General features: G+C 38.0%; 9 pseudogenes; all 9 read left to right on the top strand.

Moving 5' to 3' along the window:
* The first annotated feature begins 8,108 nt into the window (after window positions 1-8,108).
* On the top strand, window positions 8,109-8,227 carry LOC134937497 (5S ribosomal RNA; annotated as a pseudogene).
* An 18,772-nt stretch (window positions 8,228-26,999) lies between these two features.
* Window positions 27,000-27,118, top strand: LOC134937311 (5S ribosomal RNA; annotated as a pseudogene).
* Window positions 27,119-31,763: 4,645 nt separating this feature from the next.
* LOC134937636 (5S ribosomal RNA) lies at window positions 31,764-31,882 on the top strand (annotated as a pseudogene).
* Window positions 31,883-35,984: 4,102 nt separating this feature from the next.
* On the top strand, window positions 35,985-36,103 carry LOC134937700 (5S ribosomal RNA; annotated as a pseudogene).
* A 4,098-nt stretch (window positions 36,104-40,201) lies between these two features.
* On the top strand, window positions 40,202-40,320 carry LOC134937329 (5S ribosomal RNA; annotated as a pseudogene).
* A 4,089-nt stretch (window positions 40,321-44,409) lies between these two features.
* On the top strand, window positions 44,410-44,528 carry LOC134937635 (5S ribosomal RNA; annotated as a pseudogene).
* Window positions 44,529-48,609: 4,081 nt separating this feature from the next.
* On the top strand, window positions 48,610-48,728 carry LOC134936925 (5S ribosomal RNA; annotated as a pseudogene).
* Window positions 48,729-60,083: 11,355 nt separating this feature from the next.
* On the top strand, window positions 60,084-60,202 carry LOC134937183 (5S ribosomal RNA; annotated as a pseudogene).
* A 4,673-nt stretch (window positions 60,203-64,875) lies between these two features.
* LOC134937085 (5S ribosomal RNA) lies at window positions 64,876-64,994 on the top strand (annotated as a pseudogene).
* The last annotated feature ends 3,516 nt before the right edge of the window (window positions 64,995-68,510 follow it).

Raw genomic sequence — 68,510 nt, 5'->3', positions numbered from 1 at the left:
TATGTTTATAAAGTTGTCTTGCATGCAAGGATTTCCCGTTGCTCTGTTTTAGAATACTCTTGTCTGCTGCCGCTGGTGGGTCTGTGTAATTGCAGCTTGTTCCCATGTGTTCAGCCTCACCTGGCTGCTAATTGTATCTTGTCAGTTTGGAGTCATGCTAGAGGGCAGCTGCACGAGATTATTAATTAGGCCTCTCTGTTATATGCTGGCTGACTGCAATTCACAGATGCTGGTGATATTTCTTGGTTTTCAGTCTGCTTGAAGTCTGACCTGGTTCCTGCCAGTCCCTGAGCTCCTGTATAGCTGTGTCTGACTAGCTGCTTCCTGTGTTGATTCCTGTGTCAGTCCCTGTGTCGATTCCTGTGTCTGATCCCGTGTCCTGCTGTGAGGCGTTCCTGCCCTGAGGTCCAGTGGCTTTTCCTATCCCTGGTCAAGTTCCTGGTTTCCTGGTGTCCACCGGTCTGTCGTTTGGGATTATGCCTGTCCTCCAGTTCTGAGAGTGTGTGTCGGCATCATTGAGGGTTCCTGTCCGTTTGCCAGTATTCGTACCGGTTCCGTGAGTAGCGGCTCTGCCGCGTCCGTTGGCCTAGGCCGCTGTATTTCATTATTGTTTCTGTCCCTGGTGTTTTGCAGAGGATTCTGCTTATGCTGTCACCGCCGGTACACAAAGGTATTGTGTCGGCGTGTGATCAGCATTTCCTTTGTTGTTATTTTCCTTTGGCGGTTTCTCCGCACATACTTTAGGTTTTTAGTTAGCTTGTAGCCCCTGGCCTGTTTGCTTAGTTAGAGGGCCTCTTGTTATCATCCTGTCTCGGATTTCCCTTTGTCTCTCACTAAGACCGGGGGGCATCGGAGTTGGGCAGACATAATCTGCCCTTCAAACGCGGCTGCCAAGGGCTCAAGAAACCATAGTCTCACAAGGGATTTCTGACAGCACGGGTGAGACAACAGAGTTAGGGCGCCAGGGGCTATTCCCTTTCCATTCCCCTTTCCCAGCGTTACGTCCTGGTGCTCTGGACTCACTTCATGAACATCTCCCTTGTTCTGAGCACCAGGAACCTAACATTATCACCAGCCATACCACAAAAAAGAAATAAAACTTTTTTTCTTTTTTGGCCCAGTCCAGTGTCTAGTCTAGAATCCAGTCCTGTCTAGAATTCAGTGTGCAGAATCCAATCCGGTGTTTAGAATCCAGTCTTGTCTAGAATTCAGTGTGCAGAATCCAATCCGGTGTTTAGAATCCAGTCCTGTCTAGCATTCAGTGTGCAGAATCCAGTCCGGTGTTTAGAATCCAGTCCGGTGTTTAGAATCCAGTCCGGTGTTTAAAAAAAAAAAAAAAAGTCTTGTTTTGTTTAGCAAAAATTTAGTCTTGCCTTGTCTTGTCTTGTCTTGTCTAGTTTTAAATCCTCCTATGTCTACTATGCAAGCCCTGCAGGCATCTCTCGCAGCCCTGAACTCTGTTTTCAGTGCTTTGAGACCAGAGCGACTAGAAGTTTTGCAGCAATCCCTAAAGCAACTGCAAAACCTTCTGACTAAAATCTTGCTCATCTTGCCAGAAGTCGTTGAGAGTACATCTATCTCTAGGGAGACTCTTGTTCACAGTATGGTGACAAGAGAATCCTCTGGTTTAATTGAAGAGAAAAGGTTTAAAAATTTTCTGCGGCCCAGGCTCTCAGAAGAGGAGCGTCTGCGTCGCAGAAACTTAAACTTGTGCCTATATTGTGGGGGTTTAGGCCACTATCTGCAGACCTGTGAGTTGCGCAAGCCAAAGTGTGGTGACGAGTCTTGCCCTCTGGCCAAGTTGAGTCAGGATACAAGACCTACTCCTGTCTCTACTGTGGCAGAGGTACTTGTCACACAACCCACACTAAAAAGCTCTCTGTCCTATAATTGGGGTCCTTGGGCAAGGGAGCCCCATTATAGATTCAGGAATCAAAAGAGAATGTTTCTCTCCTCTCTTGAGGTTCCTGTGGAAGCGGAGTTGCAAGCCCCTGGAGTGGTGCCCGATGCCCAGGTTCCTGGAGTGGTGCCCGATGCCCAGGTTCCTGGAGTGGTGCCCAATGCCCAGGTTTCTGGAGTGGTGCCCGATGCCCAGGTTCCTGGAGTGGTGCCCGATGCCCAGGTTCCTGGAGTGGTGCCCGATGCCCAGGGTCCTGGAGTGGTGCCCGTAGCCCAGGGTCCTGGAGTGGTGCCCGTAGCCCAGGGTCCTGGAGTGGTGCCCGTAGCCCAGGGTCCTGGAGTGGTGCCCGTAGCTCAGGATCTTGGTGCGGTACCTGATGCCCAGAGTGCTGGTGCGGTACCCGATGCCCAGAGTGCTGGTGCGGTACCCGATGCCCAGAGTGCTGGTGCGGTACCCGATGCCCAGAGTGCTGGTGCGGTACCCGATGCCCAGAGTGCTGGTGCGGTACCCGATGCCCAAGCTTATAGAGGGACATCAAATATTGTAGTTCAGGTGTCCATACCAGAAGGGGTCTCAGAAGCTGTTACCCCAGGTAGGGACTTGAAGAGCGCAACCCTTGAAAGGGTCTCTAAAACCATAGTTCTTGAAGGGAACTCGAGAAGCAAAACCCCAGAAGGGATCTTTGAAGTAATATCCCCAAGTGGGGTCTCGAGAGACGCAGCCCCAAAGAAGGATCTAGAAGTCGCTTCCCCAGGAAAGAACTTAAGAAGCATAGCATTAGTGGAGGATCTGAACGTTATTGCTTCAGCAAAAGTCCCGGAAGTCATAGTCCCAGGAGAACTTTCGATAATTATCGACTCAGAGAGGGAGGCCGATGGCCCGATCCCAGTCAGGGAGGCCAACGGCCCGGTCCCAGTAAAAGAATCCGAGGTGCTGACCCCAGCGGGGTTCCCGGAGGCCACTACCCCAGCGGGGTTCCCGGAGGCCACTGCCCCAGCGGGGTTCCCGGAGGCCACTGCCCCAGCGGGGTTCCCGGAAGTCACTGCCCCGGGTGGGGTTCAGAAAGTCACTGCCCCGGGTGGGGTTCAGAAAGTCACTGCCCCGGGTGGGGTTCAGAAAGTCACTGCCCCGGGTGGGGTTCAGAGAGTCTCAGCCTCGAGTAAGGTCAATAGTGACCAGGTCCTTGCAAAGCACTCCAGTCAGTCAGATGAGAAGGAAACAGATCCTGACTCTGATATCTCAACATCCATAACCTTTGATGGGGACTTAGCCCAATTTCTGGCGCTTTTCAAACACTATTACACTATTATGTTGTCTAGACCATTTCTGGGCATCACTTCAGAAAACCTTGGGCTCTATCTGATTTATTCTTTTAGAGGAGAGCCTTTTGAGTGGGCGACCAGCCTAATGAAAGCTGAAGATCCCATTCTTCAGGATCCCCTAGCACTCTGTGATGCAATTATTAAAAGATATGGTTCCAAAGAAATTGGTTCAGGTTCCTCTAAGTCACCAGTCTTGTCTGCTGAGAGTCCACCAAATACTGTAAACTCGGCACAAGAGTCCCAGCCCATTGTTTTGACTGCAGGATGTGCTTTTCTGACTTCTTCTTCTAATAATAGTACTTTACCAGAAAGTTGAGCTCCCAAGGGTAAGAGACCTGTCTCTGATTTGAACGCAGCCTTGCTGGGTGGTACCATCAGTTCAGACAATGTTTGGGGAATTACCTTGGTCAGACCTAAAGAGCATTGTAAAAAGAAGAAGAAGAAAAATAAATAATTTTTTAATCTTGCCTTGATAAAAAAAAAAAAGAAAGATTTTTTTTTTCCTTGTCTTGTGTCCAGTGGCCACCATCAAGGGGAGGGCACTGTTACAAGTTGTTGCTACAGCTTGTTTTTTGTTTTCTTGTCTGTTAGACCAGTGTGTCAGGTTTTTTTTTTTATTTTATCCCTTGTTCTGGATAGTCTGAATTTTGGGGTCTTTTGACCCCTCCTCAGGGGGGGGGGGTAATGTTATGAGCCACGGCTGTGGCTCATTCCTGTTTTGCATTTTTGTTCTGTATTTTATGTTATACTTCTGTTTATGTTCCCCGTGGGTGTCATGGGGTGCTCGGAGCTCACCCTTAAGGAGGGGATACTGTTATGAACCACAGGTAGTGGTTCATTCCTATTTTATGTTTATAAAGTTGTCTTGCATGCCAGGATTTCCCGTTGCTCTGTTTTAGAATACTCTTGTCTGCTGCCGCTGGTGGGTCTGTGTAATTGCAGCTTGTTCCCATGTGTTCAGCCTCACCTGGCTGCTAATTGTATCTTGTCAGTTTGGAGTCATGCTAGAGGGCAGCTGCACGAGATTATTAATTAGGCCTCTCTGTTATATGCTGGCTGACTGCAATTCACAGATGCTGGTGATATTTCTTGGTTTTCAGTCTGCTTGAAGTCTGACCTGGTTCCTGCCAGTCCCTGAGCTCCTGTATAGCAGTGTCTGACTAGCTGCTTCCTGTGTTGATTCCTGTGTCAGTCCCTGTGTCGATTCCTGTGTCTGATCCCGTGTCCTGCTGTGAGGCGTTCCTGCCCTGAGGTCCAGTGGCTTTGCCTATCCCTGGTCAAGTTCCTGGTTTCCTGGTGTCCACCGGTCTGTCGTTTGGGATTCTGCCTGTCCTCCAGTTCTGAGAGTGTGTGTTGGCATCATTGAGGGTTCCTGTCCGTTTGCCAGTATTCGTACCGGTACCGTGAGTAGCGGCTCTGCCACGTCCGTTGGCCTAGGCCGCTGTATTTCATTATTGTTTCTGTCCCTGGTGTTTTGCAGAGGATTCTGCTTATGCTGTCACCGCCGGTACACAAAGGTATTGTGTCGGCGTGTGATCAGCATTTCCTTTGTTGTTATTTTCCTTTGGCGGTTTCTCCGCACATACTTTAGGTTTTAAGTTAGCTTGTAGCCCCTGGCCTGTTTGCTTAGTTAGAGGGCCTCTTGTTATCATCCTGTCTCGGATTTCCCTTTGTCTCTCACTAAGACCGGGGGGCATCGGAGTTGGGCAGACATAATCCGCCCTTCAAACGCGGCTGCCAAGGGCTCAAGAAACCATAGTCTCGCAAGGGATTTCTGACAGCACGGGTGAGACAACAGAGTTAGGGCGCCAGGGGCTATTCCCTTTCCATTCCCCTTTCCCAGCGTTACGTCCTGGTGCTCTGGACTCACTTCATGAACATCTCACTTGTTCTGAGCACCAGGAACCTAACAATGTCCTTTTTTATATATGTGAAATTACCTTGTATCCCATTTTTAGAAAAAGATTGTGAATTCTTAATAAATGTTTTAATTGTTTTAAGTATTTTTTATTTATTTATAGACACCAGCGGTCACTACCCCCATCATTTCCCTTCCTAAATTCAATTAGTTTAGGGATTTACCATCCCAGTATTACTTGGGGGATCAGCAGACACCCTATATATCGGGAGTGTCAAAGCAGAACAGCCATATATGTTGGGTTGCAGAGTCTTTATCTTAATTTTTATTTGTGGGACAGTTTTTTCCGTTTTTTTGTGATGTTTATTGGTAACAATAATTACTGTAGCCTGGGAAATAATTTAGCATTATAATTACGTTAAGAAATTCAGATTGAACAACAAAGAGAATTGATTGGTGTCAAAAAAATATATAATGAGAAAAAACCTAATAGTGAACCCCTCCCACCTTGCGACTTAGATGATTTGTTCTGGGGAATAGAGAGACTCCTCACTAAAGAAGTAAAATTGTGGTGGGATATAAAGGGCCTAGAACACTATATATCAGTTGATAAAATACCAAGAGGTCTGAGAATTTCCAAACAACCCACATTTGGCAATCTGGATACAACCTTTTTAGAAAAATGGGATAAAGTGTTGCACAACTGTTCTATTGATCTGATGAAACTCCTAGTTGAGGAGAAGAAAAAATGTCTATCAGAATTTGAGAACAGTATCAAAAAAAAGAAGCAGAACTGGAACCATTTAAAGGCAAAGAAGATTACAACATCAATGAGAAAGTCCTCATCAAAAAACTAGAACGCATTGAAGAAGAGGTCACTAAAGGCAAAGAGAAAAATTTTCTCAGGGACAAATACGATTATGAACAAGGACGAATCAAGAATTGGAGTAGATTTGGAGCAACAGGACAACCAAACGACAGAACAGTTAAATCATATTGGAAAACAGAACCCATAAAAGGAAAACCAAGACAGAATTCAGATGTGACAACTCCATCCTCAAACACAGGGACATCAAACAGATTCACAGCCCTACAGAGATTGGGATCAAATACCGACCAAGTTTTTTTACCCCAATGATTAGGAACAAGGCCAAAAGAAATAATGAGGAATACACTGAAAGAAGATTACAGACCAGCATCGCCACTAAAAAGATGCTACACAGAAGAAGAGTAAATTGGGGCAGCAGGAGGGAGAGAGATCAAGAAAAGAACACTAACAACGGATCTAAGAGAAAAAGGGATATTCATTCTATCAAAACATATATTGACGAAACCAGAGGTATACTTACTCAACAAGGGCCTCACTTTTGCTACCATGGGAGGTGTTAACAAATTTGAAACATTCATTGACTTAAATAAATTTTTAAGGAAATTAACTCTCAAAAGACATTTTCTTAGGAAGGAAGATGCCATCATCAGCAATTATGAGAATCAGTCGAAATCAGGTCTGAAACTGGTATCGAAATACTACCCGTTAGATTCCAAAGGGAGCAATCTTAAAGTCTATTATGAACTGACTGGACCTTTGTGAAACCTAACAGGAGAAAATAAAGGAGAAGAACATCACAAACCAAGAAAGTGAAGCACTTAAAAACCTACAAAAGAACAACGGCATATTCATAAAACAAGCTGACAAAGGGGGGAGGGCCTGGTCATAATGGATCGCGACAAATACACCAAAGAAGCCTTAAGATTATTGGGGAATGAAACCTCATACGAAAAATTAATAGGCATTCTGAAAAATGCATTTGTTGAAGAATTACGAATACTATTATTACACGGTTTATGTACAGACACTATCACTAAAAGTTAATTTCAATATTTAATGAGATTAGACCCCACTACCCCTATATTTCACTTTCTGCCAAAAATTCACAAAAATCAGTCCAACCCACCAGGAAGACCAATAGTGGCAGGTATTGACTGACTTACCTCGAATCTATCTGAATATGCCGATGTTTTTCTAAAAACCTATGTGAAATAATTACCATCTTATTTAAAAGATACCATCTCTGTAATAAACGTATTGAAAGACCTTGGATGGAAAGACACGTAAATGTGGGTAACTAAAGCCAAAACTTTGGAAATATCAAAACTGCTGGAATATAAACATAGAGAAAATAAAAAGATTGTACGGCGTTCATTACAACATACAACCGGCAAGAGGCGTCCATTGGCAATTCACTCAATGACCATTGGGGAATTGTACAAATGGACCCGATTTTCAAAGAACTTTTACCTCCACGCACTGAAATTATTTTCAGAAAATCACGGAATCTAACGGACATTTTGGCCCCAAGTATGTTAACTAATGCACAAGAGGAGAGTCGTTTACTACCTAAATGCACATATGCAAGTTCCTACATCTGGTCAGGAAGACCTTCACGGACTCAGAAATAAAGGAGTATAAAATTAAAGACTTTATCAATTGTAACACCCAATCTGTCATATATTTGTTGGAATGAGACTGTGGAAAGCAATATGTCGGAAAAATGAAAAGACCATTGAAAATGAGGATACAAGAAGATATCCGAAACATACAGAACAAGGTGGAATCTCATGCTGTCTAAAAACATTTTAACATAACACACAAGTCTAATCCGGAATCACTAACTTTTAAAGCCATCAAATTGGTCAAACTGGGAGAAAGAGGAGGCGACTTAGCAAATAAACTTTCATGTAGAGAGATGTTCTGGATATTCCAGTTACGGACTCTACACCCGATGGGGTTTAATGAGAACTATGAAATTGCTCTGTTTTTATGAAAGAACATGACACTGAAGAGCGAACAGTATTCCCCATTTTCCACCCCACATATCCTACCCCACTTTCCCTACCACCACCACACACTCATGTTCCCATCCTGCACTATATCACTGTATTGGTAGTCATTGACACTGTTATGGTCAATTAACCACCACTTAGTTCACTGTAGCGGGCAACACAGGCATGGTTAAAAAAGAAAATATTCTACAGTCAAACCACACTGGAAAGGCCCAATCTCGACCGAACTTGGAAGCAAAGCAGTGTTGGGCCTGATCAGAACCAGCAAGGCAGACCACCTGGGAAGATCAGGTGCTGTAAACTAAACTGGTAATACCGAATATGCTGTCTATGCATACTAGATAACACAAATAATTAATATATCAATACACATAGAAGCACCATTATGACAAAGCTATACAATAGTGCACATATTCACTTTAATACATAAAAGGACCATTATAACAAATGCTATACAATAGTGCACGTATTCACTTTAATATTTAATATCACTGATATATTAAAAATGTTAATTGTCATGGCACTATCACAATCCTCTTGAAATCTCTATTTTCTTTTATCTTTATATATTTGTATACATTTTTATATATTTTTATATATATTTCTTTACATATTTATATATTTATATTTATATTTTTATATAGATATTTTTCCATGCATGTTTATTTATATACTTATTTTTACATATCTCTACATTCAATTACCAGTATTTACATTTTTCTAAATAGACCTAATACTATATTGGTTCCATATATACATGGTTTTTGACAAAATGTTACTAATATTAATCATAGCGATTGCAATATTAGCACTACTGTATATGAGAATTTACAATGTGTTTTCCTTTTCCCACTAACCACCATGGAAACGGCCCCTGGACATGTGAAAAGGTCCTATATCATGAGTGCCACAAGCTACTAGAAAATGGCCTCCACCATAAACCATATAGAGAAACCTAATGAAAGATGGCCGCCACATCAGGAGACATATACACAGCAGAAGCTAAGGCTCTACTTTGACTGAGACCATAAGAGAAGGCATGCACATGCACGGTAGCGATCCGGAAGTGGGGCAGAAGTGACGTGCTCCGGACTTTCAATGCACCCGGACACCGGAAGTGTGGCGAAAGTGCCACCAATACACAGAAACTGAACTTTTAAAGATGTTCTGTACATTATTTTAAGCTCCAAAACTCTCGTTTTTCATGTGGTTTGCTATAGCATCTGCCCACAGGGAGGAAGTTATATTTATATTTGAAGTTTATTACATATTAAAATAGACCTTTATTAAACAGGATATGATGTCATAATTAGGTTAAGAGCAGTGCAGGTATAAATATGAGCTCAGTCCCACTCTGCCTTTACTACTTGATGAAGTCTGTATGATGGGGCAGCATTTGACCTCTGACTCAGATAAGCACTTTAACTTTTTGCACTTTATGTCCTTTTTTTATATATGTGAAATTACCTTGTATACCATTTTTAGAAAAAGATTGTGAATTCTTAATAAATGTTTTAATTGTTTTAAGTATTTTTTATTTATTTATAGACACCAGCGGTCACTACCCCCATCATTTCCCTTCCTAAATTCAATTAGTTTAGGGATTTACCATCCCAGTATTACTTAGGGGATCAGCAGACACCCTATATATCGGGAGTGTCAAAGCAGAACAGCCATATATGTTGGGTTGCAGAGTCTTTATCTTAATTTTCATTTGTGGGACAGTTTTTTCCGTTTTTTTGTGATGTTTATTGGTAACAATAATTACTGTAGCCTGGGAAATAATTTAGCATTATAATTACGTTAAGAAATTCAGATTGAACAACAAAGAGAATTGATTGGTGTCAAAAAAATATATAATGAGAAAAAACCTAATAGTGAACCCCTCCCACCTTGCGACTTAGATGATTTTTTTCTGGGGAATAGAGAGACTCCTCACTAAAGAAGTAAAATTGTGGTGGGATATAAAGGGCCTAGAACACTATATATCAGTTGATAAAATACCAAGAGGTCTGAGAATTTCCAAACAACCCACATTTGTCAATCTTGATACAACCTTTTTAGAAAAATGGGATAAAGTGTTGCACAACTGTTCTATTGATCTGATGAAACTCCTAGTTGAGGAGAAGAAAAAATGTCTATCAGAATTTGAGAACAGTATCAAAAAAAAAGAAGCAGAACTGGAACCATTTAAAGGCAAAGAAGATTACAACATCAATTAGAAAGTCCTCATCAAAAAACTTGAACGCATTGAAGAAGAGGTCACTAAAGGCAAAGAGAAAAATTTTCTCAGGGACAAATACGATTATGAACAAGGACACTTCAAGAATTGGAGTAGATTTGGAGCAACAGGACAACCAAACGACAGAACAGTTAAATCATATTGGAAAACAGTACCCATAAAGGGAAAACCAAGACAGAATTCAGATGTGACAACTCCATCCTCAAACACTTGGACATACTTACTCAACAAGGGCCTCACTTTTGCTACCATGGGAGGTGTTAACAAATTTGAAACATTCATTGACTTAAATACATTTTTAAGGAAATTAACTCTCAAAAGACATTTTCTTAGGAAGGAAGATGCCATCATCAGCAATTATGAGAATCAGTCGAAATCAGGTCTGAAACTGGTATCGAAATACTACCCGTTAGATTCCAAAGGGAGCAATCTTAAAGTCTATTATGAACTGACTGGACCTTTGTGAAACCTAACAGGAGAAAATAAAGGAGAAGAACATCACAAACCAAGAAAGTGAAGCACTTAAAAACCTACAAAAGAACAACGGCATATTCATAAAACAAGCTGACAAAGGGGGGAGGGCCTGGTCATAATGGATCGCGACAAATACACCAAAGAAGCCTTAAGATTATTGGGGAATGAAACCTCATGCGAAAAATTAATAGGCGATCTGAAAGATGCATTTGTTGAAGAATTACGAATACTATTATTACACGGTTTATGTACAGACACTATCACTAAAAGTGAATTTCAATATTTAATGAGATTAGACCCCACTACCACTATATTTCACTTTCTGCCAAAAATTCACAAAAATCAGTCCAACCCACCAGGAAGACCAATAGTGGCAGGTATTGACTGACTTACCTCGAATCTATCTGAATATGCCGATGTTTTTCTAAAAACCTATGTGAAATAATTACCATCTTATTTAAAAGATACCATCTCTGTATTAAACGTATTGAAAGACCTTGGATGGAAAGACACGTACATGTGGGTGACTAAAGCCAAAACTTTGGAAATATCAAAACTGCTGGAATATAAACATAGAGAAAATAAAAAGATTGTACTGCGTTCATTACAACATACAACCGGCAAGAGGCGTCCATTGGCAATTCACTCAATGACCATTGGGGAATTGTACTAATTGACCCGATTCTCAAAGAACTTTTACCTCCACGCACTGAAATTATTTTCAGAAAATCACGGAATCTAACGGACATTTTGGCCCCAAGTATGTTAACTAATGCACAAGTGGAGAGTCGTTTACTACCTAAATGCACATATGCAAGTTCCTACATCTGGTTAGGAAGACCTTCACGGACTCAGAAAAAAAGGAGTATAAAATTAAAGACTTTATCAATTGTTAAACCCAATCTGTCATATATTTGTTGGAATGAGACTGTGGAAAGCAATATGTCGGAAAAATGAAAAGACCATTGAAAATGAGGATACAAGAACATATCCGAAACATACAGAACAAGGTGGAATCTCATGCTGTCTCAAAACATTTTAACATAACACACAAGTCTAATCCGGAATCACTAACTTTTAAAGCAATCAAATTGGTCAAACTGGGAGAAAGAGGAGGCGACTTAGCCAATAAACTTTCATGAAGAGAGATGTTCTGGATATTCCAGTTACGGACTCTACACCCGATGGGGTTTAATGAGAACTACGAAATTGCTCCATTTTTATGAAAGAACATGACACTGAAGAGCGAACAGTATTCCCCATTTTCCACCCCACATATCCTACCCCACTTTCCCTACCACCGCCACACACTCATGTTCCCATCCTGCACTATATCACTGTATTGGTAGTCATTGACACTGTTATGGTCAATTAACCACCACTTAGTTCACTGCAGCGGGCAACACAGGCATGGTTAAAAAAGAAAATATCCTACAGTCAAACCACATTGGAAAGGCCCAATCTTGACCGAACTTGGAAGCAAAGCAGTGTTGGGCCTGATCAGTACGAGCAAGGCAGACCACCTGGGAAGATCAGGTGCTGTAAACTAAACTTGTAATACTGAATATGCTGTCTATGCATACTAGATAAAACAAAAAATTAATATATCAATACACATAGAATCACCATTATGACAAAGCTATACAATAGTGCACATATTCACTTTAATACATAAAAGCACCATTACAACAAATGCTATACAATAGTGCACGTATTCACTTTAATATTTAATATCACTGATATATTAAAAATGTTAATTGTCATGGCACTATCACAATCCTCTTTAAATCTCTATTTTTGTTTATCTTTATATATTTGTATACATTTTTATATATTTTTATATATATATTTTTTTATATATTTATATATTTATATTTATATTTTTATATAGATATTTTTCCATGCATGTTTATTTATACACTTATTTTTACATATCTCTACATTCAATTACCAGTATTTAAATTTTTCTAAATAGACCTAATACTACATTGTTTCCATATATACATGGTATTTGACAAAATGTTACTAATATTAATCATAGCGATAGCAATATTAGCACTACTGTATATGAGAATTTACAATGTGTTTTCCTTTTCCCACTAACCACTATGGAAATGGCCCCTGGACATGTGAAAAGGTCCTATATCATGAGTGCCACAAGCTACTAGAAAATGGCCTCCACCATAAACCATATAGAGAAACCTAATGAAAGATGGCCACCGCATCAGGAGACATATACACAGCAGAAGCTAAGGCTCTACTTTGACTGAGACCATAAGAGAAGGCATGCACATGCACGGCAACAATCCGGAAGTGGGGCGGAAGTGACGTGCTCCGGACTTTCAATGCACTCGGACACCGGTAGTGTGGCGAAAGTGCCACCAATACACAGAAACTGAACTTTTAAAGATGTTCTGTACATTATTTTAAGCTCCAAAACTCTCGTTTTTCATGTGGTTTGCTATAGCATCTGCCCACAGGGAGGAAGTTATATTTATATTTGAAGTTTATTACATAGTAAAATAGACCTTTATTAAACAGGATATGATGTCATAATTGAGTTAAGAGCAGTGCAGGTATAAATATGAGCCCAGTCCCACTCTGCCTTTACTACTTGATGAAGTCTGTATGATGGGGCAGCATTTGACCTCTGACTCAGATAAGCACTTTAACTTTTTGCACTTTATGTCCTTTTTTTATATATGTGAAATTACCTTGTATCCCATTTTTAGAAAAAGATTGTGAATTCTTAATAAATGTTTTAATTGTTTTAAGTATTTTTTATTTATTTATAGACACCAGCGGTCGCTACCCCCATCCTTTTCCTTCCTAAATTCAATTAATTTAGGGATTTACCATCCCAGTATTACTTGGGGGATCAGCAGACACCCTATATATCGGGAGTGTCAAAGCAGAACAGCCATATATGTTGGGTTGCAGAGTCTTTATCTTAATTTTCATTTGTGGGACAGTTTTTCCATTTTTTTGTGATTTTGATTGGTAACAATAATTACTGTAGCCTGGGAAATAATTTAGCATTATAATTACGTTAAGAAATTCAGATTGAACAACAAAGAGAATTGATTGGTGTCAAAAAAAATATATAATGAGAAAAAACCTAATAGTGAACCCCTCCCACCTTGCGACTTAGATGATTTGTTCTGGGGAATAGAGAGACTCCTCACTAAAGAAGTAAAAACGTGGTGGGATATAAAGGGCCTAGAACACTATATATCAGTTGATAAAACACCAAGAGGTCTGAGAATTTCCAAACAACCCACATTTGGCAATCTTGATACAACCTTTTTAGAAAAATGGGATAAAGTGTTGCACAACTGTTCTATTGATCTGATGAAACTCCTAGTTGAGGAGAAGAAAAAATATCTATCAGAATTGGAGAACAGTATCAAAAACAAAGAGGCAGAACTGGAACCATTTAAAGGCAAAGAAGATTACAACATCAATGAGAAAGTCCTCATCAAAAAACTAGAATGCATTGAAGAAGAGGTCACTAAAGGCAAAGAGAAAAATTTTCTCAGGGACAAATACGATTATGAACAAGGATGAATCAAGAATTGGAGTAGATTTGGAGCAACAGGACAACCAAACGACAGAACAGTTAAATCATATTGGAAAACAGTACCCATAAAAGGAAAACCAAGACAGAATTCAGATGTGACAACTCCATCCTCAAACACAGGGACATCAAACAGATTCACAGCCCTACAGAGATTGGGATCAAATACCGACCAAGTTTTTTTACCCCAATGATTAGGAACAAGGCCAAAAGAAATAATGAGGAATACACTAAAAGAAGATTACAGACGAGCATCGCCACTAAAAAGATGCTACACAGAAGAAGAGTAAATTGGGGCAGCAAGAGGGAGAGAGATCAAGAAAAGAACACTAACAACGGATCTAAGATAAAAAGGGATATTCATTCTATCAAAACATATATTGACGAAACCAGAGGTATCCTTACTCAACAAGGGCCTCACTTTTGCTACCATGGGAGGTGTTAACAAATTTGAAACATTCATTGACTTAAATAAATTTTTAAGGAAATTAACTCTCAAAAGACATTTTCTTAGGAAGGAAGATGCCATCATCAGCAATTATGAGAATCAGTTGAAATCAGATCTGAAACTGGTATCGAAATACTACCCGTTAGATTCCAAAGGGAGCAATCTTAAAGTCTGTTATGAACTGACTGGACCTTTGTGAAACCTAATAAGAGAAAATGAAGGAGAAGAACATCACAAACCAAGAAAGTGAAGCACTTAAAAACCTACAAAAGAACAACGGCATATTCATAAAACAAGCTGACAAAGGGGGGAGGGCCTGGTCATAATGGTTAGCGACAAATACACCAAAGAAGCCTTAAGATTATTGGGGAATGAAACCTCATATGAAAAATTAATAGGCGATCTGAAAGATGCATTTGTTGAAGAATTACGAATACTATTATTACACGGTTTATGTACAGACACTATCACTAAAAGTAAATTTCAATATTTAATGAGATTAGACCCCACTACCCCTATATTTCACTTTCTGCCAAAAATTCACAAAAATCAGTCCAACCCACCACGAAGACCAATAGTGGCAGGTATTGACTGACTTACCTCGAATCTATCTGAATATGCCGATGTTTTTCTAAAAACCTATGTGAAATAATTATTATTTAAAAGATACCATCTCTGTATTAAACGTATTGAAAGACCTTGGATGGAAAGACACGTACATGTGGATGACTAAAGCCAAAAACTTTGGAAATATCAAAACTGCTGGAATTTAAACATAGAGAAAATAAAAAGATTGTACGGCGTTCATTACAACATACAACCGGCAAGAGGCGTCCATTGGCAATTCACTCAATGACCATTGGGGAATTTTACTAATGGACCCGATTCTCAAAGAACTTTTACCTCCACGCCCTGAAATTATTTTGAGAAAATCACGGAATCTAAAGGACATTTTGGCCCCAAGTATGTTAACTAATGCACAAGAGGAGAGTCGTTTACTACCTAAATGCACATATGCAAGTTCCTACATGTGGTTAGGAAGACCTTCACGGACTCAGAAAAAAAGGAGTATAAAATTAAAGACTTTATCATTTTATAACACCCAATCTGTCATATATTTGTTGGAATGAGACTGTGGAAAGCAATATGTCGGAAAAATGAAAAGACCATTGAAAATGAGGATACAAGAACATATCCGATACATACAGAACAAGGTGGAATCTCATGCTGTCTCAAAACATTTTAACATAACACACAAGTCTAATCCGGAATCACTAACTTTTAAAGCCATCAAATTGGTCAAACTGGGAGAAAGAGGAGGCGACTTAGCCAATAAACTTTCATGAAGAGAGATGTTCTGGATATTCCAGTTACGGACTCTACACCCGATGGGGTTTAATGAGAACTACGAAATTGCTCCGTTTTTATGAAAGAACATGACACTGAAGAGCGAACAGTATTCCCCATTTTCCACCCCACATATCCTACCCCACTTTCCCTACCACCGCCACACACCCATGTTCCCATCCTGCACTATATCACTGTATTGGTAGTCATTGACACTGTTATGGTCAATTAACCACCACTTAGTTCACTGCAGCGGGCAACACAGGCATGGTTAAAAAAGAAAATATCCTACAGTCAAACCACATTGGAAAGGCCCAATCTTGACCGAACTTGGAAGCAAAGCAGTGTTGGGCCTGATCAGTACGAGCAAGGCAGACCACCTGGGAAGATCAGGTGCTGTAAACTAAACTTGTAATACTGAATATGCTGTCTATGCATACTAGATAACACAAAAAATTTATATATCAATACACATAGAATCACCATTATGACAAAGCTATACAATAGTGCACATATTCACTTTAATACATAAAAGCACCATTACAACAAATGCTATACAATAGTGCACGTATTCACTTTAATATTTAATATCACTGATATATTAAAAATGTTAATTGTCATGGCACTATCACAATCCTCTTTAAATCTCTATTTTTGTTTATCTTTATATATTTGTTTTTTTTATATATTTTTATATATATATATATATATTTCTTTATATATTTATATATTTATATTTATATTTTTATATAGATATTTTTCCATGCATGTTTATTTATACACTTATTTTTACATATCTCTACATTCAATTACCAGTATTTACATTTTTCTAAATAGACCTAATACTATATTGATTCCATATATACATGGTATTTGACAAAATGTTACTAATATTAATCATAGCGATAGCAATATTAGCACTACTGTATATGAGAATTTACAATGTGTTTTCCTTTTCCCACTAACCACCATGGAAATGGCCCCTGGACATGTGAAAAGGTCCTATATCATGAGTGCCACAAGCTACTAGAAAATGGCCTCCACCATAAACCATATAGAGAAACCTAATGAAAGATGGCCACCGCATCAGGAGACATATACACAGCAGAAGCTAAGGCTCTACTTTGACTGAGACCGTAAGAGAAGGCATGCACATGCACGGCAACAATCCGGAAGTGGGGCGGAAGTGACGTGCTCCGGACTTTCAATGCACTCGGACACCGGAAGTGTGGCGAAAGTGCCACCAATACACAGAAACTTAACTTTTAAAGATGTTCTGTACATTATTTTAAGCTCCAAAACTCTCGTTTTTCATGTGGTTTGCTATAGCATCTGCCCACAGGGAGGAAGTTATATTTATATTTGAAGTTTATTACATAGTAAAATAGACCTTTATTAAACAGGATATGATGTCATAATTGAGTTAAGAGCAGTGCAGGTATAAATATGAGCCCAGTCCCACTCTGCCTTTACTACTTGATGAAGTCTGTATGATGGGGCAGCATTTGACCTCTGACTCAGATAAGCACTTTAACTTTCTGCACTTTATGTCCTTTTTTTTATATATGTGAAATTACCTTGTATCCCATTTTTAGAAAAAGATTGTGAATTCTTAATAAATGTTTTAATTGTTTTAAGTATTTTTTATTTATTTATAGACACCAGCGGTCGCTACCCCCATCCTTTTCCTTCCTAAATTCAATTAATTTAGGGATTTACCATCCCAGTATTACTTGGGGGATCAGCAGACACCCTATATATCGGGAGTGTCAAAGCAGAACAGCCATATATGTTGGGTTGCAGAGTCTTTATCTTAATTTTCATTTGTGGGACAGTTTTTCCATTTTGTTGTGATTTTTATTGGTAACAATAATTACTGTAGCCTGGGAAATAATTTAGCATTATAATTACGTTAAGAAATTCAGATTGAACAACAAAGAGAATTGATTGGTGTCAAAAAAATATATAATGAGAAAAAACCTAATAGTGAACCCCTCCCACCTTGCGACTTAGATGATTTGTTCTGGGGAATAGAGAGACTCCTCACTAAAGAAGTAAAAACGTGGTGGGATATAAAGGGCCTAGAACACTATATATCAGTTGATAAAACACCAAGAGGTCTGAGAATTTCCAAACAACCCACATTTGGCAATCTTGATACAACCTTTTTAGAAAAATGGGATAAAGTGTTGCACAACTGTTCTATTGATCTGATGAAACTCCTAGTTGAGGAGAAGAAAAAATATCTATCAGAATTGGAGAACAGTATCAAAAACAAAGAGGCAGAACTGGAACCATTTAAAGGCAAAGAAGATTACAACATCAATGAGAAAGTCCTCATCAAAAAACTAGAATGCATTGAAGAAGAGGTCACTAAAGGCAAAGAGAAAAATTTTCTCAGGGACAAATACGATTATGAACAAGGACGAATCAAGAATTGGAGGAGATTTGGAGCAACAGGACAACCAAACGACAGAACAGTTAAATCATATTGGAAAACAGTACCCATAAAAGGAAAACCAAGACAGAATTCAGATGTGACAACTCCATCCTCAAACACAGGGACATCAAACAGATTCACAGCCCTACAGAGATTGGGATCAAATACCGACCAAGTTTTTTTACCCCAATGATTAGGAACAAGGCCAAAAGAAATAATGAGGAATACACTAAAAGAAGATTACAGACAAGCATCGCCACTAAAAAGATGCTACACAGAAGAAGAGTAAATTGGGGCAGCAGGAGGGAGAGAGATCAAGAAAAGAACACTAACAACGGATCTAAGATAAAAAGGGATATTCATTCTATCAAAACATATATTGACGAAACCAGAGGTATCCTTACTCAACAAGGGCCTCACTTTTGCTACCATGGGAGGTGTTAACAAATTTGAAACATTCATTGACTTAAATAAATTTTTAACGAAATTAACTCTCAAAAGACATTTTCTTAGGAAGGAAGATGCCATCATCAGCAATTATGAGAATCAGTTGAAATCAGATCTGAAACTGGTATCGAAATACTACCCGTTAGATTCCAAAGGGAGCAATCTTAAAGTCTGTTATGAACTGACTGGACCTTTGTGAAACCTAATAAGAGAAAATGAAGGAGAAGAACATCACAAACCAAGAAAGTGAAGCACTTAAAAACCTACAAAAGAACAACGGCATATTCATAAAACAAGCTGACAAAGGGGGGAGGGCCTGGTCATAATGGATCGCGACAAATACACCAAAGAAGCCTTAAGATTATTGGGGAATGAAACCTCATATGAAAAATTAATAGGCGATCTGAAAGATGCATTTGTTGAAGAATTACGAATACTATTATTACACGGTTTATGTACAGACACTATCACTAAAAGTGAATTTCAATATTTAATGAGATTAGACCCCACTACCCCTATATTTCACTTTCTGCCAAAAATTCACAAAAATCAGTCCAACCCACCAGGAAGACCAATAGTGGCAGGTATTGACTGACTTACCTCGAATCTATCTGAATATGACGATGTTTTTCTAAAAACCTATGTGAAATAATTATTATTTAAAAGATACCATCTCTGTATTAAACGTATTGAAAGACGTTGGATGGAAAGACATGTACATGTGGATGACTAAAGCCAAAAACTTTGGAAATATCAAAACTGCTGGAATATAAACATAGAGAAAATAAAAAGATTATACAACCGGCAAGAGGCGTCCATTGGCAATTCACTCAATGACTATTGGGGAATTTTACTAATGGACCCGATTCTCAAAGAACTTTTACCTCCACGCCCTGAAATTATTTTGAGAAAATCACGGAATCTAAAGGACATTTTGGCCCCAAGTATGTTAACTAATGCACAAGAGGAGAGTCGTTTACTACCTAAATGCACATATGCAAGTTCCTACATGTGGTTAGGAAGACCTTCACGGACTCAGAAAAAAAGGAGTATAAAATTAAAGACTTTATCATTTTGTAACACCCAATCTGTCATATATTTGTTGGAATGAGACTGTGGAAAGCAATATGTCGGAAAAATGAAAAGACCATTGAAAATGAGGATACAAGAACATATCCGAAACATACAGAACAAGGTGGAATCTCATGCTGTCTCAAAACATTTTAACATAACACACAAGTCTAATCCGGAATCACTAACTTTTAAAGCCATCAAATTGGTCAAACTGGGAGAAAGAGGAGGCGACTTAGCCAATAAACTTTCATGAAGAGAGATGTTCTGGATATTCCAGTTACGGACTCTACACCCGATGGGGTTTAATGAGAACTACAAAATTGCTCAGTTTTTATGAAAGAACATGACACTGAAGAGCGAACAGTATTCCCCATTTTCCACCCCACATATCCTACCCCACTTTCCCTACCACCGCCACACACTCATGTTCCCATCCTGCACTATATCACTGTATTGGTAGTCATTGACACTGTTATGGTCAATTAACCACCACTTAGTTCACTGTAGCGGGCAACACAGGCATGGTTTAAAGTACAATTTTTTATTGTTTGAAGATAAAGGTACATACAATACAGAAGCAGTATCGTCATGAAACAGAATGAAAGAATCCAAATATAAAGAAATAAACTTTGTGTTGTTGTATGCTACAACCCATAACATAAGTCATTAGAAATCGACAACACAGACATTGCATGTTATGTTGCAGTTGAGGATTCGAGCATAATACATTTGTTAAAACAATAATGACAGCATTAATGGAAACAATAGGGAAAGAGGAGTGACAGGGGGAGGGTTGGAAGGGAAAGGGAGATGTCTGATCTTAAATAAGAGAATGGTATCTTTCGTAGTATAGAGAGACACAGAAAAAAAAAACTTATCGAGTGAATCAAAGTGTAAGTGCATGTAGTATTAAGATATAGCGAGAATGCGTAATAAGTGCCATTCTGTGTTTTCATATACTTTCATAATACGATCCTGAGTAGGCAAATCTAGGGATTGTATAAAAGGCGACCATTTAGCATAAAACTTCTCAACATGTTTGCCAATATCAGGGAAAGTATTATTTCTATCAAAATAGAGGTGTTGAAGTAGCTTTAATTTAAGTTCTTGTAAGGTAGGGGATGAGGGAAAAATCCAGTGTATAAGAATAATTTTCTTTGCAAGTGTCACAATGGTCACCAGCAATGGAATATGGAGGGAAAGGGTCTGATTGGGAAGCCAATTTTTGAAATTTGCGCATAAGTATGCTAACGGGTCGGGGCGTATATATGCGGAAAATAAAAAGTTTATATATACAGTTACCTTGTTCCAGAACCGCCTTATCTTACCGCATTCCCAAAAACAATGGAAAAAGGTGGCATGAGATATGTGGCATTTTAAACATGCATCAGATGTGTTCGATGACATATGATGTATTTGTGCTGGGGAAATATAGGCTCTGTGAATGGTCTTCCAATGCACCTCTTGAAGATATGAGGATTTCAAATATGTAAAAGTCTTATGACAGTGTTTAGTGAGTATCAAGGTGGATTCAATGTCAGGGATATCAGTTTGCCATGTTAATGCTAGGGATTGCCATGGTTTTGTAGTGGAGGTAGGCAAAAGCATAGATTAAAGAAATTTCGTACGATAGGATATGCTGTTAAGAAGGCGAAGAAGGGAGTTGATAGGATCAGTAGAGTGTAAATTCCGAGTGCTAGAATCTAAAGAGAGAACATAGTGTCGTGCCTGTAAAAACATGAAGAAATTAGACGTATGTAAAGAGTATTGTTGTTGAAGGGTAGAAAAAGTGAGTGTATTGCCTCCAGGGTCAAAGACTTGCGAAGTGAGAGATAGGCCTTTTTCTTTCCACATGAGGAAGATTGGGTTGTAAAGTGAAGGAGAAAACGAAGGATTTCCCCAAAGTGTGTTATATGGAGAAGAAGATGGTTTTCTTGTTAGTTTTTTATTGATAGACAACCAAGCTGAGTAAGTGTCGTGGAATATAACATGATGTAAAATGTGGAGGGGAATGTCAGATTTCTTGGAATGAAGTAGAACACTAGGAGAGTATAGACTAAAGAGTGCTGTGTCTAAGGTGTAAGAAGTGTAAGAGGATTTAGAGAGCAACCAGTCGGAAATGTATCTAAAATGAGTGGCAAGGGTATAAAGTTTTAGATTCGGAAGGGACTTACCTCCGTGGGATCTATGAGTTTGTAGTTTCTGAAAAGCAATTCTAGGGCGCTTATTTTGCCATAAGAACTTTGATGTAAGCTGATCGAAACGTTTTAAATCCGAAGCAGAAAGACTAATCGGCAACATTTGCAATAGATAAAAAAAAATCGGGAAAATGATACTCTTAACAATTGCTATTCTGCCTAGGATAGATAATGGTAAGTTAATCCAAGATTCATAAAGTAAAAATATTTTCGAGATAGTTGGAGTAAAATTGAGTCTATATAGAGAGGAAAGATCAGATGGAATACGTAAGCCTAAATATTTAATATCTGCTTTGAGTGAAGGTAAATATATGGAGTCAGAGGGAAGTAATGCAATGGTATTTGGATCGTTAATTGTTAGAATTTCCGACTTGGAGGTATTTATCTTAAATCCTGCTTGAGCGCCAAAGTTGGATATTAAGGAGAATAAAGAGGGTAGGGAGGTAGAAGGTTCGCTCAAAAATAGCAATAAATCATCTGCGTAAAGGGCAATTTTTAATGTGACATCACCAGTTGAAATACCTTGAATATGAGGGGCATTCCTGATAGAGATTGCCAAAGGCTCGATAGCTATAGCGAAGAGTAAAGGAGAGAGGGGACACCCCTGATGTGTACCTCGAGAGACAGTAAAGGGAGTTGATAATTGACCATTACAGTAGAGCTGTGAAACAGGTGAAGTGTATAAAGTTTGGATAATTGAGATAAAAGTTGAGGAGAAACCAAAAAGCTGCATAGATTTAAAAAGATGGGACCAGGGCAAGAGATCGAAAGCTTTTACTGCGTCCAAAGTTAGTATAATCGTATGAGTAGGTGAGGGAAGTAATTTTAAGTGTTGTATCACAGAAATCACTTTGCGTATGTTAATTACGGAGTGACGGCCCCAGATAAAACCAGATTGGTCTGGATGGATTATGTGAGGGAGGGAGAATTTAAGACGATCGGCCAAAATTTTGTAAGGATTTTGTAATCTAAATTTAAAAGCGAAATTGGGCGATAAGAACTGGGAAGAGAGGAGTCACGACCAGGTTTTAGGAGAACCTTAATGATAGCGCTATTAAAATATAGGGGGAGGGACCCAGACTGAATTATAGAGTTGTACAATGCCAGGAGGTGTTTATCAATTTTGTCTAATAATAACTTGTAAAATTCGCTAGAAAAACTGTCTGGTCCAGGGGCTTTTTTGGGTTTTAAGTGGTTAACTGCAAAACGTACCTCTTCTAACGTAATAGGTTCGGTGAGAGAGTCTGAAAAGGTAGAAGGTATTTGAGGGAGAGGGGGGAAAGACCAAGATGGAAGAAACTCATTGTGAGAAGGTGTGCATTCAGAATAAAGAGATTCGTAGAATGACTTAATGATTTTGGCTATACATTGAGGATCGGTAGTTAGGGAGCCATCAGGGAGTTTCAAGGGATGTACCATCATGGGCGGGGAGGTCCCTTTCAAGATATTAGTAAGGAGTTTGCCTATTTTATTTCCATACTTATGAAAACGAAAGTCAACTTGAAATTTGTATTTATCCCCCATTGCAGAGAGGAACTCATTAAATTGAAGTTTTATTGTAGAGTATACAGTTTTCGTGAGAGGAGAGGGTTGAGTTTTAAAAGTTTGATAGGCTTCAGAAAGGGAGTGTTGCATCTCTAAGTAAGATTGGGCATACTTTTTTTTTGAGCTGTAGTGTATGAGATAATGTCACCTTAGAGTACTGATTTTGCTGTTTGCCAAAATAAGGGAGGCTCTGTTTCGGAGTGTAGTTGATTTGTAAAATAAAAGGAATCCCAAACCCCCTGTAAGTGATCGCAAAACTTCGTTGAATTAGATAAATGGGATGGGAATCTACATTGAGGAGTCGATGTATGTTTAGGTTGAAATACAAAGGTAAACCAAATTAAAGCGTGGTCAGAAATAAAAATAGGTTCGATGTTTGATTCTGTTACTGTTGGGAAAAGGTGTTGTGAAATAAGCATATAGTCTATTCTAGAGAATGTATCATAAGCTGCGGAGTGGCAAGAAAACTCTCTTTCAATAGGATGTAGTGCACGCCATATATCAATTACCTGAAGATTTTCAGAGAAAAGAGGTATCCCGAGTTTAGGAAGGTGTAGGGATGTCTTAAATGTATTGGAGCGGTCTAAATAAGCAGAGGAAATTAAGTTGAAATCTCCACATATCAGAAGGTTATCATTGGTGTAGGGAGTTAATTTAACTAGGAGCGTCTGGAAGAAGGCTTTGCTGTATACATTTGGGGCATATACATTGCAAAAGATGAATGCATGGGAATTAATGGATAATTTAACAATTAGAAAATGACCGTTAGGGTCTATATCAGAAGAAAGAACTTGTATGTTCAGGTTACGCTTTGCTATCAGCACAACTCCTCTAGATTTGGAGTTGTATGGGGCTGCCGCTATAAGTGACCAATGTGACATCTGCAATTTCAAAGACTCTTGTTGTGTCAAGTGAGTTTCCTGTAGAAAAGCAATATTAATATTTTTTTTGGATAAGTACAAGAGTATTTTTCGGCGTTTAGCCGGGGAATTAATGCCACCCACATTTAGCGTACCAATTTTAAGATCATCCATTCAGAAACCAAAAAAGGGTATAAATTAAAAACGGTGTGTCGTGAATAGCTTCGTTAAAGATCAGAATCATGGAATTGGAAACGGGGACAGGAGGGGGAGGGGCATAGGAATAGAACATGGAAACATACTGAAATGAGATAAGTGTTTGACATGCAAACAAACTTCCGAGCAGGAAGTAAAGTAACAGAACTAAGATTAGACTCTGCATATAATCTAATCCGGTGCAATACTCCAGACAACTCCCCGACAGAGGTATCTGGGTAAATAAATCTAACAATAGAATAGAGATGTGCCCTTACATAATAAAAGAAAACTCGTAGAGCAATCTGCGATATACAACATTAAGAGGAGCATATCTCTAAGTTAAAGTAAGTGTTAGAAGGATGAATGAGTGTCAGCCCAGTGATAAAGCCCATATACTTAACATTACACTCTAGGCATCACTTCTAACAAGATAGAACTTAAGGGAATTCAACACATATATTCCATTTAAACAGGGAGAAACAGAGGACGAGAGATATTTTTACTCCTATTATCAAGTAGAGCAAAACAGATATAGAAAACTATAACTTTCAGCATATGACTAAGAAAATAGGTGTCCACAGTAGCGATGACATCTGAGATGTCGGTATGTTCTTATGTGGATTCTTCACTAAGGTACGCAGACGCATCTTCCGGCCTGATAAAATCTAGGTTTTTGTCTCTATCATAAATCCGAAGTTTAGCCGGATAAAGCATGGAAAATCTGCGTTTAATGGATACTAATTTTGTGCAGACGGGGTTGAAGGCTTTACGAGCTCTCATCAGCTCGGCAGAAAAATCTTGGAATATAAGCAGTCTGTTGTTTTCCCATTGAAGGGAGCGGAGTTTTCTAGATGCTGTCCAGAAAGCGACTTTGTGAAGATAATTAAGGCATCTAAACAAGGTGACCCGTGGACGGCCATCAGGTGATCGAGGAGGTGGGCCCACACGATGTACACGTTCAATTACTAAATCTTTACAAGATTCCGTGATACCAAGCAGGGTGGGTAAAGTGGATCGAGCAAATTGAACAAGGTCATCACCTTTAACCGTTTCCGGTATGCCAACCAGCCTTATATTATTTCTTATGGACCTATTTTCTGCGTCATCTAGCTTCATCCAAAGCTGAAAATTTTCCTTTTCAAGGCGTTTAATGCTGCCTTGCACATCTGCCATATCATGACAAAGACCTCCGATCCTATTCTCATTAACGGAGACTTTATGTGAGAGATGTTGTAATTGAAGTGAAATATCTGACACCGCTTTGGATAATAATGGTGACATGGCTTGAGTTATGGCTTCCGTTAAATCCGCGTATGTTATTGGCGAATCAGGAGAGAGACCAGTGGCCGCTGTGTAAGAAAGGGATTGTCAAGCTATCAGCTTTTTGGGAGCTGGAGACGAAGGAGGAGTGGTGATGCCTGGTGCCATAGTTGTATTGGCCCTCCTTTTTTCCTGCCTAACAGGGAGGGAAGATGCAGGAGTCTTAGCTGAAGCGTTGGAGGACAGGAATCGGTCCATTAGTAGTTATAGCAAATGAGGAGAAGGGGATATGAGTGATTCCAAGCTGCCTCTGTGATTAAAGCAGGAAGTGTTATATATATAATGGATGTTGCTTAGAGATATGTAGAGAGAGGCCTCTAACAATTATCTAGTGCGGAGGGCAGCTCTGCTGAGTGTAAAGTATATCAGAAACACAGTACCTTATATAAGTGTCTCCACAGTGGAAGATAATCAGCTGCCAGATAGTTAATCATATAATCCTTTTCCTTTTGTAGCCCTGCAGCCCTGACAGGACACACCAAGGCACTGATAGCGTGAGCAGCTGCTTATGACCGTCTCTCTCTCACCCGTCATCAGAATCAAGAACGCTGCTGGTGAGAGATAGTAGCGGGCGGGCTTGTTCGGCTGTGAGGGTACGGCTCCTGAGGTGTAAGGATGCGCTGTCTCCTGCTACAATCTCCGGGCAGGCAGACAGCGTGACGTGCTGGCGGGTACGGGCCTCTAGTAGGGTGCCGGGCAACGGATCGATACAGCCGTCTTTCTCTGTCGGAGCCGCAATCACCGCGACTGCTAGGGGCTGGACTGACTAGCTGTGCAGAGGAGATAGGAAATCAGTCGTGACAGCGAAGAATCTGCCGGGGGTTGACGGAGCTCTGCTGTGATGCGACCTCACAGCATTAGACCGGAACCGGAAATCAACACAGGCATGGTTAAAAAAGAAAATATTCTACAGTCAAACCACACTGGAAAGGCCCAATCTCGACCAAACTTGGAAGCAAAGCAGTGTTGGGCCTGATCAGTACCAGCAAGGCAGACCACCTGGGAAGATCAGGTGCTGTAAACTAAACTTGTAATACCGAATATGCTGTCTGTGCATACTAGATAACACAAATAATTAATATATCAATACACATAGAAGCACCATTATGACAAAGCTATACAATAGTGCACATATTCACTTTAATACATAAAAGCACCATTACAACAAATGCTATACAATAGTGCACGTATTCACTTTAATATTTAATATCACTGATATATTAAAAATGTTAATTGTCATGGCACTATCACAATCCTCTTTAAATCTCTATTTTCTTTTATCTTTATATATTTGTATAAATTTTTATATATTTTTATATATATTTCTTTACATATATATATATATATATTTATATTTATATTTTTATATAGATTCCATACCTTCCCCACCTGTGGCTCAGGTGTATCTGGAAAAGGACGAGAGGCGGCACTCCAAGGACTTGAAAAATAATGTTTATGTGCAAAACATGGCAGAGCAAAAAGGTGCAAACAGTGGTAAAAACATGGAGGTCTTACGACGTTTCAAGGCAGCAAGCCTTTTCCTCAGGTAAGTTAACCCATGTAGAATGTGATGTGCAAAACAGCGAGAACCAAAAGGCAAAAGGTTCTCGCTGTTTTGCACATCACATTCTACATGGGTTAACTTACCTGAGGAAAAGGCTTGCTGCCTTGAAACGTCGTAAGACCTCCATGTTTTTACCACTGTTTGCACCTTTTTGCTCTGCCATGTTTTGCACATAAACATTATTTTTCAAGTCCTTGGAGTGCCGCCTCTCGTCCTTTTCCAGATACACCTGAGCCACAGGTGGGGAAGGTATGGAATCTGCATTATTCTAAGGAGGGCACCCAGGCATTCTCATTGTTATACAGAGTGCCGGATGTATACATTGGTCTATATTTTTATATAGATATTTTTCCATGCATGTTTATTTATATACTTATTTTTACATATCTCTACATTCAATTACCAGTATTTACATTTTTCTAAATAGACCTAATACTATATTGGTTTCATATATACATGGTTTTTGACAAAATGTTACTAATATTAATCATAGCGATTGCAATATTAGCACTACTGTATATGAGAATTTACAATGTGTTTTCCTTTTCCCACTAACCACCATGGAAATGGCCTCTGGACATGTGAAAAGGTCCTATATCATGAGTGCCACAAGCTACTAGAAAATGGCCGCCACCATAAACCATATAGAGAAACCTAATGAAAGATGGCCACCACATCAGGAGACATATACACAGCAGAAGCTAAGGCTCTACTTTGACTGAGACCATAAGAGAAGGCATGCACATGCACGGCAACGATTCGGAAGTGGGGCAGAAGTGACGTGCTCCGGACTTTCAATGCACCCGGACACCAGAAGTGTGGCGAAAGTGCCACCAATACACAGAAACTGAACTTTTAAAGATGTTCTGTACATTATTTTAAGTTCCAAAACTATCATTTTTCATGTGGTTTGCTATAGCATCTGCCCACAGGGAGGAAGTTATATTTATATTTGAAGTTTATTACATAGTAAAATAGACCTTTATTAAACAGGATATGATGTCATAATTGAGTTAAGAGCAGTGCAGGTATAAATATGAGCCCAGTCCCACTCTGCCTTTACTACTTGATGAAGTCTGTATGATGTGGCAGCATTTGACCTCTGACTCAGATAAGCACTTTAACTTTTTGCACTTTATGTCATTTTTTTATATATGTGAAATTACCTTGTATCCCATTTTTAGAAAAAGATTGTGAATTCTTAATAAATGTTTTAATTGTTTTAAGTATATTTTATTTATTTATAGACACCAGCGGTCGCTACCCCCATCCTTTTCCTTCCTAAATTCAATTAATTTAGGGATTTACCATCCCAGTATTACTTGGGGGATCAGCAGACACCCTATATATCTGGAGTGTCAAAGCAGAACAGCCATATATGTTGGGTTGCAGAGTCTTTATCTTAATTTTCATTTGTGGGACAGTTTTTTCCGTTTTTTTGTGATTTTTATTGGTAACAATAATTACTGTAGCCTGGGAAATAATTTAGCATTATAATTACGTTAAGAAATTCAGATTGAACAACAAATAGAATTGATTGGTGTCAAAAAAATATATAATGAGAAAAAACCTAATAGTGAACCCCTCCCACCTTGCGACTTAGATGATTTGTTCTGGGGAATAGAGAGACTCCTCACTAAAGAAGTAAAAACGTGGTGGGATATAAAGGGCCTAGAACACTATATATCAGTTGATAAAATACCAAGAGGTCTGAGAATTTCCAAACAACCCACATTTGTCAATCTTGATACAATCTTTTTAGAAAAATGGGATAAAGTGTTGCACAACTGTTCTATTGATCTGATGAAACTCCTAGTTGAGGAGAAGAAAAAATGTCTATCAGAATTTGAGAACAGTATCAAAAACAAAGAGGCAGAACTGGAACCATTTAAAGGCAAAGAAGATTACAACATCAATGAGAAAGTCCTCATCAAAAAACTAGAACGCATTGAAGAAGAGGTCACTAAAGGCAAAGAGAAAAATTTTCTCAGGGACAAATACGATTATGAACAAGGACGAATCAAGAATTGGAGTAGATTTGGAGCAACAGGACAACCAAACGACAGAACAGTTAAATCATATTGGAAAACAGTACCCATAAAAGGAAAACCAAGACAGAATTCAGATGTGACAACTCCATCCTCAAACACAGGGACATCAAACAGATTCACAGCCCTACAGAGATTGGGATCAAATACCGACCAAGTTTTTTTACCCCAATGATTAGGAACAAGGCCAAAAGAAATAATGAGGAATACACTTAAAGAAGATTACAGACCAGCATCACCACTAAAAAGATGCTACACAGAAGAAGAGTAAATTGGGGTAGCAGGAGGGAGAGAGATCAAGAAAAGAACACTAACAACGGATCTAAGAGAAAAAGGGATATTCATTCTATCAAAACATATATTGACGAAACCAGAGGTATCCTTACTCAACAAGGGCCTCACTTTTGCTACCATGGCATGTGTTAACAAATTTGAAACATTCATTGACTTAAATACATTTTTAAGGAAATTAACTCTCAAAAGACATTTTCTTAAAAAGGAAGATGCCATCATCAGCAATTACGAGAATCAGTCGAAATCAGGTCTGAAACTGGTATCGAAATACTACCCGTTAGATTCCAAAGGGAGCAATCTTAAAGTCTGTTATGAACTGACTGGACCTTTGTGAAACCTAACAGGAGAAAATAAAGGAGAAGAACATCACAAACCAAGAAAGTGAAGCACTTAAAAACCTACAAAAGAACAACGGCATATTCATAAAACAAGCTGACAAAGGGGAGAGGGCCTGGTCATAATGGATCGCGACAAATACACCAAAGAAGCCTTAAGATTATTGGGGAATGAAACCTCATACGAAAAATTAATAGGCGATCTGAAATATGCATTTGTTGAAGAATTCCGAATACTATTATTACACGGTTTATGTACAGACACTATCACTAAAAGTGAATTTCAATATTTAATGAGATTAGACCCCACTACCCCTATATTTCACTTTCTGCCAAAAATTCACAAAAATCAGTCCAACCCACCAGGAAGACCAATAGTGGCAGGTATTGACTGACTTACCTCGAATCTATCTGAATATGCCGATGTTTTTCTAAAAACCTATGTGAAATAATTACCATCTTATTTAAAAGATACCATCTCTGTATTAAACGTATTGAAAGACCTTGAATGGAAAGACACGTACATGTGGGTGACTAAAGCCAAAACTTTGGAAATATCAAAATTGCTGGAATATAAACATAGAGAAAATAAAAAGATTGTACGGCGTTCATTACAACATACAACCGGCAAGAGGTGTCCATTGGCAATTCACTCAATGACCATTGGGGAATTTTACTAATGGACCCGATTCTCAAAGAACTTTTACCTCCACGCCCTGAAATTATTTTCAGAAAATCACGGAATCTAAAGGACATTTTGGCCCCAAGTATGTTAACTAATGCACAAGAGGAGAGTCGTTTACTACATAAATGCACATATGCAAGTTCCTACATCTGGTTAGGAAGACCTTCACGGACTCAGAAAAAAAGGAGTATAAAATTAAAGACTTTATCAATTGTAACACCCAATCTGTCATATATTTGTTGGAATGAGACTGTGGAAAGCAATATGTCGGAAAAATGAAAAGACCATTGAAAATGAGGATACAAGAACATATCCGAAATATACAGAACAAAGCGGAATCTCATGCTGTCTCAAAACATTTTAACATAACACACAGGTCTAATCCGGAATCACTAACTTTTAAAGCCATCAAATTGGTCAAACTGGGAGAAAGAGGAGGCGACTTAGCCAATAAACTTTCATGAAGAGAGATGTTCTGGATATTCCAGTTACGGACTCTACACCCGATGGGGTTTAATGAGAACTACGAAATTTTTATGAAAGAACATGACACTGAAGAGCGAACAGTATTCCCCATTTTCCACCCCACATATCCTACCCCACTTTCCCTACCACCGCCACACACTCATGTTCCCATCCTGCACTATATCACTGTATTGGTAGTCGTTGACACTGTTATGGTCAATTAACCACCACTTAGTTCACTGTAGCGGGCAACACAGGCATGGTTAAAAAAGAAATTATTCTACAGTCAAACCACACTGGAAAGGCCCAATCTCGACCGAACTTGGAAGCAAAGCAGTGTTGGGCCTGCTCAATACCAGCAAGGGATACCACCTGTGAAGATCAGGTGCTGTAAACTAAACTTGTAATACCGAATATGCTGTCTGTGCATACTAGATAACACAAATAATTAATATATCAATACACATAGAAGCACCATTATGACAAAGCTATACAATAGTGCACATATTCACTTTAATACATAAAAGCACCATTACAACAAATGCTATACAATAGTGCACGTATTCACTTTAATATCTAATATCACTGATATATTAAAAATGTTAATTGTCATGGCACTATCACAATCCTCTTTAAATCTCTATTTTCTTTTATCTTTATATATTTGTATAAATTTTTATATATTTTTATATATTTTTTTTATATATATATATATTTATATTTATATTTTTATATACATATTTTTCCATGCATGTTTATTTATATACTTATTTTTACATATCTCTACATTCAATTACCAGTATTTACATTTTTCTAAATAGACCTAATACTATATTGCTTCGATATATACATGGTTTTTGACAAAATGTTACTAATATTAATCATAGCGATTGCAATATTAGCACTACTGTATATGAGAATTTACAATGTGTTTTCTTTTTCCCACTAACCACCATGGAAATGGCCTCTGGACATGTGAAAAGGTCCTATATCATGAGTGCCACAAGCTACTAGAAAATGTCCGCCACCATAAACCATATAGAGAAACCTAATGAAAGATGGCCGCCACATCAGGAGACATATACACAGCAGAAGCTAAGGCTCTACTTTGACTGAGACCATAAGAGAAGGCATGCACATGCACGGAAACGATTCGGAAGTGGGGCAGAAGTGACGTGCTCCGGACTTTCAATGCACCCTGACACCGGAAGTGTGGCGAAAGTGCCACCAATACACAGAAACTGAACTTTTAAAGATGTTCTGTACATTATTTTAAGCTCCAAAACTATCATTTTTCATGTGGTTTGCTATAGCATCTGCCCACAGGGAGGAAGTTATATTTATATTTCAAGTTTATTACATAGTAAAATAGACCTTTATTAAACAGGATATGATGTCATAATTGAGTTAAGAGCAGTGCAGGTATAAATATGAGCCCAGTCCCACTCTGCCTTTACTACTTGATGAAGTCTGTATGATGGGGCAGCATTTGACCTCTGACTCAGATAAGCACTTTAACTTTTTGCACTTTATGTCATTTTTTTATATATGTGAAATTACCTTGTATCCCATTTTTAGAAAAAGATTGTGAATTCTTAATAAATGTTTTAATTGTTTTAAGTATATTTTATTTATTTATAGACACCAGCGGTCGCTACCCCCATCCTTTTCCTTCCTAAATTCAATTAATTTAGGGATTTACCATCCCAGTATTACTTGGGAGATCAGCAGACACCCTATATATCGGGAGTGTCAAAGCAGAACAGCCATATATGTTGGGTTGCAGAGTCTTTATCTTAATTTTCATTTGTGGGACAGTTTTTTCCGTTTTTTTGTGATTTTTATTGGTAACAATAATTACTGTAGCCTGGGAAATAATTTAGCATTATAATTACGTTAAGAAATTCAGATTGAACAACAAAGAGAATTGATTGATGTCAAAAAAATATATAATGAGACAAAACCTAATAGTGAACCCCTCCCACCTTGCGACTTAGATGATTTGTTCTGGGGAATAGAGAGACTCCGCACTAAAGAAGTAAAAACGTGGTGGGATATAAAGGGCCTAGAACACTATATATCAGTTGACAAAATACCAAGAGGTCTGAGAATTTCCAAACAACCCACATTTGGCAATCTTGATACAACCTTTTTAGAAAAATGGGATAAAGTGTTGTACAACTGTTCTATTGATCTGATGAAACTCCTAGTTGAGGAGAAGAAAAAATGTCTATCAGAATTGGAGAACAGTATCAAAAACAAAGAGGCAGAACTGGAACCATTTAAAGGCAAAAAAAATTACAACATCAATGAGAAAGTCCTCATCAAAAAACTAGAACGCATTGAAGAAGAGGTCACTAAAGGCAAAGAGAAAAATTTTCTCAGGGACAAATACGATTATGAACAAGGACGAATCAAGAATTGGAGTAGATTTGGAGCAACAGGACAACCAAACGACAGAACAGTTAAATCATATTGGAAAACAGTACCCATAAAAGGAAAACCAAGACAGAATTCAGATGTGACAACTCCATCCTCAAACACAGGGACATCAACCAGATTCACAGCCCTACAGAGATTGGGATCAAATACCGACCAAGTTTTTTTACCCCAATGATTAGGAACAAGGCCAAAAGAAATAATGAGGAATACACTTAAAGAAGATTACAGACCAGCATCGCCACTAAAAAGATGCTACACAGAAGAAGAGTAAATTGGGGCAGCAGGAGGGAGAGAGATCAAGAAAAGAACACTAACAACGAATCTAAGAGAAAAAGGGATATTCATTCTATCAAAACATATATTGACGAAACCAGAGGTATCCTTACTCAACAAGGGCCTCACTTTTGCTACCATGGGAGGTGTTAACAAATTTGAAACATTCATTGACTTAAATAAATTTGTAAGGAAATTAACTCTCAAAAGACATTTTCTTAGGTAGGAAGATGCCATCATCAGCAATTATGAGAATCAGTCGAAATCAGGTCTGAAACTGGTATCGAAATACTATCCGTTAGATTCCAAAGCGAGCAATCTTAAAGTCTGTTATGAACTGACTGGACCTTTGTGAAACCTAACAGGAGAAAATAAAGGAGAAGAACATCACAAACCAAGAAAGTGAAGCACTTAAAAACCTACAAAAGAACAACGGCATATTCATAAAACAAGCTGACAAAGGGGGGAGGGCCTGGTCATAATGGATCGCGACAAATACACCAAAGAAGCCTTAAGATTATTGGGGAATGAAACCTCATACGAAACATTAATAGGCGATCTGAAATATGCATTTGTTGAAGAATTACGAATACTATTATTACATTGTTTATGAACAGACACTATCACTAAAAGTGAATTTCAATATTTAATGAGATTAGACTCCACTACCCCTATATTTCACTTTCTGCCAAAAATTCACAAAAATCAGTCCAACCCACCAGGAAGACCAATAGTGGCAAGTATTGACTAACTTACCTCGAATCTATCTGAATATGCCGATGTTTTTCTAAAAACCTATGTGAAATAATTACCATCTTATTTAAAAGATACCATCTCTGTATTAAACGTATTGAAAGACCTTGAATGGAAAGACACGTACATGTGGGTGACTAAAGCCAAAACTATGGAAATATCAAAACTGCTGGAATATAAACATAGAGAAAATAAAAATATTGTACGGCGTTCATTACAACATACAACCGGCAAGAGGCGTCCATTGGCAATTCACTCAATGACCATAGGGGAATTTTACTAATGGACCCGATTCTCAAAGAACTTTTACCTCCACGCCATGAAATTATTTTCAGAAAATCACGGAATCTAAAGGACATTTTGGCCCCAAGTATGTTAACTAATGCACAAGAGGAGAGTCGTTTACTACCTAAATGCACATATGCAAGTTCCTACATCTGGTTAGGAAGACCTTCACGGACTCAGAAAAAAAGGAGTATAAAATAAAAGACTTTATCAATTGTAACACCCAATCTGTCATATATTTGTTGGAATGAGACTGTGGAAAGCAATATGTCGGAAAAATGAAAAGACCATTGAAAATGAGGATACAAGAACATATCCGAAACATACAGAACAAGGTGGAATCTCATGCTGTCTCAAAACATTTTAACATAACACACAAGTCTAATCCGGAATCACTAACTTTTAAAGCCATCAAATTGGTCAAACTGGGAGAAAGAGGAGGCGACTTAGCCAATAAACTTTCATGAAGAGAGATGTTCTGGATATTCCAGTTACGGACTCTACACCCGATGGGGTTTAATGAGAACTACGAAATTTTTATGAAAGAACATGACACTGAAGAGCGAACAGTATTCCCCATTTTCCACCCCACATATCCTACCCCACTTTCCCTACCACCGCCACACACTCATGTTCCCATCCTGCACAATATCACTGTATTGGTAGTCGTTGACACTGTTATGGTCAATTAACCACCACTTAGTTCACTGTAGCGGGCAACACAGGCATGGTTAAAAAAGAAAATATTCTACAGTCAAACCACACTGGAAAGGCCCAATCTCGACCGAAATTGGAAGCAAAGCAGTGTTGGGCCTGCTCAATACCAGCAAGGGATACCACCTGGGAAGATCAGGTGCTGTAAACTAAACTTGTAATACCGAATATGCTGTCTGTGCATACTAGATAACACAAATAATTAATATATCAATACACATAGAAGCACCATTATGACAAAGCTATACAATAGTGCACATATTCAGTTTAATACATAAAAGCACCATTACAACAAATGCTATACAATAGTGCATGTAATCACTTTAATATTTAATATCACTGATATATTAAAAATGTTAATTGTCATGGCACTATCACAATCCTCTTTAAATCTCCATTTTCTTTTATCTTTATATATTTGTATAAATTTTTATATATTTTTATATATTTCTTTACATATTTATATATTTATATTTATATTTTTATATAGATATTTTTCCATGCATGTTTATTTATATACTTATTTTTACATATCTCTACATTCAATTACCAGTATTTACATTTTTCTAAATAGACCTAATACTATATTGGTTCCATATATATATGGTTTTTGACAAAATGTTACTAATATTAATCATAGCGATTGCAATATTAGCACTACTGTATATGAGAATTTACAATGTGTTTTCCTTTTCCCACTAACCACCATGGAAATGGCCCCTGGACATGTGAAAAGGTCCTATATCATGAGTGCCACAAGCTACTAGAAAATGTCCGCCACCATAAACCATATAGAGAAACCTAATGAAAGATGGCCGCCACATCAGGAGACATATACACAGCAGAAGCTAAGGCTCTACTTTGACTGAGACCATAAGAGAAGGCATGCACATGCACGGCAACAATCCGGAAGTGGGGCAGAAGTGACGTGCTCCGGACTTTCAATGCACCCGGACACCGGAAGTGTGGCGAAAGTGCCACCAATACACAGAAACTGAACTTTTAAAGATGTTCTGTACATTATTTTAAGCTCCAAAACTCTTGTTTTTCATGTGGTTTGCTATAGCATCTGCCCACAGGGAGGAAGTTATATTTATATTTGAAGTTTATTACATAGTAAAATAGACCTTTATTAAACAGGATATGATGTCATAATTGAGTTAAGAGCAGTGCAGGTATAAATATGAGCCCTGTCCCACTCTGCCTTTACTACTTGATGAAGTCTGTATGATGGGGCAGCATTTGACCTCTGACTCAGATAAGCACTTTAACTTTTTGCACTTTATGTCCTTTTTTTATATATGTGAAATTATCTTGTATCCCATTTTTAGAAAAAGATTGTGAATTCTTAATAAATGTTTTAATTGTTTTAAGTATTTTTTATTTATTTATAGACACCAGCGGTCGCTACCCCCATCCTTTTCCTTCCTAAATTCAATTAATTTAGGGATTTACCATCCCAGTATTACTTGGGCGATAAGCAGACACCCTATATATCAGGAGTGTCAAAGCAGAACAGCCATATATGTTGGGTTGCAGAGTCTTTATCTTAATTTTCATTCGTGGGACAGTTTTTTCTGTTTTTTTTTGTGATTTTTATTGGTAACAATAATTACTGTAGCCTGGGAAATAATTTAACATTATAATTACGTTAAGAAATTCAGATTGAACAACAAAGAGAATTGATTGGTGTCAAAAAAATATATAATGAGAAAAAACCTAATAGTGAACCCCTCCCACCTTGCGACTTAGATGATTTGTTCTGGGGAATAGAGAGACTCCTCACTAAAGAAGTAAAAATGTGGTGGGATATAAAGGGCCTAGAACACTATATATCAGTTGACAAAATACCAAGAGGTCTGAGAATTTCCAAACAACCCACATTTGGCAATCTTGATACAACCTTTTTAGAAAAATGGGATAAAGTATTGCACAACTGTTCTATTGATCTGATGAAACTCCTAGTTGAGGAGAAGAAAAAATGTCTATCAGAATTGGAGAACAATATCAAAAACAAAGAGGCAGAACTGGAACCATTTAAAGGCAAAAAAAATTACAACATCAATGATAAAGTCCTCATCAAAAAACTAGAACGCATTGAAGAAGAGGTCACTAAAGGCAAAGAGAAAAATTTTCTCAGGGACAAATACGATTATGAACAAGGACGAATCAAGAATTGGAGTAGATTTGGAGCAACAGGACAACCAAATGACAGAACAGTTAAATCATATTGGAAAACAGTACCCATAAAAGGAAAACCAAGACAGAATTCATATGTGACAACTCCATCCTCAAACACAGGGACATCAAACAGATTCACAGCCCTACAGAGATTGGGATCAAATACAGACCAAATTTTTTTACCCCAATGATTAGGAACAAGGCCAAAAGAAATAATAAGGAATACACTGAAAGAAGATTACAGACCAGCATCGCCACTAAAAAGATGCTACACAGAAGAAGAGTAAATTGCGGCAGAAGGAGGGAGAGATATCAAGAAAAGAACACTAACAACGGATCTAAGAGAAAAAGGGATATTCATTCTATCAAAACATATATTGACGAAACCAGAGGTATCCTTACTCAACAAGGGCCTCACTTTTGCTACCATGGGAGGTGTTAACAAATTTGAAACATTCATTGACTTAAATACATTTTTAAGGAAATTAACTCTCAAAAGACATTTTCTTAGGAAGGAAGATGCCATCATCAGCAATTATGAGAATCAGTCGAAATCAGGTCTGAAACTGGTATCGAAATACTACCCGTTAGATTCCAAAGGGAGCAATCTTAAAGTCTGAACTGACTGGACCTTTGTGAAACCTAACAGGAGAAAATAAAGGAGAAGAACATCACAAACCAAGAAAGTGAAGCACTTAAAAACCTACAAAAGAACAACGGCATATTCATAAAACAAGTTGACAAAGGGGGGAGGGCCTGGTCATAATGGATCACGACAAATACACCAAAGAAGCCTTAAGATTATTGGGGAATGAAACCTCATACGAAAAATTAATAGGCGATCTGAAAGATGCATTTGTTGAAGAATTACGAATACTATTATTACACGGTTTATGTACAGACACTATCACTAAAAGTGAATTTCAATATTTAATGAGATTAGACTCCACTACCCCTATATTTCACTTTCTGCCAAAAATTCACAAAAATCAGTCCAACCCACCAGGAAGACCAATAGTGGCAAGTATTGACTGACTTACCTCGAATCTATCTGAATATGCCGATGTTTTTCTAAAAACATATGTGAAATAATTACCATCTTATTTAAAAGATACCATCTCTGTATTAAACGTATTGAAAGACCTTGAATGGAAAGACACGTACATGTGGGTGACTAAAGCCAAAACTATGGAAATATCAATACTGCTGGAATATAAACATAGAGAAAATAAAAATATTGTACGGCGTTCATTACAACATACAACCGGCAAGAGGCGTCCATTGGCAATTCACTCAATGACCATTGGGGAATTTTAATAATGGACCCGAATCTCATAGAACTTTTACCTCCACGCCATGAAATTATTTTCAGAAAATCACAGAATCTAAAGGACATTTTGGCCCCAAGAATGTTAACTAATGCACAAGAGGAGAGTTGTTTACTACCTAAATGCCCATATGCAAGTTCCTACATCTGGTTAGGAAGACCTTCACGGACTCAGAAAAAAAGGAGTATAAAATTAAAGACTTTATCAATTGTAACACCCAATCTGTCATATATTTGTTGGAATGAGACTGTGGAAAGCAATATGTCGGAAAAATGAAAAGACCATTGAAAATGAGGATACAAGAACATATCCGAAACATACAGAACAAGGTGGAATCTCATGCTGTCTCAAAACATTTTAACATAACACACAAGTCTAATCCGGAATCACTAACTTTTAAAGCCATCAAATTGGTCAAACTGGGAGAAAGAGGAGGCGACTTAGCCAATAAACTTTCATGAAGAGAGATGTTCTGGATATTCCAGTTACGGACTCTACACCCGATGGGGTTTAATGAGAACTACGAAATTTTTATGAAAGAACATGACACTGAAGAGCGAACAGTATTCCCCATTTTCCACCCCACATATCCTACCCCACTTTCCCTACCACCGCCACACACTCATGTTCCCATCCTGCACTATATCACTGTATTGGTAGTCGTTGACACTGTTATGGTCAATTAACCACCACTTAGTTCACTGTAGCGGGCAACACAGGCATGGTTAAAAAAGAAAATATTCTACAGTCAAACCACACTGGAAAGGCCCAATCTCGACCGAACTTGGAAGCAAAGCAGTGTTGGGCCTGCTCAATACCAGCAAGGGATACCACCTGGGAAGATCAGGTGCTGTAAACTAAACTTGTAATACCGAATATGCTGTCTGTGCATACTAGATAACACAAATAATTAATATATCAATACACATAGAAGCACCATTATGACAAAGCTATACAATAGTGCACATATTCAGTTTAATACATAAAAGCACCATTACAACAAATGCTATACAATAGTGCATGTATTCACTTTAATATTTAATATCACTGATATATTAAAAATGTTAATTGTCATGGCACTATCACAATCCTCTTTAAATCTCCATTTTCTTTTATCTTTATATATTTGTATAAATTTTTATATATTTTTATATATTTCTTTACATATTTATATATTTATATTTATATTTTTATATAGATATTTTTCCATGCATGTTTATTTATATACTTATTTTTAAATATCTCTACATTCAATTACCAGTATTTACATTTTTCTAAATAGACCTAATACTATATTGGTTCCATATATACATGGTTTTTGACAAAATGTTACTAATATTAATCATAGCGATTGCAATATTAGCACTACTGTATATGAGAATTTACGTGTTTTCCTTTTCCCACTAACCACCATGGAAATGGCCCCTGGACATGTGAAAAGGTCCTATATCATGAGTGCCACAAGCTACTAGAAAATGGCCGCCACCATAAACCATATAGAGAAACCTAATGAAAGATGGCTGCCACATCAGGAGACATATACACAGCAGAAGCTAAGGCTCTACTTTGACTGAGACCATAAGAGAAGGCATGCACATGCACGGCAACGATCCGGAAGTGGGGCAGAAGTGACGTGCTCCGGACTTTCAATGCACCCAGACACCGGAAGTGTGGCGAAAGTGATACCAATACACAGAAACTGAACTTTTAAAGATGTTCTGTACATTATTTTAAGCTCCAAAACTCTTGTTTTTCATGTGGTTTGCTATAGCATCTGCCCACAGGGAGGAAGTTATATTTATATTTGAAGTTTATTACATAGTAAAATAGACCTTTATTAAACAGGATATGATGTCATAATTGAGTTAAGAGCAGTGCAGGTATAAATATGAGCCCAGTCCCACTCTGCCTTTACTACTTGATGAAGTCTGTATGATGGGGCAGCATTTGACCTCTGACTCAGATAAGCACTTTAACTTTTTGCACTTTATGTCCTTTTTTTATATATGTGAAATTACCTTGTATCCCATTTTTAGAAAAAGATTGTGAATTCTTAATAAATGTTTTAATTGTTTTAAGTATTTTTTATTTATTTATAGACACCAGCGGTCGCTACCCCCATCCTTTTCCTTCCTAAATTCAATTAATTTAGGGATTTACCATCCCAGTATTACTTGGGGGATAAGCAGACACCCTATATATCAGGAGTGTCAAAGCAGAACAGCCATATATGTTGGGTTGCAGAGTCTTTATCTTAATTTTCATTGTGGGACAGTTTTTTCTGTTTTTTTTTTGTGATTTTTATTGGTAACAATAATTACTGTAGCCTGGGAAATAATTTAGCATTATAATTACGTTAAGAAATTCAGATTGAACAACAAAGAGAATTGATTGGTGTCAAAAAAATATATAATGAGAAAAAACCTAATAGTGAACCCCTCCCACCTTGCGACTTAGATGATTTGTTCTGGGGAATAGAGAGACTCCTCACTAAAAAAGTAAAAACGTGGTGGGATATAAAGGGCCTAGAACACTATATATCAGTTGATAAAATACCAAGAGGTCTGAGAATTTCCAAACAACCCACATTTGGCAATCTTGATACAACCTTTTTAGAAAAATGGGATAAAGTGTTGCACAACTGTTCTATTGATCTGATGAAAATCCTAGTTGAGGAGAAGAAAAAATGTCTATCAGAATTGGAGAACAGTATCAAAAACAAAGAGGCAGAACTGGAACCATTTAAAGGCAAAAAAAATTACAACATCAATGAGAAAGTCCTCATCAAAAAACTAGAACGCATTGAAGAAGAGGTCACTAAAAGCAAAGAGAAAATTTTTCTCAGGGACAAATACGATTATGAACAAGGACAAATCAAGAATTGGAGTAGATTTGGAGCAACAGGACAACCAAACGACAGAACAGTTAAATCATATTGGAAAACAGTACCCATAAAAGGAAAACCAAGACAGAATTCAGATTTGACAACTCCATCCTCAAACACAGGGACATCAAACAGATTCACAGCCCTACAGAGATTGGGATCAAATACCGACCAAGTTTTTTTACCCCAATGATTAGGAACAAGGCCAAAAGAAATAATAAGGAATACACTGAAAGAAGATTACAGACCAGCATCGCCACTAAAAAGATGCTACACAGAAGAAGAGTAAATTGGGGCAGAAGGAGGGAGAGAGATCAAGAAAAGAACACTAACAACGGATCTAAGAGAAAAAGGGATATTCATTCTATCAAAACATATATTGACGAAACCAGAGGTATCCTTACTCAACAAGGGCCTCACTTTTGCTACCATGGGAGGTGTTAACAAATTTGAAACATTCATTGACTTAAATACATTTTTAAGGAAATTAACTCTCAAAAGACATTTTCTTAGGAAGGAAGATGCCATCATCAGCAATTATAAGAATCAGTCGAAATCAGGTCGAAATCAGGTCGAAATACTACCCGTTAGATTCCAAAGGGAGCAATCTTAAAGTCTGTTATGAACTGACTGGACCTTTGTGAAACCTAACAGGAGAAAATAAAGGAGAAGAACATCACAAACCAAGAAAGTGAAGCACTTAAAAACCTACAAAAGAACAACGGCATATTCATAAAACAAGCTGACAAAGCCTGGTCATAATGGATCGCGACAAATACACCAAAGAAGCCTTAAGATTATTGGGGAATGAAACCTCATACGAAAAATTAATAGGCGATCTGAAATATGCATTTGTTGAAGAATTACGAATACTATTATTACACGGTTTATGTACAGACACTATCACTAAAAGTGAATTTCAATATTTAATGAGATTAGACTCCACTACCCCTATATTTCACTTTCTGCCAAAAATTCACAAAAATCAGTCCAACCCACCAGGAAGACCAATAGTGGCAAGTATTGACTAACTTACCTCGAATCTATCTGAATATGCTGATGTTTTTCTAAAAACCTATGTGAAATAATTACCATCTTATTTAAAAGATACCATCTCTGTATTAAACGTATTGAAAGACCTTGAATGGAAAGACACGTACATGTGGGTGACTAAAGCCAAAACTTTGGAAATATCAAAACTGCTGGAATATAAACATAGAGAAAATAAAAATATTGTACGGCGTTCATTACAACATACAACCGGCAAGAGGCGTCCATTGGCAATTCACTCAATGACCATTGGGGAATTTTACTAATGGACCCGATTCTCAAAGAACTTTTACCTCCACGCCCTGAAATTATTTTCAGAAAATCACGGAATTTAAAGGACATTTTGGCCCCAAGTATGTTAACTAATGCACAAGAGGAGAGTGGTTTACTACCTAAATGCACATATGCAAGTTCCTACATCTGGTTAGGAAGACCTTCACGAACTCAGAAAAAAAGGAGTATAAAATTAAAGACTTTATCAATTGTAACACCCAATCTGTCATATATTTGTTGGAATGAGACTGTGGAAAGCAATATGTCGGAAAAATTAAAAGACCATTGAAAATGAGGATACAAGAACATATCCGAAACATACAGAACAAGGTGGAATCTCATGCTGTCTCAAAACATTTTAACATAACACACAAGTCTAATCCGGAATCACTAACTTTTAAAGCCATCAAATTGGTCAAACTGGGAGAAAGAGGAGGCGACTTAGCCAATAAACTTTCATGAAGAGAGATGTTCTGGATATTCCAGTTACGGACTCTACACCCGATGGGGTTTAATGAGAACTACGAAATTTTTATGAAAGAACATGACACTGAAGAGCGAACAGTATTCCCCATTTTCCACCCCACATATCCTACCCCACTTTCCCTACCACCGCCACACACTCATGTTCCCATCCTGCACAATATCACTGTATTGGTAGTCGTTGACACTGTTATGGTCAATTAACCACCACTTAGTTCACTGTAGCGGGCAACACAGGCATGGTTAAAAAAGAAAATATTCTACAGTCAAACCACACTGGAAAGGCCCAATCTCGACCGAACTTGGAAGCAAAGCAGTGTTGGGCCTGCTCAATACCAGCAAGGGATACCACCTGTGAAGATCAGGTGCTGTAAACTAAACTTGTAATACCGAATATGCTGTCTGTGCATACTAGATAACACAAATAATTAATATATCAATACACATAGAAGCACCATTATGACAAAGCTATACAATAGTGCACATATTCAGTTTAATACATAAAAGCACCATTACAACAAATACTATACAATAGTGCATGTATTCACTTTAATATTTAATATCACTGATATATTAAAAATGTTAATTGTCATGGCACTATCACAATCCTCTTTAAATCTCCATTTTCTTTTATCTTTATATATTTGTATAAATTTTTATATATTTTTATATATTTCTTTACATATTTATATATTTATATTTATATTTTTATATAGATATTTTTCCATGCATGTTTATTTATATACTTATTTTTACATATCTCTACATTCAATTACCAGTATTTACATTTTTCTAAATAGACCTAATACTATATTGGTTCCATATATACATGGTTTTTGACAAAATGTTACTAATATTAATCATAGCGATTGCAATATTAGCACTACTGTATATGAGAATTTACAATGTGTTTTCCTTTTCCCACTAACCACCATGGAAATGGCCCCTGGACATGTGAAAAGGTCCTATATCATGAGTGCCACAAGCTACTAGAAAATGGCCGCCACCATAAACCATATAGAGAAACCTAATGAAAGATGGCCGCCACATCAGGAGACATATACACAGCAGAAGCTAAGGCTCTACTTTGACTGAGACCATAAGAGAAGGCATGCACATGCACGGCAACAATCCGGAAGTGGGGCAGAAGTGACGTGCTCCGGACTTTCAATGCACCCGGACACCGGAAGTGTGGCGAAAGTGCCACCAATACACAGAAACTGAACTTTTAAAGATGTTCTGTACATTATTTTAAGCTCCAAAACTCTTGTTTTTCATGTGGTTTGCTATAGCATCTGCCCACAGGGAGGAAGTTATATTTATATTTGAAGTTTATTACATAGTAAAATAGACCTTTATTAAACAGGATATGATGTCATAATTGAGTTAAGAGCAGTGCAGGTATAAATATGAGCCCAGTCCCACTCTGCCTTTACTACTTGATGAAGTCTGTATGATGGGGCAGCATTTGACCTCTGACTCAGATAAGCACTTTAACTTTTTGCACTTTATGTCCTTTTTTTATATATGTGAAATTATCTTGTATCCCATTTTTAGAAAAAGATTGTGAATTCTTAATAAATGTTTTAATTGTTTTAAGTATTTTTTATTTATTTATAGACACCAGCGGTCGCTACCCCCATCCTTTTCCTTCCTAAATTCAATTAATTTAGGGATTTACCATCCCAGTATTACTTGGGGGATAAGCAGACACCCTATATATCAGAAGTGTCAAAGCAGAACAGCCATATATGTTGGGTTGCAGAGTCTTTATCTTAATTTTCATTTGTGGGACAGTTTTTTCTGTTTTTTTTGTGATTTTTATTGGTAACAATAATTACTGTAGCCTGGGAAATAATTTAGCATTATAATTACGTTAAGAAATTCAGATTGAACAACAAAGAGAATTGATTGGTGTCAAAAAAATATATAATGAGAAAAAACCTAATAGTGAACCCCTCCCACCTTGCGACTTAGATGATTTGTTCTGGGGAATAGAGAGACTCCTCACTAAAGTAGTAAAAATGTGGTGGGATATAAAGGGCCTAGAACACTATATATCAGTTGACAAAATACCAAGAGGTCTGAGAATTTCCAAACAACCCACATTTGGCAATCTTGATACAACCTTTTTAGAAAAATGGGATAAAGTGTTGCACAACTGTTCTATTGATCTGATGAAACTCCTAGTTGAGGAGAAGAAAAAATGTCTATCAGAATTGGAGAACAGTATCAAAAACAAAGAGGCAGAACTGGAACCATTTAAAGGCAAAAAAAATTACAACATCAATGAGAAAGTCCTCATCAAAAAACTAGAACGCATTGAAGAAGAGGTCACTAAAGGCAAAGAGAAAAATTTTCTCAGGGACAAATATGATTATGAACAAGGACGAATCAAGAATTGGAGTAGATTTGGAGCAACAGGACAACCAAACGACAGAACAGTTAAATCATATTGGAAAACAGTACCCATAAAAGGAAAACCAAGACAGAATTCAGATTTGACAACTCCATCCTCAAACACAGGGACATCAAACAGATTCACAGCCCTACAGAGATTGGGATCAAATACCAACCAAGTTTTTTTACCCCAATGATTAGGAACAAGGCCAAAAGAAATAATGAGGAATACACTGAAAGAAGATTACAGACCAGCATCGCCACTAAAAAGATGCTACACAGAAGAAGAGTAAATTGGGGCAGAAGGAGGGAGAGAGATCAAGAAAAGAACACTAACAACGGATCTAAGAGAAAAAGGGATATTCATTCTATCAAAACATATATTGACGAAACCAGCGGTATCCTTACTCAACAAGGGCCTCACTTTTGCTACCATGGGACGTGTTAACAAATTTGAAACATTCATTGACTTAAATAAATTTGTAAGGAAATTAACTCTCAAAAGACATTTTCTTAGCAATTATGAGAATCAGTCGAAATCAGGTCTGAAACTGGTATCGAAATACTACCCGTTAGATTCCAAAGGGAGCAATCTTAAAGTCTGTTATGAACTGACTGGACCTTTGTGAAACCTAACAGGAGAAAATAAAGGAGAAGAACATCACAAACCAAGAAAGTGAAGCACTTAAAAACCTACAAAAGAACAACGGCATATTCATAAAACAAGCTGACAAAGGGGGGAGGGCCTGGTCATAATGGATCGCGACAAATACACCAAAGAAGCCTTAAGATTATTGGGGAATGAAACCTCATACGAAAAATTAATAGGCGATCTGAAATATGCATTTGTTGAAGAATTAAGAATACTATTATTACACGGTTTATGTACAGACACTATCACTAAAAGTGAATTTCAATATTTAATGAGATTAGACTCCACTACCCCTATATTTCACTTTCTGCCAAAAATTCACAAAAATCAGTCCAACCCACCAGGAAGACCAATAGTGGCAAGTATTGACTAACTTACCTCGAATCTATCTGAATATGCTGATGTTTTTCTAAAAACCTATGTGAAATAATTACCATCTTATTTAAAAGATACCATCTCTTTATTAAACGTATTGAAAGACCTTGAATGGAAAGACACGTACATGTGGGTGACTAAAGCCAAAACTTTGGAAATATCAAAACTGCTGGAATATAAACATAGAGAAAATAAAAATATTGTACGGCGTTCATTACAACATACAACCGGCAAGAGGCGTCCATTGGCAATTCACTCAATGACCATTGGGGAATTTTACTAATGGACCCGATTCTCAAAGAACTTTTACCTCCACGCCCTGAAATTATTTTCAGAAAATCACGGAATTTAAAGGACATTTTGGCCCCAAGTATGTTAACTAATGCACAAGAGGAGAGTGGTTTACTACCTAAATGCACATATGCAAGTTCCTACATCTGGTTAGGAAGACCTTCACGAACTCAGAAAAAAAGGAGTATAAAATTAAAGACTTTATCAATTGTAACACCCAATCTGTCATATATTTGTTGGAATGAGACTGTGGAAAGCAATATGTCGGAAAAATTAAAAGACCATTGAAAATGAGGATACAAGAACATATCCAAAACATACAGAACAAGGTGGAATCTCATGCTGTCTCAAAACATTTTAACATAACACACAAGTCTAATCCGGAATCACTAACTTTTAAAGCCATCAAATTGGTCAAACTGGGAGAAAGAGGAGGCGACTTAGCCAATAAACTTTCATGAAGAGAGATGTTCTGGATATTCCAGTTACGGACTCTACACCCGATGGGGTTTAATGAGAACTACGAAATTTTTATGAAAGAACATGACACTGAAGAGCGAACAGTATTCCCCATTTTCCACCCCACATATCCTACCCCACTTTCCCTATCACCACCACCCACTCATGTTCACATCCTGCACTATATCACTGTATTGGTAGTCATTGACACTGTTATGGTCAATTAACCACCACTTAGTTCACTGTAGCGGGCAACACAGGCATGGTTAAAAAAGAAAATATTCTACAGTCAAACCACACTGGAAAGGCCCAATCTCGACCAAACTTGGAAGCAAAGCAGTGTTGGGCCTGATCAGTACCAGCAAGGGAGACCTCCTGGGAAGTTCAGGTGCTGTAAATTAAACTTGTAATACCGAATATGCTGTCTGTGCATACTAGATAACACAAATAATTAATATATCAATACACATAGAAGCACCATTATGACAAAGCTATACAATAGTGCACATATTCACTTTAATACATAAAAGCACCATTACAAATGCTATACAATAGTGCCCATATTCACTTTAATATTTAAAATCACTGATATATTAAAAATGTTAATTGTCATGGCAATATCACAATCCTTTTTAAATCTCCATTTTCTTTTATCTTTATATATTTTTGTAAATTTTTATATATTTTTATATATATTTCTTTATATTTTTATATATATATATATATATATATTTATATTTTTATATAGATATTTTTCCATGCATGTTTATTTATATACTTAATTTCCATTAACTACCTTGATGTTACAATAAAACGTAAGGGTAATAAGTTATCTACCTCTATTTACGTAAAAGCTACAGATAGGAATACTCTCCTATGTCATGAAAGTTTTCACCCACTGTCACTTAGGAAGGGTCTTCCCTACTCGCAATTTCTGCGGGTTAGACGGATTACCTCAGATCCGGAGGAGACGGAAGTTGCCCTAGACATCATGTTAGCTAAGTTTGGTCAAAGGGGATACCCGATGAGAGAATTACAGGCCTCACGGTCCAAAGTTCTCAGCATACCACGTATGGATCTACTCAGACAGACAGGTGTTTCACTCAAAAAGGTCAACCCTAGATTGGCCATGGTAAACAAATACACCACGGCCAGCACTAGGGTGACCCGTCGGGCCAAACAGCTCTGGCCTATCATACAGACGGATCACTCTATGACTTCTTTGGCAGACACACGCCTTATGCCCAGTTACACACGAGGCAGAAATTTGGGTGATCACATTATGAAACTTGATGTTTCTAGTCTCACTAGGGATAATGAACCCCATTTTCAACGATTAAAACAGGGCTGTTTTAGGTGCTTGGGGTGCGCGACCTGTAATACTCTTAGCACAGGGGCCACTTTTAATCATCCCCACACAAGTCGTAAAATTAAAATCAGGTATAGACTAACATGTACTGTACCACAAAACATGTAGTGTATTTACTTATGTGCCCATGTGGTCTTGCGTATATCAGCAAGACCATTAGGCAGTTTAGGGAATGTATGGCCCTACACCGGAGTGCAATCAAAAATGCCCATGAAAAGGGCCAGAGTGAGCAGCCATTTGCACGTCACTGTATGGAAGCCAAACATGGAGTGTCAAGCATTAGGGCCATCCTTATAGACCATGTTCCTAAGTCCTTAAGGAGTGGTAATAGAGACAGGCTCCTACTACAAAAGGAGTCCAGGTGGATTTATTCCCTGGGGACTATTTTCCCCAAGGGTCTAAATGAGAACCTGGGACTCCAATGCTTTTTATAATTAATCTATATTTAATCTATATTTAATATTTTTGAGTTTTTGAGATGAAGTAGTTCACTATCATTGATTTCAATTTTGGAGTGGTCCTTAAGCCTTCATGCCCCATGAAACGTTATTGAGTTTCATTATTTTAATATTAAGATTAATATGGGGCCAGAGGAATTAATGGACACCTATAATTGATAGTCATTGTAGGTATGGATTCATAGCCTAGTTTTAATTGGGTCATTTACTTGCTTTTTCCCAGTCCCTGCTTCATGTGTTTTTAACTTAGAAACAGTGTATTGTTTGATTGATTTGTATTTACTTGTTTTGTATCTATCTTTCAGTGGACACTGGGGACGTGATTTGTTTATGCTCCGGTTTCCATGGAGCTCTCCTGCGACGCGGCGCATCTGTGACGTCGCGGCAGCGAGACGCGGAAGTGACTTGTGGCAGTCAGCGAGCGGGTGCGCCGTGGTGCAGGTGAGTATGGTTAGGTTTGTTAATTGGGGGGGTCTCATGTCTTATATGTCACCTGTGCACTTGTTGTATGTTTGTCTGGCCCTGAGGACGGAGAAGCTGTCTCCGAAACATGTCGGCCTTTAGCCAATAAAGCAACCACGTTTTTTCAGCCTGTTGAGTGCCGCCTGTTCACCTCTCCTTGCTATACTTATTTTTACATATCTCTACAGTCAATTACCAGTGTTTACATTTTTCTAAAATAGACCTAATACTATATTGGTTCCATATATACATGGTTTTTGACAAAATGTTACTAATATTAATTATAGCGATTGCAATATTAGCACTACTGTATATGAGAATTACCAATGTGTTTTCCTTTTCCCACTAACCACCATGGAAATGGCCCCTGGACATGTGAAAAGGTTGTATATCACGAGTGCCACAAGCTACTAGAAAATGGCCGCCACCATAAACCATAAAGAGAAACCTAATGAAAGATGGCTGCAACATCAGGAGACATATACACAGCAGAAGCTAAGGCTCTACTTTGACTGAGACTATAAGAGAAGGCACGCACATGGACTTCAACGATCCGGAAGTGGGGCAGAAGTGACGTGCTCCGGACTTTCAATGCACTCGGACACCGGAAGTGTGGCGAAAGTGCCACCAATACACAGAAACTGAACTTTTAAAGACGTTCTGTACTTTATTTTAAGCTCCAAAACTCTTGTTTTTCATGTGGTTTGCTATTGCATCTGCCCACAAGGAGGAAGTTTTATTTATATTTGAAGTTTATTACATAGTAAAATAGACCTTTATTAAACAGGATATGATGTCATAATTGAGTTAAGAGCAGTGCAGGTATAAATATAAGCCCAGTCCCACTCTGCCGTTACTCCTTGATGAAGTCTGTATGATGAAATGAATTGGGCAGCATTTGACCTCTGACTCAGATAAGCACTTTAACTTTTTTCACTTTATGTCACTTTATTATATACTGTATGTGTAATTATCTTGTATCCATTTTTAGAAAAAGATTGTGAATTCTTTATAAATGTTTTAATTGTTTTAAGTATTTTTTATTTATTTATAGACACCAGTGGTCGCTACCCCCATCCTTTTCCTTCCTAAATTCAATTAATTTAGGGATTTACTATCCCAGTATTACTTGAGGGATCAGCAGACACCCTATATATCGGGAGTGTCAAAGCAGAGCAGCCATATATGTTGGGTTGCAGAGTTTTTATCTTTATTTTCATTTGTGGGACAGTTTTTTCATTTTTTTGTGATTATTATTGGTAACAATAATTACTGTAGCCTGGGAAATAATTTAGCATTATAATTATGTTAAGAAATTCAGATTGAACAACAAAGAGAATTGATTGGTGTCAAAAAAATATATAATGAGAAAAAACCTAATAGTGAACCCCTCCCACCTTGCGACTGAGATGATTGGTTCTGGGAAATAGAGAGACTCCTCACTAAAGAAGTAAAAACTTGGTGGGATATATATTGCCTAGAACACTATATCTCGTATGGCGTAAATCTCGTATTTCAAGTGACTTCCTCACATATAAGACAGTCTACCATTCTTATAAAAATGCCCTGGACACTGCCAAACAAACATATTTCCAAACTCTTATCTCTGCTGAAGCCTCTAACCCCAAACGACTCTTTAATACATTTAAATCACTTCTGAATCCTCCCGCACCTACCCCACCAGCCATTATCAAGGCACAGGATCTTGCTTCCTACTTCAAGGAGAAGATTGATAAGATCCGAGATGAAATGGTATGCTCTTCGGCAGCCAGTGACCTGCTCCGTTCTTTACCTGAACCCTCTGGCACTCTTTCTTCACTTGATCCGACAAATGAAGATGAAGTATCATCACTCTTCTCATCCTGCTTCTCTACTACCTCTCCTCTTGATCCTTTACCCTCACAAATAAGTAAAGCTCTTTCTCTGGTGCTCATCCCTTCCTTAACTAACATCTGTAATCTCTCTCTCTCTACTGGTATTTTTCCTTCACTCTTCAAGCATGCAGTGATTACTCCCATTTTAAAAAAACAAAATTCTGACCCTAATGCTCTCTCAAACTACCGCCCTATCTCTCAGCTCCCTTGTCTCTCTAAGCTACTTGAGAGACTTGCCTACACTCGACTCACACACTTTCTTAACTCATACACTTTGTTGGACCCACTTCAGTCAGGCTTCCGTTCCCAACATTCCACAGAGACGGCACTGACTAAAGTGGTTAATGATTTGGTCACTACGAAGTCTAAAGGCCACTACTCACTACTTATTCTTCTAGATCTATCTGCTGCATTTGACACTGTAGACCACTCTCTTCTCATACAGACACTACAATTCCTAGGTCTTAAAGACACAGCCCTTTCTTGGTTCCTATCGTACCTATCTAATGGCTCCTTCAGTGTTTGCTTCTCTGAATCTACCTCCTCTTCGCTACCTCTTTCAGTTGGAGTACCACAAGGCTCAGTCTTGGGTCCTCTGCTTTTCTCTATCTATACCTCATCTCTTGGTAAACTAATCAGCTCTTTTGGTTTTCAGTATCATCTGTATGTCACGATCCGGGTATCTGGACGCCATTACTTATCCTTCAGATGCCTCCTAGGGCTGGCTCGGCGTTCCAGGACCGGATCCCATCTGTTGTACTGATGTCCACATTCCTGCCTCCTCTCCTGTCATTCTGAGACGCGGTCACCGCAACGCCTGTTACATCCGGAATGGCGTCTCCCGCGGCCTCCGCCGCTGTTCCTGAGTTTCTACATGTAGAATGTCAGAGTGGTGATTACGTCAGCCACGGCCTCCGCTGTGCCCGCGTGGTTAAATGTGCGCCTGTCAGTCTGGCATCTCCTGTCTCCTGTGGCCGGCGCCGCCATTACTGTTTTAATTCCCACATGGATTACAAACCAAACTTCCCTCCAAGTGTCTGCATGGGCGCAGCTAGGGAGGCCAATCCCGGGGCATTTTTTTCAATCCCGGCATTCGGGATTGAAAAATGCTCAATCCCGGGATTCCCGGGATCCCGGGATTGCAGTAGGGATCAGTGTAGGGAGCAGTGTAAGGAGCAGGGAAAGTATATGTGGAGGGCAGCAAGGCAGGGTGGATGTAGGGAGCAAAGGAGGGTGGGTGTAGGGAGCATATAAGGAACTGGAAGGGAGGGTGGGTGTAGGGAGCAGCGGGAGAGTGAGAGTAGGGAGCAGTGGGAGAGTGGGAGTATGGAGCAGTGAGAGAGTGGAGCAGCGGGAGAGTGGGAGTATGGAGCAGCGGGAGTATGGAGCAGCGGGAGAGTGCGAGTATGGAGCAGTGGGAGTAGGGAGCAGCGGGAGAGTGGGTGTAGCGAGCAGAGGGAGGATGTCAGGAGCAGAGAGTGTGGGTGTAGGTAGTGATAGTACTTACTACTTGCGGGCACCAGCTAAGGACACACGTACTACTACTGACCGCGCTGGCAGCATTTCAAACGTAGCGCCGGCCGCCAGCCAGTCAGAACTGGCAGTCCGGCAGCCAATCAGGGGCCGCGGCTGCTGCTGCTTCCCTGATTGGCTGCCGGTGTCTGCCAGCTCTGATTGGCTGGCGGCCGGCGCTACGTTTGAAATGCCGCCAGCGCGGTCAGTACGTGTGTCCTTAGCTGGTGCCCGCAAGTAGTAAGTACTATCACTACCTTAGCTGACAGCCGGGCAGCGCTTAGCTATAGTGCTCAGCGCTGTCCGGCAAACTGCGCATGCGCACTGTAATCCCGTGAATCCCTGGATTGGAGGCTCCAATCCCGGGATTCAAATCCCGGCATTTTTGGGCCCAAATCCCGGGATCCCGCCGATCCCGATCCCGGGATTGGCCTCCCTAGGCGCAGCCATCTTGGATTCTGTCATCTGTTCATTTCCACCAATCTGCTGTCTGCATTGCTAATCTGCATAATTGCCTAGCCAATCCCTTCCTTGCTGCAGGTATAAGTAATCTGTGCCTGAGCAAGGAAGGCGTCAGTGCTTTGGTTGTCAAACCTAGTTCCAGTTTGTCTCTCTCCTGTGGTTGTTTTCCAGGTTCCAGTTCCTATCTCCAAACCTCCACTAAAGAGACCCGCACCAGCATTCCACCTGCGGTGTAACTTGACTCTCCTATCCTCTTGGATTCATCTGCTTCCAGCCATAGATCCACCTGCTTACAGCAATCAGCTTCCAGCAGAGATCAGCTCTTCTTAAAGTGCCGGTACCCTTTTCTACAGATTACCATTTATCACCGGTATTATTATTTCACCGCTCTCAAGCTCCATATATCATTTCATATTTCATCGCTCTCAAGCTACATTTATTATTTAACTGGTTAAAGCCAGTATCCACTCCGTGCCAACATCAGTCTGGTTCCAGCCAGTATCCACAGCAGCCGTTTTATCCACAGCAGCCCAGCTCTTCCTGGAACACCAGCTGGTACGATCCTGGGCTATCTCCATTGCTACAGTCGGGCCTGGTAAGGACTTTCCAACTAGAAGATTATAAGAACTATCTCATACTACCAGAGCCCTGTGGCCCTTGCCACCCTGTAGTACCCAGGAACTGTATTATTTCCCTGCTGAGTTTTATGTTTTCTTATTTGCTGCTGTGTTATGGAGTATGTCATAATAAACATCATTGACTTTTATCCTGGTTGTCGTGGTCACGCCTTCGGGCAGTTATTCTACATGTTACTTACATGTCTAGGGGTCTGATACAACCTCCCAGGTTCCGTTACATCTCAGCCCCTACAACTGAGGCTGCCTCCCGTCAGCTCAGGCCCTCAGTTGTGACACTGTAAGCAGATGATACTCAAATCTACCTATCCTCCCCTGACTTGTCCCTATCTGTACTGGACCGTGTCACTGAATGCCTTTCTGCGATCTCATCCTGGATGACATCTCGCCACCTCAAACTTAATATTTCAAATACAGAGTTAATTATATTTCCACCGGCCAATAGTAGGTACCAACCTGATATCTCTATCACTGTTGAAAACTCGACTATCTACCCTACCCCACAAGCTCGCTGCCTAGGTGTCATCCTTGACTCTGATCTGTCCTTTGTTCCCCACATTCAATCTGTCTCAAGATCATGTTACATGCATCTAAAAAACATATCCAAAATACGACCATACCTTACACAAGACACTGCTAAAACTCTAATCCACGCTCTCATTATCTCCCGCATTGATTATTGCAATAGTCTCCTAACTGGTCTTCCCAAAACAAGACTCTCACCACTACAATCCATTCTGAATGCAGCGGCGAGGCTTATCTTCCTTGCTAGACGTTCATCGTCTGCAGATCCACTCTGTCAGTCCCTCCATTGGTTACCTGTACTCTACCGCATTCAATATAAAATACTTTTACTCACACACAAGGCCATTAACCAAACTACACCAACGTACATCACTTTGCTTATCACAAAATATCTCCCAACCCGACCTCTGCGCTCTTCACAAGACCTGCGTCTCTCATCCACACTCATTACTCGCTCCCACTCACGACTGCAGGACTTTCATCGGGCTGCACCCACCCTGTGGAATGCCCTACCACGCACAATAAGACTCTCCTCTAGTCTCCAAACCTTCAAGCATTCCCTCAAAACTCACCTCTTTAGGCAAGCGTATCAAATTCCTGAACCGCCCACATAACTTTCATAAACCTTCCTATCAAATTACATCCACTCTGTACAGTCCACACATATCCTCACATGTCTTCTCATTCTATGCAATAGATAGCACCTTTCCTTTTGTACATATGCCTATTTCCCTATAGATTGTAAGCTTGCGAGCAGGGCCTTCCTACCTCTATGACTGTTATCACCCAGTTTGCTATTGTTATTTCAAATTGTAAAGCGCAACGGAATTTGCTGCGCTATATAAGAAACTGTTAATAAATAAATAATAATAAATATATATCACCCCTTGATGAAGTCCAGATAGGACGAAACGCGTTGGGTGCTACTCTTTGGTCTAACCTCACCACAAAGTTAAGCTATTCGATTCCTCTTTTACATCCTTTTGAACGCCTTTTTATTTTCTTTTTGTGCTTTTTAAACTTTTTAAGTATTTTTTACCTTCTGTGCTAAAGTGATACTTCAAAGTTTTTTAAGTAATACATATAGTTTTATGTCACCATGCTCTTTTCTTTTCTTTTTTAAATTTTAATAATCTTTTTAATTTTGTTTTTTTTTGTATGGGTCATATATATATCTTTTTATATGAGCTTGTATGTTTTTATAACCAGTTTTGTATAGTGCGTCCCACTGCAATAAATTTGTACACATTTTTTATATCATCACTCTGCTTTTAGCATTTATTCGGCACCTTTGGTCGCTCTCTACCACCTCATCCTTTGTCCACATAAATATATATCAGTTGATAGAATACCAAGAGGTCTGAGAATTTCCAAACAACCCACATTTGGCAATCTTAATACAACCTTTTTAGAAATATGGGATAAAGTGTTGCACAACTGTTCTATTGATCCGATGAAACTCCTAGTTGAGGAGAAGAAAAAATGTCTATCAGAATTGGAGAACAGTATCAAAAACAAAGAGGCAGAACTGGTACCATTTAAAGGCAAAGAAGATTACAACATCAATGAGAAAGTCCTCAACAAAAAACTAGAACGCATTGAAGAAGAGGTCACTAAAGGCAAAGAGAAAAAAATTCTCAGGGACAAATACGATTATGAACAAGGACAAATCAAGAATTGGAGTAGATTTGGAGCAACAGGACAACCAAACGACAGAACATTTAAATAATATTGGAAAACAGTACCCATAAAAGGAAAACCAAGACAGAATTCAGATGTGACAACTCCATCCTCAAACACAAGGACATCAAACAGATTCACAGCCCTACAGAGATTGGGATGAAATACTGAAAACGTTTTTTTACCCCAACAATTAGGAACAAGGCCAAAAGAACACATACTGAAAGATTACAAACCAGCACTAAAAAGATGCTACACAGAAGAAGAGGAAATTGGGGCAGCAGGAGGGAGAGAAATCAAGAAAAGAACACTAACAACGGATCTAAGAGAAAAAGGGATATTCATTCTATCAAAACATATATTGACTAAACCAGAGGTATGCATACTCAACAAAAGCCTCACTTTTGCTTCCACGGGAGGTCTTATCAAATTTGAAACATTCATTAACTTAAATAAATTTGTAAGGAAATTAACTCTCAAAAGACATTTTCTTAGGAAGGAAGATGCCATCATCAGCAATTATGAGAATCAGTCAAAATCAGGTCTGAAACTGCTATCGAAATACTACCCGTTAGAATCCAAAGGGAGCAATCTTAAAATCTTTTATAAACTGTCTGGACATTTGTGAAACCAAACAGGAGAAAATAAAGGAGAATAACATCACAAACCGAGAAATGACGCACTTAAAAACTTACAAAAGAACAATGGCATTTTCATAAAGCAAGCTGACAAAGGGGGGGGCTGGTCATAATGGACCGCGACAAATACACCAAAGAAGCCTTAAGATTATTGGGGAATGAAACCTTGTGCGAAATATTAATAGGTGATCTGAAATATGCATTTGTTGAAGAATTCCGAATACTATTATTAAACAGTTTATGTAGAGACACTATGACTAAAAGTGAATATCAATATTTAATGAGATTAGACCCCACTACACCTATATTTTACTTTCTGACAAAAATTCACTAAAATCAGTCCAACCCACCAGGAAGACCAATAGTGGCAGGTGTTGATTGACTTACCGCGAATCTATCGGAATATGCCAATGTTTTTCTAAAAACCTATGTGAAAGAATTACCATCTTATTTAAAAGATACCATCTCTGTATTAAACGTATTGAAAGACCGTGAATGGAAAGACATATACATGTGGGTGACAATAGATGTACAATCATTATACACTTGCATAGAACACATCAAGGGCGTCACAGCATGTAGGGAATTATTAGATAAAGATGTCTCATTAACAGCCATTCATAAAGATTTTATTTGCAATATTATGTATTTTATTCTTCAACACAATTATTTTAAATTCCTGGACCAGTTTTATCTGCAATGCTGTGTTACCGCGATGGCTACAATCTTTGCCCCCACTTTCGCAAACCTTTTTATGGGGTGTTGGGAGGAAAAATTCACATATAATAACCAGGTTTTTAAAAAAACACATTGCTTTTTATCGACATTATATTGATGATATTTTATTAATTTGGGATAGTACAGTTGAGCATTTTTATAATTTTTTAGACTTTCTTGGTAACAATGAAATGAACCTGGCATTCACATCCAACATAAATAAAGAGTCAATAGAATTTTTAGATCTGGTCCTGACAGGGGAAAACGGATGTATCACAACAAAGAATTTTGTGAAACAAGTAGACACGAACAACTACCTCCACTATAAAAGCAACCATCTCAAGCATTGGAAATACAACATTCCCTTTTCTCAATTTAATAGAATTAAAAAGAACGGCAGTAACCAGATAGAATGTGACAAACAATAGGAATAATACAGCAAACGATTTAAGGAAAAATAATACCCAGAGTCAATTCTAGAAGGAGCCATGACTAATGCCAAAACTTTGGAAAGATCAAAACTACTGGAATATAAACAAAGAGAAAATAAAAAGAAAGAATGTACGGCGTTCATTACAACACACAACCGGCAAGAGGCGTCCATTGGCAATTCACTCAATGACCATTGGGGAATTTTACTAATTGACCCGATACTCAAAGAACTTTTACCTCCACCCCTGAAATTTTTTTCAGAAAATCATGGAATCTAAAGGACATTTTGGCCCCAAGTATGTTAACAAATGCACAAGAGGAGAGTCGTTTACTACCTAAATGCACAGGATCACACAAATGTGGCAGATGCAACATGTGCAAGTTCCTTCATCTGGTTAGGAAGACCTTCACGGACTCAGAAAAAAAGGAGTATAAAATTAAAGACTTTATCAATTGTAACACCCAATCTGTCATATATTTGTTGGAATGAGACTGTGGAAAGCAATATGTCGGAAAAACGAAAAGACCATTGAAAATGAGGATACAAGAACATATCCGAAACATTAGGAACAAGGTGGAATCTCATGCTCTCAAAACATTTTAACATAACACACAAGTCTAATCCGGAATCACTAACTTTTAAAGCAATCAAATTGGTCAAACTGGGAGAAAGAGGAGGCGACTTAGCCAAAAAACTTTCATGAAGAGAAATGTTCTGGATATTCCAGTTACGGACTCTACACCTGATGGGGTTTAATTCGAACTACGAAATTGCTCAGTTTTCATGAAAGAACATCACACTGAAGAGCAAACAGTATTCCCCATTTTCCACCCCACATATCCTACCCCACTTTCCCTACCACCACCACACACTCATGTTCCCATCCTGCACTATATCACTGTATTGGTAGTCATTGACACTGTTATGGTCAATTAACCACCACTTAGTTCACTGTAGCGGGCAACACAGGCATGGTTAAAAAAGAAAATATTCTACAGTCAAACCACACTGGAAAGGCCCAATCTCGACCAAACTTGGAAGCAAAGCAGTGTTGGGCCTGATCAGTACCAGCAAGGGAGTCCACCTGGGAAGATCAGGTGCTGTAAACTAAACTTGTAATACCGAATATGCTGTCTGTGCATACTAGATAACACAAATAATTAATATATCAATACACATAGAAGCACCATTATGACAAAGCTATACAATAGTGCACATATTCACTTTAATACCTAAAAGCACCATTACAACAAATGCTATACAATAGTGCACGTATTCACTTTAATATTTAATATCACTGATATATTAAAAATTTAATTGTCATGGCACTATCACAATCCTCTTTAAATCTCCATTTTTATTTATCTTTATATATTTGTATACATTTTCATATATTTATATATATATATATATATATATATAAATATATATATTTCTTTATATATTTATATATTTATATTTATATTTTTATATAGATATTTTTCCATGCATGTTTATTTATATATATGAGATTTTACAATGTGTTTTCCTTTTCCCACTAACCACCATGGAAATGGCCCCTGGACATGTGAAAAGGTCCTATATCATGAGTGCCACAAGCTACTAGAAAATGGCCTCCACCATAAACCATATAGAGAAACCTAATGAAAGATGGCCACCACATCAGGAGACATATACACAGTAGAAGCTAAGGCTCTACTTTGACTGAGACCATAAGAGAAGGCATGCCCATGCACGGCAACAATCCGGAAGTGGGGCGGAAGTGACGTGCTCCGGACTTCCAATGCACCCGGACACCGGAAGTGTGGCGAAAGTGCCACCAATACACAGAAACTGAACTTTTAAAAATGTTCTGTACATTATTTTAAGCTCCAAAACTTTCATTTTTCATGTGGTTTGCTATAGCATCTGCACACAGGGAGGAAGTTTTATTTATATTTGAAGTTTATTACATAGTAAAATAGACCTTTATTAAACAGGATATGATGTCATAATTGAGTTAAGAGCAGTGCAGGTATAAATATGAGCCCAGTCCCACTCTGCCTTTACTACTTGATGAAGTATGTATGATGGGGCAGCATTTGACCTCTGACTCAGATAAGCACTTTAACTTTTTGCACTTTATGTCATTTTTTATATATGTGAAATTACCTTGTATCCCATTTTTAGAAAAAGATTGTGAATTCTTAATAAATATTTTAATTGTTTTAAGTATTTTTTTTTATTTATAGACACCAGTGGTCGCTACCCCCATCCTTTTCCTTCCTAAATTCAATTAATTTAGGGATTTACCATCCCAGTATTACTTGGGGGATCAGCAGACACCCTATATATCGGGAGTGTCAAAGCTGAACAGCCATATATGTTGGTTGCAGAGTCCTTATCTTAATTTTCATTTGTGGGACAGTTTTTTCCGTTTTTTTTGTGATTTTTATTGGTAACAATAATTACTGTAGCCTGGGAAATAATTTAGCATTATAATTACGTTAAGAAATTCAGATTGAACAACAAAGAGAATTGATTGGTGTCAAAAAAATATATAATGAGAAAAAACCTAATAGTGAACCCCTCCCACCTTGCGACTTAGATGATTTGTTCTGGGGAATAGAGAGACTCCTCACTAAAGATGTGAAAACGTGGTGGGATATAAAGGGCCTACAACACTATATATCAGTTGATAAAATACCAAGAGGTCTGAGAATTTCCAAACAACCCACATTTGGCAATCTTGATACAACCTTTTTAGAAAAATGGGATAAAGTGTTGCACAACTGTTCTATTGATCTGATGAAACTCCTAGTTGAGGAGAAGAAAAAATGTCTATCAGAATTGGAGAACAGTATCAAAAACAAAGAGGCAGAACTGAAACCATTTAAAGGCAAGAAAGTCCTCAACAAAAAACAAGAACGCATTGAAGAATAGGTCACTAAAGGCAAAGAGAAAAAATTTCTCAGGGACAAATACGATTATGAACAAGGACGAATCAAAAATTGGAGTAGATTTGGAGCAACAGGACAACCAAACGACAGAACAGTTAAATCATATTGGAAAACAGTACCCATAAAAGGAAAACCAAGACAGAATTCTGATGTGACAACTCCATCCTCAATCACAAGGACATCAAATAAATCAACAACCCTACAGAGATTGGGATCAAATACCGACCAAGTTTTTTTACCCCAACGATAAGGCCAAAAGAAATAACAAAGGAAACACAATGAAAGAAGATTACAGACCAGCATCGCCACTAAAAAGATGCTACACAGAAGAAGAGGAAATTGGGGCAGCAGGAGAGAGAGAGATCAAGATAAGTACACTAACAACGGATCTAAGAGAAAAAGGGATATTCATTCTATCAAAACATATATTGACGAAACCAGAGGTATCCTTACTCAATAAGGGCCTCACTTTTTCTCCCATGGGAGGTGTTAAAAATTTTTAAACATTCATTGACTTAAATAAATTTGTAAGGAAATTAACGCTCAAAAGACATTTTTCTTAGGAAGGAAGATGCCATCATCAGCAATTATGAGAATCAGTCGAAATCAGGTCTGAAACTGGTATCGAAATACTACCCGTTAGAATCCAAAGGGAGCAATCTTAAAATCTTTTATGAACTGACTGGACATTTGTGTAACCGAACAGGAGAAAATAAAGGAGAAGAACATCACAAACCGAGAAAGTGAAGCACTTAAAAAACTACAAAAGTACAATGGCATATTCGTAAAACAAGCTGACAAAGGGGGGCTGGTCATAATGGACCGCGACAAATACACCAAAGAAGCCTTAAGATTATTGGGGAACGAAACCTTGTACGAAAAATTAATAGGCGATCTGAAAGATGCATTTGTTGAAGAATTACGAATACTATTATTACATGGTTTATGTACAGACACTATGACTAAAAGTGAATTTCAATATTTAAATAGATTAGACCCCAGTACCCCTATATTTTACTTTCTGCCAAAAATTCTCAAAAATCAGTCCAACCCACCAGGAAGACCAATAGTGGCAGATATTGACTGACTTACCTCGAATCTATCTGAATATGCTGATGTTTTTCTAAAAACCTACGTGAAATAATTACCATCTTATTTAAAAGATACCATCTCTGTATTAAACGTATTGAGAGACCTTGAATGGAAAGATATGTACATGTGGGTGATAATAGATGTGCAATCATTATACACTTGTATAGAACACATCAAGGGTGTCACAGCATGTAGGGAATTTTTAGATAAGATGTCTCATTAACAGCCATTTATAAAGATTTTATTAGCAATATTATGTATTTTAGTCTTCAACACAATTATTTTAAATTCCTGGACCAGTTTTATCTACAATGCTGTGGTACCGCGATGGCTACAATCTTTGCCCCCACTTTTGCAAACCTTTTTATGGGGTGTTGGGAGGAAAAAGTCACATATAATAACCAGGTTTTTAAAAAAAAACTCATTGCATTTAATAGACATTATATTGATGATATTTTAATAATTTGGGATGGTTCAGTTGAGCGTTTTTATTATTTTTTTTACTTTCTTGGTAAAAATGAAATGAACCTTGCATTCACATCCAACATAAATAAAGAGTCAATAGAATTTTTAGATCTGGTCCTGACAGGGGAAAACAGATGCATCACAACAAAGAACTTTGTGAAACAAGTAGACACGAACAGCTACCTCCACTATAAAAGCAACCATCTCAAGCATTGGAAATACAACATCCCCTTTTCTCAATTTAATAGAATTAAAAGGAACTGCAGTAACCAGATAGAATGTGACAAACAATTGGAATTATACAGCAAACGATTTAAGGAAATAATACCCAGAGTCAATTCTAGAAGGAGCCATGACTAGAGCCAAAACTTTGGAAAGATCAAAACTGCTGGAATATAAACAAAGAGAAAATAAAAAGATTGTACGGCGTTCATTACAACATACAACTGGCAAGAGGCGTCCATTGGCAATTCACTCAATTCCCATTTGGGAATTTTACTAATGAACCCGATTCTCAAAGAACTTTTACCTCCACGCCCTGAAATTATTTTTAGAAAATCACGGAATCTAAAGGACATTTTAGCCCCAAGTATGTTAACTAATGCACAAGAGGAGAGTCGTTTACTACCTAAATGCACAGGATCACACAAATGTGGCAGATGCAACATATGCAAGTTCCTACATCTGGTTAGGAAGACCTTCACGGACTCAGAAAAAAAGGAGTATAAAATTAAAGACTTTATCAATTGTAACACCCAATCTGTCATATATTTGTTGGTATGCGACTGTGGAAAGCAATATGTCGGAAAAATGAAAAGACCATTGAAAATGAGGATACAAGAACATATCCGAAACATAAAGAACAAGGTGGAATCTCATGCTGTCTCAAAACATTTTAACATAACACACAAGTCTAATCCGGAATCACTTACTTTTAAAGCCATCAAATTGGTCAAACTGGGAGAAAGAGGAGGCGACTTAGCCAATAAACTTTCACAAAGAGAGATGTTCTGGATATTCCAGTTATGTACTCTACCCCCGTTGGGGTTTAATGAGAACTATGAAATTGCTCCATTTATATGAAAGAACGTCACACTGAAGAGCGAACAGTATTCCCCATTTTCCACCCCACATATCCTACCCCACTTTCCCTACCACCACCACACACTCATGTTCCCATCCTGCACTATATCACTGTATTGGTAGTCATTGACACTGTTATGGTCAATTAACCACCACTTAGTTCACTGTAGTGGGCAACACAGGCATGGTTAAAAAAGAAAATATTCTACAGTCAAACCACACTGGAAAGGCCCAATCTCGACCGAAATTGGAAGCAAAGCAGTGTTGGGCCTGATCAGTACCAGCAAGGGAGTCCACCTGGGAAGATCAGGTGCTGTAAACTAAACTCGTAATACCGAATATGCTGTCTGTGCATACTAGATAACACAAATAATTAATATATCAATACACATGGAAGCACCATTATGACAAAGCTATACAACAGTGCATGTACAGTATTCACTTTAATACATAAAAGCCCCATTACAACAAATGCTATACAATAGTGCACGTATTCACTTTAATATTTAATATCACTGATATATTAAAAATGTTAATTGTCATGGCACTATCACAATCCTCTTTAAATCTCCATTTTTGTTTATCTTTATATATTTGTATAAATTGTTTTATATTTTTATATATATATATTTCTTTATATATTTATATATTTCTATTTATATTTTTATATAGATATTTTTCCATGTTTGTTTATTTATACACTTATTTTTACATATCTCTACATTCAATTACCAGTATTTACATTTTTCTAAATAGACCTAATACTATATTGGTTCCATATATACATGGTTTTTGACAAAATGTTACTAATATTAATCATAGCGATTGCAATATTAGCACTACTGTATATGAGAATTTACAATGTGTTTTCCTTTTCCCACTAACCACCATGGAAATGGCCCCTGGACATGTGAAAAGGTCCTATATCACGAGTGCCGCAAGCTACTAGAAAATGGCCTCCACTATAAACCATATAGAGAAACCTAATGAAAGATGGCCACCACATAAGGAGACATATACACAGCAGAAGATAAGGTTTTACTTTTACTGAGACCATAAGAGAAGGCATGCACATGCACGGCAACAATCCGGAAGTGGGGCGGAAGTGACGTGCTCCGGACTTCCAATGCACACGGACACCGGAAGTGTGGCGAAAGTGCCACCAATACACAGAAACTGAACTTTTAAAGATGTTCTGTACATTATTTTAAGCTCCAAAACTCTCGTTTTTCATGTGGCTTGCTATAGCATCTGCCCACAGGGAGGAAGTTTTATTTATATTCGAAGTTTATTACATAGTAAAATAGACCTTTATTAAACAGGATATGATGTCATAATTGAGTTAAGAGCAGTGCAGGTATAAATATGAGCCCAGTCCCACTCTACCTTTACTCCTTGATGAAGTCTGTATGATGAAATGCATTGGGCAGCATTTGACTTCTGACTCAGATAAGCACTTTGACTTTTTGCACTTTATGTCATTTTTTTATATATGTGTAATTACCTTGTATCCCATTTTTAGAAAAAGATTGTGAATTCTTAATAAATGTTTTCATTGTTTTAAATATTAGTTATTTATTTATAGACACCAGTGGTCGCTACCCCATCCTTTTCCTTCCTAAATTCAATTAATTTAGGGATTTATCATCCCAGTATTACTTGAGGGATCAGCAGACACCCAATATATTGGGAGTGTCAAAGCAGAACAGCCATATATGTTAGGTTGCAGAGTCCTTATCTTTATTTTCATTTGTGGGACAGTTTTTTTCCAATTTTTTTTGTGATTTTTATTGGTAACAATAATTACTGTAGCCTGGGAAATAATTTAGCATTATAATTATGTTAAGAAATTCAGATTGAACAACAAAGAGAATTGATTGGTGTCAAAAAAATATATAATGAGAAAAAACCTAATAGTGAACCCCTCCCACCTTAGATGATTTGTTCTGGGGAATAGAGAGACTCCTCACTAAAGAAGTAAAAACTTGGTGGGATATAAAGGGCCTAGAGCACTATATATCAGTTGATAGAATACCAAGAGGTCTGAGAATTTCCAAACAACCCACATTTGGCAATCTAAATACAACCTTTTTAGAAAAATGGGATAAAGTGTTGCACAACTGTTCTATTGTTCTGATGAAACTCCTAGTTGAGGAGAAGAAAAAATGTCTATCAGAATTGGAGAACAGTATCAAAAACAAAGAGGCAGAACTGGTACCATTTAAAGGCAAGAAAGTCCTCAACAAAAAACAAGAACGCATTGAAGAAGTGGTCACTAAAGGCAAAGAGAAAAAATGTCTCAGGGACAAATACGATTATGAACAAGGACGAATCAAAAATTGGAGTAGATTTGGAGCAACAGGACAACCAAACGACAGAACAGTTAAATCATATTGGAAAACAGTACACATAAAAGGAAAACCAAGACAGAATTCAGATGTGACAACTAGATCCTCAATCACAAGGACATCAAACAGATTAACAACCCTACAGAGATTGGGATCAAATACCAACCAAGTTTTTTTACCCGAACGATTAGGAACAAGGCCAAAAGAAATAATGAGGAATACACTGAAAGAAGATTACAGATCAGCATCGCCACTAAAAAGATGCTACACAGAAGAAGAGGAAATTGGGGCAGCATCAGGGAGAGAGATCAAGATAAGTACACTAACAACGGATCTAAGAGAAAAAGGGATATTCAATCTATCAAAACATATATTGACGAAACTAGAGGTATCCTTACTCAACAAGGGCCTCACTTTTGCTCCCATGGGAGGTGTTAACAAATTTTAAACATTCATTGACTTAAATAAATTTGTAAGGAAATTAACGCTCAAAAGACATTTTTCTTAGGAAGGAAGATGCCATCATCAGCAATTATGAGAATTAGTCGAAATCAGGTCTGAAACTGGTATAGAAATACTACCCATTAGAATCCAAAGGGAGCAATCTTAAAATCTTTTATGAACTGACTGGACATTTGTGAAACCGAACAGGAGAAAATAAAGGAGAAGAACATCACAAACCGAGAAAGTGAAGCACTTAAAAAACTACAAAATTACAATGGCATATTCATAAAACAAGCTGACAAAGGGGGGGCCTTGTTATAATGGATCGTGACAAATACACCAAAGAAGCCTTAAGATTATTGGGGAACGAAACCTTGTACGAAAAATTAATAGGCGATCTGAAAGATGCATTTGTTAAAGAATTACGAATACTATTATTACATGGTTTATGTACAGACACTATCACTAAAAGTGAATTTCAATATTTAAATAGATTAGACCCCAGTACCACTATATTTTACTTTCTGACAAAAATTCTCAAAAATCAGTCCAACCCACCAGGAAGACCAGTAGTGGCAGATATTGACTGACTTACCTCGAATCTATCTGAATATGCTGATGTTTTTCTAAAAACCTACGTGAAATAATTACCATCTTATTTGAAAGATACCATCTCTGTATTAAACGTATTGAGAGACCTTGAATGGAAAGACACGTACATGTGGGTAATAATAGATGTACAATCATTATACACATGCATAGAACACATCAAGGGGCTCACAGAATGTAGGGAATATTTAGATAAAGATGTCTCATTAACAGCCATTCATAAAGATTTTATTAGCAATATTATGTATTTTAGTCTTCAACACAATTATTTTAAATTCCTGGACCAGTTTTATCTACAACGCTGTGGTACCGCGATGGCTACAATCTTTGCCCCCACTTTCGCAAACCTTTTTATGGGGTGTTGGGAGGATAAACCAGGTTTTTAAAAAAACACATTGCTTTTTATTGACATTATATTGATGATATTTTAATAATTT

This window comes from Pseudophryne corroboree, chromosome 6 (assembly GCF_028390025.1).
Source record: "Pseudophryne corroboree isolate aPseCor3 chromosome 6, aPseCor3.hap2, whole genome shotgun sequence".
Classification (NCBI taxonomy): Eukaryota; Metazoa; Chordata; class Amphibia; order Anura; family Myobatrachidae; genus Pseudophryne; species Pseudophryne corroboree.
Note: the sequence above shows the minus strand (reverse complement) of the source record. Positions and strands in the feature narration are given on the sequence as shown.